Source organism: Trichosurus vulpecula, chromosome 8 (assembly GCF_011100635.1).
Source record: "Trichosurus vulpecula isolate mTriVul1 chromosome 8, mTriVul1.pri, whole genome shotgun sequence".
Lineage (NCBI taxonomy): Eukaryota > Metazoa > Chordata > Mammalia > Diprotodontia > Phalangeridae > Trichosurus > Trichosurus vulpecula.
Genome location: NC_050580.1, coordinates 255,678,899 through 255,749,731, shown reverse-complemented (window position 1 = coordinate 255,749,731; position 70,833 = coordinate 255,678,899). Strand labels below are relative to the sequence as shown.

The following is a 70,833-nucleotide window of genomic DNA, read 5'->3' as shown; positions in this document are numbered from 1 at the left end:
GTGAGAAGTGAATGAACTAAGATGGAGCATAGGGGCAGTGAGGTGGCACAGTGGATAACGCCCTGGGCCTGGAGTCAGGAAGACCTGAGTTCAAATGCAGCCTCAGACCGACCCTGGGCAAGTCACTCAACCAGCTTCTGATTTCCTCAGTTTCATCTTCTGCAAAATGGAGATCATGATAATACCCACCTTGCAGGGCTGTTGTAAAGATCCAATGAGACGACAGCGCCATGCTATGTAAATGTTAGCTATTCTTATTGTTACTAATTACCCAATTCAAGACCCATTGGAAAGGCAGAATCAAAGTGACTTCAGAACGGACTAGGTACAAGGAGTGAAAGAGAGGTGGAGGTTTTTAGCCTAGTTCTTTGGGAACAAATTTTGAATTTGGGCCTAAAGGTAGATAGAAAGGATCAGAACTAGCAGGAATGGGCGAAAAGGGCAGAGTGACCAAATTCAGCTCAACATAAAACAAATTTCCCAACAATTCAGGCTATCCCAAAGTGGAATAAGATGCCTTGAGAGATGGTAGTCTAGCACCACTGGGTGCTTTTAAGTAGGGGATTTCTGCTCAGGCTAATTATATTGGATAAGATGTCCTTCCATGTTCCGCAGTCCATAGCAGAGGGTTTCCCAAAAACAGAGGTGGCTCTGCTGTGGTGATTTGGTTTTGAGTTGCAGAAACATCCAGCGGGGATGGGAGGGTCCAGAATATCCTCTCCGGGCCCACCATCTTCTGAACAGTGGTACTCCAACTCTGATTCATGAAAAGTTCAGTGATTCTGATTTGTTCTCACATCCTTCAACTGCCAGCCTATGAAATCCCAAAGATCATGCTTCTCAGGCAAAGGGCATGGCCTCAGGCAGCATAGAAAGAAGCACGGTTCAAAGCTGAACCTGCAGTGCATCTCATTAATCAGCTCTCAGATGAGGAGAGCTAGATCTGGACGCTGGAACAGGATGCACGTGCTCAGTGTGTGTGCGCAGGCACACGTGTGCACATCCATACACGCAGAAGACACCAAGGAGCCCCAGCATAGCTTTCCTAATTCCTTCTTAGCTCCAAGGAACAAATAAATCTACTCTCAGTTTTACAACCTTTGACACATCTCAAATGATCCACCCAACTCTGAGGAGAACGCACCCTTTACTAAGGGGTGCAAATGCAGTCTGAATGAGACAGACCTTTTCCCTCGATTAGCCTTATGAGACACAGCACACAAGGCTTCACCAGGGATGTTAGTTAGCACCAGAGAACACCCAGCCGAGAACATCAGACCATGTGTTCTGCTGACATAACTCCCTGGATCCTTGCTGTAGTGATTCTGTCCGGCTTCTGGACAAAATGAGAGACCCTCTCCTCTTTCCTCCTGAGAGGTAACTAGGAATTCAACCTAAGCGCTCTCTGCACTCTCTGCATCCCTGATCAGATCGCAGAGCATAACATTTAGAAACAGACCTTCGAGGTCATCTAGTCTACCCCGCCCCCCCCCCCCACATACACATACATACATATACATATATAGATATGCCTATGTACCTTCATTTCACAACTGAAGAAACTGAGGCCCATCAAAAATCAAGCAAGCATTTATTTAGCACTTACTGTGTACCTGGCGCTGTGCTCGGGATTGTTGTTTGTGGTCGTTGAGTCGTTTTTCAGTTATGTCCAGCTCTCGGTGGACACGAAATCTCCCATTTGGAGCGTTCTTGCTAGAGATGCTGGGGTGATTTGCCATTTCCTTCTCCAGCTCATTTTACAGATGAGGAAACTGAGGCAAGCAGGGTGAAGTGACTTGCCCAGGGTCACACAGCTAGGAAGTGTCTGAGGCCGCATTTGAACTCAGGAAGAGCAGTCCCTGTGCCCCCTAGCTGTACCTCCAACTCCCTTCCCACCCCCAGGCTTCTCCATCTCTGTTCTTTTGGCTAACTTCTGCAGTTCTCCATCTTTCCAGCAGATGGTGCTCCTGGAGAGACCTTTCTGAAGTGTCTGGTTCTACCACAATTGTGTTTGCAACTTAAGACCAAACGTGCAGACCAGAGCACCTCCATTTTTTGAAACCTTCTGCAGTGCACCAAGGTCCCTCAGCCCCACCCTTTATGCAAAGAGCTCCTTCTCAGGCCACTCAACCAAGCTCTGTTTTCTACTCTCTGTCACCTTATTTATAGTCAATCAGTCCACCATGCCTCCAGGCTCCTACGCAGCCCCTCCTACTGAGTCTGTAGGCTCTAAGGAGCCCAGGTGCTCTCAATGTATTTGCTCCAACTGAAATTGTTCCAATCTCCCCTAAGAGAGCTGGGCTGTGTTATTCAAATAACCCTGGGGCTTCTTCAGAAAACATCTACAAAAGTAAGTTGAGAGCTGTGGATTTGGTCCACAGTGGGTTCTGATCTGATGAACAAGGTTTGTACCCCCGTTATGCTTATTATGAAGGGAAAAGGGAAGGGGGTAGAGAGGAGTAAGTACATATGGAGCACCTACTATGTGCCAGGCACTGTACTAAGCACTCTTAACAAATATTATCTCATTTGATTGTCACAACTACCCTAGGAGGGAGGGGGATTTAAGTATTATCCCCATTTCACAGTCTATGACACCGAGGCAACCAGAGGTTAAATGACTTGCCCAGGGATCACACAGTCAGTGCCTTAGTCTGAATTTGAATCCTGGTCTTCCTTGACTCCAGGCCTAGCATTCTATCAACTGCATAACCAGCTGTTTAATGATCACCAATCATTGTGTCATTATTTTCATTAACCGTTTATATGTAAATAGTGCTTTAAAAATTGTAAAGCACATTATTACTCATTTAATAAGACATTACGGCAAGGCAGAAGAACATTTGTGGGGAGACAGGAGATGGAGGTTATACGCAGGGTCTGTCATTAATGATACTGCATACTGATGTAGGACTTCCTAAAGGATTTTCAACAGCTTTTTTAGGTAGCTAGTTCAACTATCTGTATCCCCATTTTGTAAATAAATCAATTGAATCAAGCATGCATTAAGTGCTTACTGTGTACAAAGTGCTCCCAGGGATACAGATAGAAAAATAAGATATCCTACTCTAAGGGAGCTCACATCCCCTGAGTGTCTCTTGGAGCAAACAACAAAATTGGAGGATCTCAGCAGCAAGCCATATGGAACAGTCCTGTGGTCTTCCGGGTGCAACGCAGATGGCAATCCTCTTCCTTAATAACATTTCCATTGATAAAATCATATCCGTTTCAGATGTTGAATCATTTGGTGGTGTCAATGGTTTTGGTGACAAGAATTTTCTTTTCTGGGGCTTCAGCAGCTGTAGCTACAGCACCTGCAGGAGCCGTGGCCAGGCTGCATCCCCTCAAGTGGTTGTTTCCTGGCTATGAGGGTCGGGTTAGAAGCAAGACTGGTGGTCTGGCAATGCTGCCACTCCTGGGCCATCTGTGCATGAAGGAAGGGGAAGCGAGGCCCAGAAATGGGAAGTAATTTGCCCAGGATCCCACACCTAGTAATTAGCAGAGTAGCAGGGGCAGCTGGGTGTCAGTGGATAGAGAGCAGGGCCTGGAGTCAGGAAGACTCACCTTCTTGAGTTCTTGAGTCTTGGGTTCTTGGCCTCAGACACTTATTTAGTTGTAGCAAGTCACTTAACCCTGTTTGCCTCAGTTTCCTCATCTGCAAAGAAGAAAATGACAAACCACTCCAGTATCTTTGCCAAGAAAACTTCAAATAGGGCCACAGAGAGTCGGACGTGACTGAACAACAGAGATATGATTAGAACCTAGTTCTCTTGACTAATTCTAGTGCTCTCTCTATTATATGAAATTGCCTAAGTCTCTCCCTCTATACCTCAGAGGTGTTCTAAGGTGTTTTCTAGCTCACAATATTCTTTTTTTTAATTATAAGTTTATTTTTTATTTTTAGTTTACAACACTCAGTTCCACAATTTTAGGGGTTCCAAATTTTCTCTCCCTCCCTCTCTTCCCCCCTTCCCCCCCAAGATGGCATGTAATCCAACATAGGTTCTACATATACCTTCACATTGAACTTAATTACATAGTAGTCCAGTTGTAAAGAAGAATTGTAACCAATGGAATGAATCATGAGAATGGAGAAACAACCAAAAAAGAAGGAAAAAAAGAGAACAAATAGTTTGCCTCAGTTTGCATTCAGACTCAATAATTCTTTCTCTGGATGTGCATAGCTTTTTCCATCATGAGTCTTTTGGAGCTGTCTTTGAACCTTGCATTGATGAGAGGAGCCAAGTCTATCAAAGTTAATCCTTACAGATACCATGTGTCTGTAATCGTGTGTAATGATCTCCTGGTTCTGCTCCCCTCACTCAGCATCAGTTCATATAAGTCCAGGTTTTTCTGAAATCTGTCTGTTCATCATTTCCTGTTGCACAATAGTATTCCATTACATCCATATACCACAATTTGTTTAGCCATTCCCCAATCGATGGGCATCCCCTTGATTTCCAATTCTTTGCCACTACAAAGAGAGCTGCTATAAATATTTTTGTACATACTGGTCCATTTCCCACTTGTGTGATCTCCTTGGGATACAGCTCTAGAAGTGGTATTGCTGGGCCAAAGGGTATGCACATTTTTATAGTCCTTTGGGCATAGTTCCAAATTGCTCTCCAGAATGACTGGATCACTTCACAATAGTTCATGATATTCTAAGGTCCTACAGATTCCATAATAGGGAATCCTCTTTGCTGGATTCCCAGCGTGTGTGTACCAAGTGATTCATGGTTGTAGATAATTTATACTGTCATACAAGCATCATTTTCAGGGAAAAGATCTCAATAACAAGGAAGTTCCCTAAATAAAAATTAGAATCCTAATTACCAGTAGCCTTTGGGTATTGATTTAGTATTTTTTTCCCCCTTTCACAACTATCATGGTATTTGCTTGAAAATATCATTGAACCTTAACATGGGCCCATTTCAGGCACCTCTCAAGGATTCATCATATCTCAAGGTTACCGATGTGTTTTGACACTGTGGCTAGAAATGCAACTTTTAAAAAATCTTGTCTTATTTTTACATTTGTTTCCAAGTATATCCCTCCTCCACTAGCCATGGAGTGATCTCCTATAATAAAGGTGTAAGAAAAAAAATTAAGCAAACAGGAAAAACTAACCAATACATTGACAACTTCTGACAGCATAAATGGCATTCCACATTCATAGTCTATATCCCTCATGAAGGCAGAAAAATGCATGCTCTCAAATCTTCTGAGGATCAATCTTGGTCATTATAATTACACAGCATTAAATTTCATTTTTGTTCTTTCTGTTTATATTATCAGAGGCATTGTAAGTCTTCATATTTAGAGCTTCTTATAGTAGAGCAATATTCCATTATATTCCTGTACCATAATGTGTTTCAACATTCCCTAATTGGTGGACACCTACTTTATCTCCTCTTCTTTGCTACCGCAAAAGAAAAAAAAAGTGCTGTTATGAATATTTTATTTAGATCTGTTTTTCTATCTTTGACCTCCTTGGCATATATGCCAAACAGTGGAATTTATGGATCAAAGATTATGAACACTTTAATCACTTTTTTTGGAGCGTAACAACAAATTGCTTTCCAGAATGATTACATCAATTTGCAGTACTACCAACAGAGTATTAGTATGCCTGTCTGAAAATGCAATTTCAAATCCATTCCACTTCCATACAGAAAACATACTCAGTGGGAACAGAGAAGAGGCTGAACTAGAAGTCTGAAGATCGATGGATGAATGAATCAACATTTATTAAGCCCTTACTATGCACCAGGCACTGCACTAAGTGCTGGAGACACAAAAAGAGACAAAAGATAGTCCCTGCTCTTAAGAAGCTTACAATCTAATGGGAGAAACAACACACAAACAAATATATACAAAGCAAGCTATATTCAGGATAAGTAGGAAATAATTAACAGAGGGAAGGCACTAGTCTCATCCTGCATACTAATTTGCTTTGTGACCATAGGCAACTCACCTCTCCATGAGCTGTAGTTTCCTCATCTGTAAAATGGAGACAATCATACATGCATCATCCTAGAAGATTTCTATTGGAAACAGATACTTTGAAAAATATGCAAATGACTTCTGGCTAAGAGAAATGCCTGAAAGGGATAGCTCCTAACATATGAACTTAAGCAAACCTAAAATTCACACCTGACCAAATAATGATTAAAAAATCCAGTGGAAAACCACAGTGACATCTTCCACTCCAGAACCTCACGGAAGTCCATTGGCTACCAGAACAGTGGCTATTAACAAAGCCACAGCCAGAGTAGGCAATTCATCAGGGTTCGGCATCCAGGGGCAGCATGAGAAAGACCCAGGGAAGCAGTGACCAGTGTGCCATGGCAGTGCTCAGACCAGTATAGCACATGAACAAGGGCTCTGGGGTCTCTAGCACTTCATTCTGAGATGCCATGAAGAGCCCCAAAGATCCAGCAATTTGAACGTGAGAGATCCAGGATTATCTAACCCCAGGAGTTATAAGTCAGCACAAAGAGGTAGGAGACCCAGGGAAGCCAAGCGGAGCCAAAAGCAAAGTAGAATGTGGTTCCTGGCCTTGGCACAAAGCCCCAAGTTAAGAACTAAAGCTAGAGAAACAAATAAGCCGAAGAAAATTCCGATGAATGTAAAAAATTATTGTAGCTCTAGAGATACCCCAAAAGACCAAAAGGATTACTCTATAACTGCAAGCAAATGGGGGAAAAATTAGATTTTTTCAAGGACTATATGAATACCCAAAAGACATGAAGAGATAAAAAAAAATTAAGTTAAAACTTTGTAGGAAAAAATTGAAAGGAGGAAAAAATACTTTAGAAGAGAAAGTGGTAAACCTTATCCAAGTAGCATACTCACTAAAATCTAAAATAAATCAAACCGAAATCAATGACTTCATGAATCAGTAAGCAATACTAGAACTAAATCAAAAGAATGACAAAAAAAGAAGAAAAAGGAAGATTTATGATACCGAAACAACTGATCTATAAAGTAGATCAAGAAGAGATACTTAAAGAATCAATGGAGTCCTGAAAACCATTATTTTTTTTAAGGCCTAGACATTGTATTTCAAGAAATCATAAATGAAAACTGCTCAGATCTATTACAACCAAAGAGAAATAAGATATAAATAATCCACTGATTGCCTCCTGAAAGGATCCATGAAAGGAAAAACCCCATGAATTTCATAGCTAAAATCCAGAGTTCCCAAATCAAAGAAAACATAGTGCAGGAATCCAGAAAGAAGTAGTTCAGGTAAAAAGAACCACAGTCAGGATAATACGTGACCTGTCCACTTCTACCATAAATGAGAGATCTTAGAATATAATGTTCTCAGAGTCAAAAGAGATAGGCTTATAACCAAGAATAAATTACCTGCAAGGGGAAAACCATGGATCATTAATGGAATAGAGGACTTTCAAGCATTCCTGATGGAAAAGACCACAGCTGAGTAAGAACTCTGAAATGTAAACATAAAAGTCCAGAGAAACCTAAGGAGATAAATTTATTTGGTCAATTAGAAGGAGCTGTGTGATGATGTAGTGCTAATAGTCTAATAGGGAGACAAGAAACAACTGTTGCTTCAGAACTTTAATGTCTGCCAAAGGGCATTGAGGGAGTTAAATAAGAAAAACAGATGTCCTGGGAGTGCATTGGTTCTGTTCTGAGGGTTTAAAGTGGGGAAAGAGAAATGAGGGTAAAAGGAAGATATTAATATAGAAAGGAGGAAGAAAGGGGCAGAACTTCCTATTTCTCACAATTAAGGTTTCTGAGAAAAACAGTATACACGCAGGGTGTGGGGAGGGGGCATCATGTGACCTCACTCTTATCTGAGATGGACAAAAGAGGGTTGAACACAAACAGTTTAGTGCAGAAATACATCAAAAATCAACAGGAAAACAATCAGTAATGGGTGGGAGAGAAGCAGGGTAAAAGGATGATACTGGGGAAGGAACAGCTGGAACCTTCCCATCCTGAAGGAGTTAAAGGGGAGGGAACAACAATCTAGCAACTAAAAGAGTTGTCTTAAATTGACTTCTTATACAATTGAAGAATGGCTAAAGAAATCGTGGTATATGAACGTAATGGAATATTATTACTCTGTCAGAGATAATGAAAGAGATGATCTTAGAGAATCCTGTGCAGTGTGAACTGGTGATGCAGAGTGAATGAAGTGAGCAGAACCAGGAGAACAACTTATAGAAGAACAGTGACATCATAAAAAAACCAACAGAATTTTGAAAGATGTAAGAACTCTGATCAATGCCGTTACCACGTCTCCAGAGGACATGTGACGAAGCATGTTACCTACCTCCAAACAGAAACATAATAGGAACACAGTTTACACACACACACACACACACACACACACACACACACACACACACACACAAATGCATGTAGAAATGTGCATTTTTGAACATGGCTACCGTGTAGACTCTTTTTTGCTTAGATTTGCTTATCTATTATAAGGGTTATTGTTTTTTTTCCTTCTCTTTTTCTTACTCATTGATTGAGGAGGGGAATGTAAAAAGGTAGTTAGAAATAATAATGCCCCCCCCCCAAAGAAGGCCATTATATATTTTTTAAATGCACAGAAAAGGAGAAAGTTTGAAGGGAAGCATAAATATTCAGAAGTTTTGAAAGTAACATGAAAAATTAATTATACATATTTTTGTTTAAAAAAAAGCAAGCAATATGAAATGGAAATTCACTATTTCTGTTCTGCTGCATGTGTGGAAATGTTATTTTTTTTAGCTGTTTATGTTCAGAATTTTTTTAATGTTAAAAATTGAATTTAAGAAAATTTAAAAAGTGTTTTAAATTTAAAAAATTTAAAGTAAAACTATGATATGGAAGAGGAATTGTTCTGTTTGGCCACAGAGAGCAGACCTAGAAAAAAATAGAAGCTCTGAAGAAGCAACTTTATGGGTGACATGAGGGAAAATGTCCTATTAGAGCTATCCAAGCCAGCTCAGTAGATTATGTGTTCCCTTTGAATGGAAGTCTTAAAGGAAACACTGAATGACCATTTGTCAGACATGGAATGATCAGATTGGTTGTGCCTTTTAAAAATTGATCCTAGTTACAGTTAATTGATTCTGTCCTGTTACTGCCTGAAACATTGTTCTTTGTCTCTGAATTTAGTTCAGAAATTCGGCTGGCCTATAATAAGTTAAACTTAGAAATTCAGTTCTCCTGCTAATTACTGTTGTATTCTTGCGTCAGGGAAATCTGTTATCCTTGAGGAATGTGGGTGGACACCAGGGAGTTGTCCAACATCCTTCAAGATCAAAGATGTCTGTTTGTTATCCAAAGAAGTCTGGTCCACTATCTCTAACCCTGCCAGTGGACTCAAACAATAAACATTTCTTAGTCACAAGAATGAAGGGATTGTTGTTAATACCTCATCCCCAATTTCCAACCAATCACATTGTGTCCCACACCTCAGCTCTATAATCAATCATATTGATTTCTCTATTCATGATGTCCAGCTCTTTTAACCAATAATAATTTGCTCCCCACCTACAAAATACCCCCCAAACTGTAAAAGAGTGCTGTCTCCCTCATTCAGGGTCTCTGCTTTGCTGAGGAAGCTGAGACCCTATTTAGTGGTAAATTCATGCTTTACTAATACATGGATCATGCTTGGAACTTTGTACCTCAATTTACCTTACTTTGACTACAACAGGTATGTTATGGTATATATGACTATAACATATATATATGTACATATATATGTGTATGTGTATATATATATATATATATATATATATAACATTCTTTTGCTATGGGTTGGAAGAGGTGGCCATTGAGGCCCCTTCCAATTCTGAAACTTTGATTCTGCAAGGAATCCTGGGTTCAAAATCTGACTCTTTCATTCACTGTGTACCCATGGATAAGTTATTTTTTGGTGTTTCAATTTCCTCATCTGTAAAATCAGACCTCTACCTACCTCATCTACCTCAGCTAGATGGCACAGTGGATGAAGTGTCAGGCCCGGAGTCAGAAAGACCTGAATTCAAATCTGACCTCAGACATTTGCTAGCTGTGTAACCCTGGGCAAGTCACTTAACCCTGTTTGCCTCAGATTCCTCATCTGTAAAATGAACTGGTGGTGTTGGTGGTTGTCCTTCATTCTCAAAGAAGACCAAAATGACATCACTGTGTTGGGGTCAAGGTGTAGTAGTTCCACCTGTGGCCGAGCAGACCAAAATGACCTCAGAAGGCTCTGCCACAGGTCAGGCACAATGAGTCCGTATGAACATTTGGAGTGGAGATGTCTGCAAACTCGCACATCTCACATTTCTGTTTCGGTTCCTGTGCAAGCACTCAGGCTAACAAGATATTGAATATAGCATGGGTTTTATTTAATTATTCAAAATTTTAAAAAACTGAGGACTTGCTGTCATATCCATAAACAATCCATAAGCAGTAAACTCTCCTTCCTTTTCTAGCTTGGGTGAATGAACTAGTCCTGACACATTCATAACTTGTCAAGGAGATATCCTCAGTTTTTAAACAAAGGACCACATAAATGGGGCCACAGAAACCAAGACAATATCCAACACCCTCTACATACAGAATTTTACAGCTTTAAAAAAACAAAATCAAAGATAAAAACCTCTCACCTCTATTTGAACCCAAAAGACTTGGCCTTGAATCTAGATGTAAGCCCTTAATAGCTTTGTGACCCTGGGAGAATTGATTCTTCTCTCAGTTTCTCCATACGCAAAAAGGGGAGTATCAAGTACATGGTGAATGAAAGATAAAGCATTTCTTAAATATTTTGTATGTTTTAGGTACTACGCTAAGAACAGGCTACCACCACTAATTGCCACCATTAACAACTCTCTATTGGGTGTGACCGTAAGGATGTAGGCAGTATCTCCAGAAAAGCCCTAATAAAATGTATATATTATCCAAGGGCAACAAGAGAGCTGTCAGGATCCTAACTCCTGTACTCTCACCCCTCCACCCACCCCCATTAACACATGGGTGCAAATAAGCTCACCAAAATGGCAGTGGGTTATATTGAAAAGCACAAAGAGTGAACAGAAAGAGGAATGAAGGCTCAGCTTGCCTTGGTCAGAAAGGGCAACCAAGACTCCATGGAGGGAGGGGGAATGGCACTCCCCATCTTACTTACAGTAATGATAATTCGTAATTCTGTCGATAATTAAAGTACACAAAGTTCCATCCTCACAATGACTCTATGACGTAAGTAAAATAAGTATGATAATCCCTATTTTTCAGAGCAGTACACAGAAGCCAGAGGTGAGGTGTCTTGTCCATAGCCAAGAATCAAACTCAAGTCTCACGACTCCAAGACTAATGCGTTTTCCTATACAGTATGCTATCTTTCATAATAAAGCACTTAATACATATTAAATAATTAATCTCCTCCAGGTAGCTCTGATAAGATGTGACTAAACTGAGATGAAGCTATATTGTATATTAGAGCAGAGGTCCTAAAACAAATTGGCTCGGACGTTTCAGTCCTTTCTGATGGCTTCTTCTCCCAAAATATAACTCATTCAGGAATTTCTGCTCAGCTGACCTCTAGACTGACTCATAGTCCTGAAACAGTCTCTGACAGCAAGAGAGACTCTTGTGAAACCGTCAACTCTGAGGTCACTCAGGGCAGCTGTCAAGTTGTGCAAAGGGCAGGTTTCTTGAGAAGTAAGTCAGCATTGTTCGTACTCCCTAGCTGTGCATGGGTGGGACGTGGTGTGAGAGGTTTAAGTTGGGGGTGAAAATTTCAGTGAGATTCTCAGCAGACTTGGATAGGTAGAAGGTAGCAGTGAGCACCCTCTCAGTTCACACTATCAGTGTCTCTCCACTAGTCAGGAGCACCTTGGGAATTACTAAAGGTTCTGCCCATGTTCCCAAATGCAACCCTATCCCACTCTTCTTCTGAGCTAAGAATTAAGGCCTACCACCTTTTTAGCTCCCACCACCCACTCCTACTACTCACTATCAGCTCCATGATGCCTTAGAATGCCCTTCAGAAGTAAGTCCAAACATTGGCCCCTCATCAGCCATAGGCCCTCATGACAAGCTATCTTCCAGGAGCTGGGAGAAGGCAGGGTGAGAGAATTTGGCTCAGCAGCTTGATGGGGAAATGGTGATCGTAGATCATAAGATGGTAGATTTAAAGCTAAAAGAACTTTAGAGCTCATCCTGTTTGATGCTGTCATTTTACGATGAATTAACTGAGATCAAAAAATGTTTTATAAATGGCCTGAAGTCACACAAATATCAGAAATTATTCCTTCCACTACAGCATATTGCTTCCTCCAAGTGATATCACTCACTTAATTTCCTCAGCGGTCTTATAGATAAGGCAGCACTATCTGAGATCACCCTCCATTTACACTGCATATATCTTGTGTGTAGATAGTTGTTTACAGGTTGTTCCCTGTTTTTGTTTTTCTTTGTATCCCTAGCACTTAGCACAGTGTCTTAGGCACTTTACAAATGCTTATGGAGGATGACGATGAGCATCTAGCTAAAAAGGAGAACTAGGGTGAGAGGAATAGTTGCTGTGCCCCTCAGCAGATTTACAGGCCACGCCCACCTATGTATGATACCAGAGGCCAACAGGTGATATGAGTAATGGAAAACAACCCACACATGAACACTGAATTCTGAGTCATAAGATCTAAGCATGAATCCTGGCTTTGCCTGGCTTGGGAAAGGCCTTTCCCGGACTAGATAACCTCCAGGGTAACTTCTGAATTTCTACAATTTGATGTCTTCAGAGAGGGATGTTACAAGAGTTCAGCTAAGTACAAGAGGAAAGCAGACAGAAGCAAGTGAGGCCCGAAGCAAAAAAGAACTGAAAAAGCACAGTTCATAGAGAACTGAAATTAGAACTGCAACATGACCTGCTGCCAGGGAGAACACTTTCCTCCCCAACTCCCACCCCAGTAGACTCAATCCTGTGGCCAGTAGACTCAATCCTGCTGTCCTACCTGGATTCATTCACTAACTTTATTCTAATCCTACCATGGGCAACCTCGATTTTTACAGCAAAAAGAGCACCAGATTTGGAATCAGAAAACTTTTATTCAAATTCTGTCTCTGTTATTTACTAGATGTATGACCTAGAAAAAGTAACAACCTCTCTGGGCTTCACTTTCCTCATTCATAAGAGAAAACTGATCTTATGATAGATCTATGATCTTATCCGTGATACATTTATTCATATAAAATTCATTATAAATCATCTACTACATGCAGAACATTGTAAGTACTGGAGAAGAGTTTTATTTATTACATCAGTATTGTGTAAATAATAAATTACTCTTTTATTACTAATTTATTATGTAATTAGTTTTATGAATATTATATCATACAAACTTACTAACTTATTTAAATAAGACTTAGTCCTTGCCATCATGCAGCTTATGATCTGAGTAAGACCCCCAGTAAATCAGATAACTAAAAAGCAAAATATTACATGATTAAGTGTATTAGAGGCCATGCAGCATGAAGGGGAAGGATGTTACCAACAGTAGATCAAGAAAGGCTTCCTGGATGAGGTGACATTTATGGAAGGAGGAATTTAATAGGCAGAGGAGGATGGAGGGCATTCCAGGCCTAGGGAACTTCTGAGAAAAGAAGTGATAGCGAAGGGCATTTTCAGGAGCCAGAGTTTGAACGGAAAGGAAATTGGTAAAGTGCTACAACATCAATTTGAATGTAGTTTCCCCTATTAGACTGTGGACTCTTTGACAGCAGGGACTATTTTTAAATTGCTTTTTTTGTATTTCCAGTCACTTAGGTCAGGGCCAGGCACATAGAAGGTGCTAATTGACTGGCTTACTGACAATTTCATAAAGGATCTTGAATGACAAAAAAGGAAACCACCTCCTTTGGGAGACAAAAGGAATCTCCTTAAGATTTTGGAGTAGAAAAGTGCCTTGACCAGATTTTTGCATAAGAAAAGTTGGTTTGTTTGTTTTTTTTTTTTTCTGGGAGTAGTAGTAAAGATGGATTGGAGAGCAAAGCTGGGAGGAGCTCTTAGGAGGCTTTTGCAATAGTCCTGTCTATGCAGCTTTTGTTGACAGCCTTTTGTAAGGAAGACCTATACCCACACAGCCAAATAACCAAAATCCAGCTCTAATCAACAGTGCCAGCCTCCACAGATGCACCAGGACCCATATCCCCCACACAAGCCAAGGACAACCCAAGGCCAATCACATAAATGGCCCTGCTTCAAGAGGGAATCGGCGTTCAACCTTTGCATGATAAAGACTGTTTTATATGGAGAGAGCAGCGGACCTCTAGGTAACAACAGATGGACGAATTCAGAATGACCACATAAAAGTCATTATTTCCGGATGGAGTTTATGCAATGACTAAGATTCGAAGGTAGGTCCTTTATATACTAGGATGTATTAGAGTTGTTGGCAGTAAAATTAGAAACCCTTTATCTACACCCAGTTTCAGTCCAAAACATGTTGATAAACACTTCACAGTCGAGTCACTCAGATTTATTTATGGATACGTTGGAGTTATGAAGGCAACTCAGGACTGGGTCACTACCCCTGGAAATTACAGAAGGGTAATCTTGAAAAGCCCGGGTTGGTAATCCACATAGTTTATGAAGCAAACGGCAGAAGGCGTCCAAAACTCAGCACCCAAATACCTAGAATAGGTGACCTTGTTGCTGGAATTTTCATCACTGTCCCAAGTGCTTTACAAATATTATCTCATTTAATTCTCACAACAACCCTAGGAGGTAGGGACTATTATTATCCCCATAATACAGTTGAGGAACCTCAGGAAGAGGTTAAATGACTTGGCCAAGGTCACATTGCTGTTAAGTGTCTGAGGCAGATTTAAACTCACATCTTCGGGACTTCCGCTTTCCCTTGGTAAACGTGGCGCTGGCCAGTGTGTTGGAGAGCCCGCTGCCTGCGAACGGGGTCAGGTTTTTTGGGCTCGGGGGTCGCTCGGACCTGCTGGACCTGGGTCCGGGAAGGCCCGGAGATGAGCTGTGCCTGGTGGCTCCCGGCTGGGGTGCCCCAGACGAGCCGGGGATCGAGCTTCTTCATGGAACCACCACTCCGGCCTTCGAGTTTTGGCATGGTATCATTGTTGCTGTGGACTCCTGGGCCACAGCCGGTTCGTACATCGCCTCCCAGACAGTGAAGAAGGCCTGTACTACGTGGACAGTGAGGGAAGCCGTGTCTCTGGAGTCACCTTTTCTGTGGGTTCCGGTTCAGTCTATGCTTATAGCATTATGGACCAGGGCTACCCATTTGATCTTTCTGTGGAAGAGGCCTATGCCCTGGCCTGGAGAGCCACATATCGGGATGCCAACTCCGGAGGTGTGGTCAACCTCTACCACGTCCGAGAAGATGGCTGGATCTGTGTCTCCAGTGACAACGTAGCTGAGCTGAATGACCAGTATCAGGGAGCCGCCCTCTGAAGGAGGTTGGGGGTGTTGCTTTCTGGGTTTTTGGGGTGACTGATATTTGGTATCAGGGAGACAGTTCACCATCCAGAACTGGAAAGGGACCTGGCTCTTTTTCCTGTCTAGGACTTGACTATTTTTTAAAGCAACTCTTCATCGACCTCTGTATGTTACTGACTTGTTAATAAGCTGCTACAGAAGCAAATGTTCATTTTACTTTTATGTTAACATGATACAACTCAACCCCCCCCACCCCCCAAAAATAAACTCACATCTTCTTGATTCCAGACCCAATGCTCTATCCACCATGGCAGTCACTGCCCTCCTCCCCAAACCCCCATTCAAACATTCGCCAAGTCCTATCTTTTCTACCCTTATAACATCTGCCTCTTACACTGCTACGGATGCAGTTGGGGGGGAAGAGGGGGAAGGGAAGATTCCTGGACCCCTTGAGGACAGTAGGGGATAGGCTCATCTGGAATGAATTCACGGACTCAAGCATTCTTTAAGTCAAAGTGGCAATGTCTACTGGTACACTTTTCAGCAGGCCGGAGTTCTTAAGGAACCCGAAACTTCACAAGAAACGTTGCTAAAGCTTATATAGGAAAAGTAGTGGGTGATCTAATTAGGTGATAACTTACAACCTTGGGCACAGGTGTCATTCCCTACTGGAGACCAGGGGAAGGGGTTTCTCAGGGGTGTATTTTTGGTCTATTATGTCCACACCAAGATAGCTCTGAGAGTTGATGACTGTAGCTTGACCTCTGGATTGAATGAGATAACTTTGGCAATCAGTACATGATCATTCTGTGGTTACAAGATAGTCCTGCTGTTGCAAGAGAATTTCTTCAGAGGTCAGCTTGTTTTTGTGTTGGGGGAAGATTGTTTTGACTGGGGCCCACTCATGAGTAATTGTGGGGAAAGGTAGTTTGTCTTACTGGGGCCCACTCGTGTCCTTGGGCTGGGGAGAAAACTGTTGGGGATAGTGTTTTTGAAGCTAGGGAGAAATGTGATTTTGTAATTGAGGTCCCAGCACAAGCATCCAAGCACCCCATCGCTACCATCCTGCTATATAAGCCCTCAACAGCTCATGAATAGACTATCGCAATAGCCTGATAGCTAGTCTCCCTGCCCCAAGCCCCTCCCCACTCCAGTCCATTCTCTATTCAGACTCATCTTCCTGAAGAACAAGTCTATGTCACTCCCTCCCCGCCTACACAATCAACTACAGCAGTTCCCTATTACCCCCAAGATCAAATATAAGAATCTCTATTTGGCATTTAAAGCTTTTAATAAATTGGCCCCTTCCTATCTTTCCAGTCTTATATCGAGATCCTGTGATACTGACTCAAACAAGGTATCTCTATCTCCCAAGTGTTCTCACTGACTGTCCCCTATGCCTGGAACCTCTATCTCCTGGCTTTCCTAGCTCCCTTCACGTCTCAGTTCCGTCTTTTCAAAAAGAGTCCCCTTTAATCTCCATGCTTTGCTTTCAGATTATCTCCAATTTATCCTGTATATATCTTATTTGTACACAGTTGTTTATCGCACTAGCCCGCTGGTTGGTCTCCCTTCCTCAGACCTCCCACAACAATCTATCATCCACTAAACTGCCCGAGTGATTAAAAAAATCATTTTATGATTTAATTTATATTTTTCAGGTCACCACCCCTCACCCCCAGGCTCAATATCTTTGTTAAAGTTGCCAAAGTGATTTCAAGTGTAGGTCTAAATATGGTCTCTCTGTTCAATTAATTTCAGTGGTTAAGACCCTGACCACATCATAAACCCCAGGGGTTCCCTATCACCTCAAAGATCAACATAAAATGCTTTTGATACTTAGAGAGCCCTTTACAAACGTGTTACCTTTCCAGTCTTTTTACTTATTCAACCCCTACGTACACTGAAATCAAACTATACTGGTCCACTTGTTGGTCCTCCCAAATGATACCCCATCCTCCTGCTCCACGGCTCTGCACCTACTGACTTCCGGAAATAGCTCAAATTCCTCCTTCTGCAGACCTTTTCCGGTCCATCCCACTGCTCGTGCCTTACTGGAGATGACTTTCCAGTCTCACAGCATCTATCTTGTACATGCGTCACTTGTACGCTGTCTCCTATTCCTCTTAAGAAAGGGATATTGTTTTTCCCTTTCTTTGTATTCTTTGTACTTAGCAGTGCTTGGCACACGGTAATTCATTCAATAAATGTTTGTTTACTGACTGAGGTGCACAACTTTAAGGCTCTTCTTTATACTCATGAAACTGCAAAGGGGACAATAGCAGGAGATAATAGTGTAACTTGGAGAGACGGGTACACGTGTAAAGTGGTCCATTCTGGAAAGCAATTTGAAATTGTAGCCCAGAAGTCATTTAACTGGGCATATAACTTTGATCCAGAAACACCGCTACCAGGCTTATATCTCCATTGAGGGGAAACCCACTTTCTCCTAAACCAACCCACTTCACTTTGACATAGCTCTAAAACTAGGAACAAATTTTGTGGCAAACAAAGAAATGAAAAGAACCCATATATACAAAAATACTTATAGCATTTTTCTGCTGTAGCAAATAACTGGGAGTCACCATCAGTTGAACAAATTATGGTCTATTGATGTCATGGAATATTACTGTGCTTTAATTAATTATAAAAGGGATGACTTCAGAAAAAGCTGAGAATTTCAGAGGTGCTGAATGAAACACTTTCAGAGAGCATGTGTGGATTTGAGACTACATTTCTTACAAGGGAGGGCTTTTAGTCTTTTGGTGGTGGGAAGAAGTGGAAAAGAGAAGTAGTAATATTAATACTAAAAAAAGTACCAATTGATCATTTTAAAAAATGCAGAACAGAGTAGTTTTATAGAAGGGGACACAAAACAAGGCAGCGATGGAACCACCAAGTTTGAAATACCAAAAACAAAAAATGTTTGATGTTGGTGTCTGTCTAGTTCATAATTTAAAAAGATTTAGAGTTGCCTAGAGGCAAAGGATCACACAGGCAGTTATCAGAGTAGGAAGCCACTATGACACACGTAAGGGCTGAGGCTGGCGCCCTTAACTAGGGCAGTGGATGATAGCAAAAAGAACAATGAACCGTATTCAATAACTAACCTGGGTTTGTTTTAGCCAAATATGTCAGACATGTTTTACTATCAGTTTAAACATTCTGTTTAAGAGTCTTTAAAGACCCTTTTCCCAGTTTCCCGTTACATCAATTCTCTGACCTGAGCAATCTCCAAGTCACACTGCCTGGGCACATAGTAAGCACTTAATAATTTTTTTAAAAATTCATTTGTTTTCAGTTAAGAGCAGGGATTGTTTCATTTTCTGGTGGGCTTTTTTTGGGGTCTCACTGCCTAGCAAATGCACAGCAAGCACTTCCTTAATTCTCAATTGATTTGTGCCAGACTTAATGCCTGTTTTTTCAACTCCTAAGTCAACTTGAAATCATCTTCCTGGAACACTATGGATTTTCCCCACCCTGACACCACGCAACGTAGAGCTGGTGTTGTCATTCATAGGATCCCAAGCTTTAGAGCTGAGAAGCAGAGCCGTCTTGTTTGTAGAGCAAACATTTGTCTATCCTTTTTTGAGGTGACACTACACTGGGGGGCCTTCAAGACAGTCATTTCGGACCAAGGACAGCACTGGACAGGCTCAGGTAGTCCAGAGCAACGAATACAGTTGCTGTTCAGTTGTGTTCAACTCTGTGACCCCTTTTTGAAATTTTCCTGGCAAAGACAGAGGAGTGGTTTGCCATGTCCTTCTCCAGCTCATTCTACAGATGAGGAAACTGAGGCAAACAGGGTGAAGAGATTTGCCCAGGGTCACAGAGCTACTAAGTATCTAAGGCCAGATCTGAATGCAGGAAGATGAGCCTTCCTGATTCCAAGCCTGGCACTCTAGCTGCCTTACTAAACTAAAACAGTAAGCATAGTCAAAAATCCAAATGGGTAAATATATTAAATGTATCTACTCTATACAAAGTCCTGGGTTAGGCACTGAGAGAACAAAAGCATCCAAAAATCCCTGAACTCAAGAAGCTTCACACCTCCCAGAGACCAAGACAAAGTGCTAAAGCCTCCTGGGAAGGAAAAATCCCTGCCAGGCAAGGGAGGACCCCTCTCGAACTACTTGGAGCTAGAAGAAAGGGACTTCAGCACCTAAAGGAAGAGATCTATGTAAGTCCAGGGCAAAGATAAGCAAACAGGCTCCTACTCTAGCTTGACTAGAATGCAGAGTACGTGGAAAGCAATGGTAGGGAGAGATGGAAAGCAGAGTTGGAGGATTAAGGAGTGCTTGGTCACAATGGAAGGACGGTTCCAAAGGAGAAAGTATAAAAAAAAGAGGTAACAAATTGAAAATCTTTATTTTTAGGCACTGAACTCATCATATACTCTATGCATATACACATTAATTTTGGAGAAACATGATCATAACATAAATTTTCTGAAAAATAACTTTCCTGTCCATGTTTGTAATTTCCTTAAGTACCTGTCATCTTCTTACTTGCTGAACTTCAGCAATAAAGTGTCACCACAGGTCAGCATGCTGAGGTTACTAGAAAGGAACCAAGTGAACTTCTCTCTTTGTTAAACTACTAATTTCAAAACTGGAAAATTTTACATGTAAAGATCAGAAATATTTCAACCAATGCAAATGCTTTGGCCATCCCCATAGACACCATTTTCAGCAATAACTCATATATCTGAAAGAGTGAGGGAAGAGGGAGAAGGTGAGCAACAGAAGCTTTGGGAAGCTTCCTGGAGAAATGCCCCACGTGCAAACCTTCTGAATGGTTTAGCAGCATTCACGAGAGGACAAACATGTCAGCCTCTTTCCTGCTACAAAGCTGTAGCCACAGTCTTCCATCAGTATAAATTTCACATTTGTTCTTGGAAATAACTGGGAAGGTGGACTTAGTAGTAGCCCAAGCACACTTTGTCCATGGCCAGCTTTATTCTGCAAGAGACAAGAATATAAATTACATATACCACATCAACTTTCTTACTCCTCACATCTCACTCTAAGTTGAAATGGAAATGAAATATGGCAACACAGAATGGCCTTTACAGAATATAAACTTAAGTAACCTACAGCAAAGAACTGCTGACCAAGAGACCCAAGTCCTAAATTTGTCTATGTCACTGACTTGCTATGTGCCCAAATGAATCATTCAAACCCCTCTGCATTTCAGTCCTCTCAGCTACAAAAAAACAAAACCGTTTTGCTAAGGTGTTTTACCCACTAACATCTATGGTCACCTCTCCACCACTTAGCAGATATCTTCAAGAGTTGCTGTGGCACTGCTGATGGAGTTGTGAACTGACCCAACCATTCTGGAGAGCAATATGAACTATGCCCAAAGGACTGTAAAATTACGCATGCCTCACCCAGCAATTATCACTACTAGGTCCAAATTGAAAAGGAAAAGGGCCTACATGTACAAAAATATTTATAGCAGCCTTTTGTGGTGGCAAAGAAATGGAAACCAAAGGCATGCTCATTAGAGAATGGCTAAAAAAGTTGTGGCGTATGACTGTAATGGAATACTATTACGCTAAGAAATGACAAGCAGGATGCTTTCAGAAAAACCTGGACTTAAGTAAACTGATGCAAAGTGAAATGAACAAAACCAGGAGAACATTGTAACAGTAACAGTAATACGGAAAGATGAATGATGAATTGGGAATAACTTAGCTGACAGCAACACAGTGATCCAAGACAATTCTGAAGGCCTTAGGGTGACAAATGTTATCACCTCCAGAGAGAGAACTGATGATGTCTGAATGCAGATTGAAGCATCCTTTTGTATTACTTTATTAATTTTTTTTTTTGGGGGGGGGGGGGTGATCTGTTTTCTTTTGCAACATGGCTAACATAGAAATGCTTTACATGACTGCACATGTATAATCTATATAAAATTGCTTGCTTCTCAATGACAGAGGAGGTAAGGAGAGAATATGGAACTCAAAATTTTAAAAAGGAATGCCAGAAAGTTTTTGTTTATATGTAATTGAGAAAAAAGTTGCTGTTCTGATAAGGAACCTCTCAACTAGGCTGATTCTTAGAGAACAGAGGTGAGCGTAGTTAGTCCATCACAAGGCTGGTAATTAAAGCCTTGAAGTACACACAGTAGAAGCTGCCAAAGCTTAAGCTCTGCTGGCATGACGTTCATGAACTCAGGATCACTTCCATGCTACAAAGCAGCATCAGCACTGGGCTATAGTAGATGATGCAAATATACGGTATTTTTAAAAGAAAATCCTGTAAACTCTTATTAGCTAACTTTAAGAAGCAAAGACTTCTCTCTAGTAAGTAAACCATTGACCGCTATCCCCTCTTTTGCTTTTAAATGATTATTAATTCTCCAAATGCTGTGTACTTACCTGTCAAGTGGGTAAGCTTCTTCACAAAGACTGACGAACACATGTAACTGTCGGAGAGCATATTCATACTGGAATAAAACAGATTTTTTTCTTTTTAAAAGCAAGATTCAGAATTATTTTAAATCCAGAATATTTCTTAATTTTATTATGAATCAATCATTGCACTATATAGCCACTTTATCTAAAGTGCTATCATAGACAGCAGCCTGCTACATCTCCCCCTTTCTACTGCAAATGACTATCAGGCAAAAATACAAGACTGAATGACAGTAGGGGTCAGAAAACAGTGTAACTATCCCATAATACACAGACAGTATAGAAAAATAGCATCTTGGCAGCTACGAATTCAATTCCCATGTTCTCTACAAAGCTCTTTTCCTCTCCAATATGCTTTTTGCCTCAAGTTAAAAAAACCAAAACAAAAAGCCCTTTAGCAAAACATTCCATATTTTCAATAGGATGAATCTTCCACAATGGCACTCAATGAACTGACGTGATTTGAACTTAACAACATGATTCTAATTAGCTTTTGGGACTGATTTCTATCATAAATGTGACTTACCATGGGTGAGTGCCAGTTAAAACAGCGGGTCCTGAAATAAATCACTGCCTCCTCAAAGCAACCATAGGCTGTGAGTGTCCGTCTCTCAGAGAGCATTTTCTCAGTCTGAACACTGGATGCAGTCACTACAGTTACAATTTGCTGCACAACCTTCTCAATGAGGGTTCTAGCCTGTGAAGAAATTAATTGTTGTTTGTAGGATGTAGCCTCACTAAGGGACCTTTAGGGCAGATAGTTTGTCATTTATTTCCTACAGTGGCTAGTGTACATGTCAGTGGAAACAGGGATTAAACAAATGCTTTCCGAACAGGATTAGAGAAATTTTCTGAAGGTTTCTGACATGTATTTATAGAAACTTGTTAAAAATGGGCTTTGTCTGTCAGCATATTAAAAACATACAAATCCTAAATAACCTAAGTACAAACAGATCTTGCCTTAAGACTTCAAGAATTCCTGGCATGTCATAAAGCAATTGGCTCCAAGATGATGCGCTAACAGTATATCTAGTACAACTCCCTCTCTTTGGACACGGACAGAAACTATCAAATGAAGTTGCTCAACAAGAGAGATGTCTAAGACTTGGACAGTGTCTGAGCAGGAAACAGACTATCTAGCCCAACAACTTATTTTAGCAAGTGAAACTAAAGCATAGAGAAGAAAAAGACTTGTCCAAAGCCATACAGCAAGCAAGTACTAAATTAGGACCTAAACTCAGGTCCCTTAATTCTCCTCTGATAATCTTTTCCCTGTGCTGTATTAAATAACTTGTCTGGAACTTCCTTTGTATAAAGTAAGGTCTTAGTTATCCAATATAACAGCAAGATGACGTTTCTATAGTGGCCAGTGTGCCTATAAAAACTGAGGATGAGAAGTTATTCTCACTTTTAAACAGGTAAGTCAGGTCACTTCATTCCAAAAATACCTTCAAACATGCTTATGTGGTAAAACCACACAAAAAACTCACAATTAAAAAAAAAATAATCAGGAAGGCCTTTCAAGCTCTTTGCCATTCATATGCATTATTTATCATGAGGATTCTGGTGTATGTGGGTTAGTAAAATAGGTTGGCTAAAAGCACAGCGAAGACCACCATCCAACAAGTCTCTTTCTTGATCTGTTAATCCCAGTTGGTATTGGTAGGCTAGTGAAAGCTAGCCTAGTGCTCCTAAGTAACTACTTATTTTTAGTTTTTTTGAAGGGGGAGAACTTGGGGTACTGCTGCCAGTTTGTGAAAAAATCAGATTTCTTCCAAATGAATTTAAGTATAATTGGTTAAAGACTCATCCAGCCACAGATGATAGTGAGAGAAGCAAAGCAATGTCTTCTATGCAAACTGAGCGAGAATCATCATTAAAGATAATCATACTAACGTGCCCCTGCCACCTGGCCATACATACCAGCCACACTGACGGACTGCAGGGAAGCTTCCTGATTCTTTACTGTACCTCTACCCACTCCTACCCCGTGTTTAAGCTCAATCTACTTGCTAAAATTGAAGTCAACTACTTCTTCTCATTAACAATTTTGATAAAAAGTACCAATACTTTGTTTCAACACACATGACTCTTTTCATGATGAGACTGAAAGATGTTGTTTGGAGTTCCTAACACAATGACCTAAGTTCAGAGGTATGTTTGCATGCATTTACATTATGTTCTGCCCAGAGACATCTTAGAAAAGGTACCTGAAAATGATCATGTACTTACCTGTAGATGTGCCTGCAACTTATCAACAATTTTCTTAGATTCATTTGCATCATTAGTGGCCATTAGTTTCCTTTTCAGAATTTCAATGGGGACATCAGGGCTTGGAGTGAGGTCGTAGCGTTTCACAGGTGGCAGAGAGATGGGAGAACTGGCTTGGTGTTTCATTCCCTGAAACTGCATCACCTTCATGTGGGAGATTGTCTGCACAACAAGAAAAAGAATCACTTTTCCTTGAAATAACAGCTATGTCCCACCTCTGGCCTGAACCCAGCTTTCCAATTCACCCCACATACACCCTACATTTGGGAAACCAAGGTTACAGTCCTCAGAATGAGCAGCCATCCTTCCAATGCAGCTAGGCACAAATACCAACTTACTGTCTAAAATGTGTCAGTAATTTTAAGCTCTAAAAGTGGCAAACCACGGAGGTTTCCCCCTGCCCAACATAGTTTGTTTCAGACAATTAAAAAATAAAAAAGGAAGGGAGGGAAGCAGTTGCTTCCATGAAAACATGAAATTCTTTTCAAGAAATGGACCTGCTCATCTAGCCACACTTACTATGCAGTCCTCAATGAACAATGATGGGGGTCTGTGAGCAAAACAGCTGCCTGGTTTGTATCCAAGGTTAGAGCAAAGCTTGCTGGTCCAACTAATGATCTTAACATCAAAACCCGGCCCACCAGTCAGATCCAAATAGCTACGGTGATTACTGAATTACATAGTTTGTAATAGGCTGCATCCCAACAGAAGGGGATGTATGCTATCCATATGCTATCATGTATGGGCTATATTCCAGGAAAGTAAGCTAACTTTTACAAGGGAACTAGAACCTAATGAAATAAACCCAAAAGTTTACATCAAGTAAGCAATACTGAAAGGAAAAGACAAAGTACTGGATCCCGCAAAGTTTGCCCTGGAGGCCATTCTTATGACTGCCTTTCTTTTGGTACTCATGCCCTTATGTTGAGCTCTGCCTGACCAAGCCTTCCTCCCACCCCCCTCATAATACCTTTCACTCTGTCCCTTAAAACTTGTCTTTTGTCTCATTCCCTTAAGGCCATGCTGGGTCTCTGATAATTTTCATTAAACTTTTCATGGTAAACACAAAGGTAAAATAATGAATGTGTTACGTATGGGTGTATATGTATTTATTGCACTTTACTTTTAACAAACTGCTTTCCATGTAACAACCTCAGGCAGTTGGTAGTAGAAGCAGAGATAACTCTACTTTAGAGAAGAACTGAGCCTCAAAGAGGTGAAAGAGCTCACTGAGACACGCAACATTCAAAAGGACCAAATCTCTACCAAAGTAAGAGTCTGGGGGCTGGGATTATATTCCTGGCCACTAGAACACTGTGGTTTAGACATGTGCCACTTGAGTCAGGCTCTCCAGGTGACTCATGGGGGTACAGTGGGTAAAGGGACTATATTTACCACTTTACATATTTCTAGAGCTTATAGTCTGGTTGGGAGCTATGACACAGACAGATAACCGTAATTCAAAATTATACATAAGTACCTAAATGAAAAGAAAGCAAAATGTGATGAGTGTGTATAGGGATGGGCAAAGTGATTTCTGGAACCACTCTGCTATCAGGAAGGCCCCAGAAGGATAAGAGACTTTTTAAAAGCACCCAGGTGAGCCCAAATTTTTGAAGAGCTGCCATATTTGTTATAATAAAGAACTGGAAACTATGGTAAGAAACCATCAACTAAGGACAGGATAAACAAATCATGGTTATGTGACTGTAACTGGCCCCATTAAAAATGGTAAGACAGTTTCAGAGACAACTGAGAAGACCTGTACCAACTGACGCCAAAAAAAGTTAGCAGAGTCAGGAAGAACAATTTATAAAACAATGAAAAGAAAGCCTAAAGAATTCTAATACAAAGACCAATCACGAGACGAGAGTTGATATTAATTCTCAAACATGAGAAGGCTTTGCTTTTCTTTCTCTTCTTGCTCCTTACCTCCAATTTTTTTGGAGGGTGAGACAGAAGGGAAAGGGACTCTAGAAAATTGAATGATGCCAGCATTACCTTGTTTCCATACTGCATGACATGACTGGTATTGGTATGCTTTTTCACTAACTGAAACTGCTTATGCAGAGTCTCTTTCGTCAGATCTTCCTACAAGACAAAGACACAGACACAATTACATTTCTTAGCATCTAAACCTAATTACAAATATTTGGATGAACCACTTGCCTCAGGTAAAGAACCCACCACATCTGAGTCTTCCATCCAGTTGACGCTATACCAGTCTCCCAGGAAAGTACCTCTCTCTTCATCATAGTAACAGGCATAGGAAGACTCAGCAGGATTGGCAGCAGTAGTTGCATAAACTATAAAAAAAATTAAACTTTATGCATGGTTCATCCTTTGCCATTGGAAACACTTGGAACTTAAACTCTCCTTTCAACCCCAGTCAGAACAAAATATTCAAATTACAACTTAGAGGTTTCTAGAATCTAATTTTAACTACTATGTATTCAGTAGCATACTTTTTGATAGTCATCAAACAAGTCTATCTTAAAATATGGAACAAATAAGCTATCAGAAGAGAATACTCTTACATGAAATGATATTTTTCAGAAGCATGGAAGACATAAAAAGGTCAAGCCAGTGTTAAAGAAAGCCCTGTACTGCATTTTAAAGAGTGATTTCCTAAATTTAAATACAGAAATAAAATTGTGAATTTTCAAAACGATGCTAAAATCCATAAAAGGAAAAACCACTCCATGGTACACGTCGACATAATTCACTTCAGTAAGAGTCAACGAATCAAGAGCCTAGAAGCGAATGGAATTTCCATGTCTCCATTTCCTCACCTAGAAGCTAGGAAAAAGTTTATCTCGAAGAGCTTGTGTGAAGAGTGACAATGAATTTTTTCAAATTAAATTAATTTTTAATTAATAAAAACCTATTTTATCCCCCTTCCATCCCGTTTGAAAAGAAAAAGAAAAACTGAAATGACTATATATAAAGAACACTATGAGGGCTAATTAAACATCAAGTTTTTATAATAATTACCATTGATATCATCAGGCAGGTGGTTCATCATTGAGCCAGATTCACATGCTTCAATATAGAACACCATCTGCAAAACAAACAATTCTTCTTACCCAGAGGGAAATCTCAAATGCTAACTAGTGCCCTTCTTAGGTTGCTAAGGATATATGTGTGTGTCTCCATTAAAAGGGAAATTGGTAAAAGTGCTCATTTAAAGTGAATCCTATTTAAAACAGGACCACTACTTCACAGTAAATAGTTGGGGGTAGGGACAGAAAAGAGAAGATTTGAGGGTTCATTTTGAAAAATTAAATTGTATTAGTAGAAATAATTACAGCTATGCATTAATTCTCAAAATGAACAAGGAATGAAATCAAGTGTTGATTTTTCACAGCACAAACATTTAAAAACATGGTCACTTTGGAAATTCCTGAAAATAATTGTAAATTATTCCAAGGTTACCAAAAGGTCTCTCTTAATAATTTGATATTCAAACAAGTCTCTTTTAAAATTACTAAGGCAACCCATGTAACTGCAAGAGCTAGGATAATGAATATTAAGAGGACTCCTTTACTTAAAAAAAAATGTGGGGGGAAGGGTGAGATTTGGAGTCAAGTACTTCTTAGTTTTGAAAATATAAGCATTACTTTCAACAGGTTGGATATGGATGTATAGTCCAAACAAGAAATGCTCTAATTAAAATAACCTTGCGTAAATCAACTGTAGTAAAGAAAACAAGGTTTACTTAGCCAAGATGCATTCACCAATAAGATCCATTAGTAAGCTAGATCAGTGGAACAGAGTAGACATGTAATACACAGTAGTAAATGGTTACGGTAACCTTGTGTTTAACAAATGTAAAGATTTAAGCTTTTGGGATAAGAATTCATTATCTGGTAAAAATGGAAAACTGGATAGCAGTCTGACAGAAATTGGGTATAGACCATTATCTTACACTATTTATCAAGATAAGCTCAAAATGGATACATGACATGATATAAAGTGAGACATTAAAGCTATATAATAGTCATATTTAAAAAAGCTCTAAATCATTATTGATGAGAAATGCAAATTAAAACAACTCTGAGGACACTAATACATTGTTGGTGGAACTGTGAACGGTCTACTGTCTCAACCATTGGAAAGCAATCTGGAATGAATTATCCCACCAAAGAGGTATAAAACTGTATATACCCTTTAACCCCACAATACCACTATTAGGTCTGCTTCCCAAGGTAATCAGGGAAAAAGGAAAAGAATCTGGACTTTCTAAAATATTTCTAACAGCTGTCTTTGTGGTGGCAAGAACTAGAAAATGAGGGGATGGCTTAAAACAAGATGTAGTGATTGTGACGGATTACTACTGTGCATTAAGATATGATAATCTGGCTAATCTGAGAAAAACAGGGAAAGATTTGTATGAACAGATGCAAAGTGAAATGAGCGGAACACTGTATATAGCGGCAGCAACACTGTTCAAACAGCAACTGTGAAAGACTAAGTTATTCCAAGTATTATAAATACTCAAATCAACTACAAAGGACCTATGAAAGAAGATGCTATCCACTTCCAAAAAGAGAACTGAGAAAGAGTAAGCATAGTATGGTTTTACGAGAGGGAGAGGGAGAGCAAGAGTGAGTGTGTGTGTTTTATCTGTGTTAAATGGTGGCTCTCTCTAGTATGGGGTGGAGAGGGATGGAGAAGACATTTTCAAACTTAACATAGAACAAAAAAATAAATAAAATTTTAAAAGAGAATCTCTAATGGATCTATTAGTAGCTTCCAGATCAAACTAGCTTAGTGTAACTTTCCAAAAAAATTACTGTTGTTATCTTGTCTTTAGAACACCTTCATTTTGTATCTTTGCCAATCACTACCTTGCTCATACCAGAGACAATGTCTTGGAAAACTTTTATCCTGGGAGGCCCCATTCTCCAAGAGGGTTCTTTCTTTCTTTTCTGACCCATCTCTAGTCCTGGAACCACAAACTGTGAACAACTTGGTCACTGTATCTAGATGGGGTGTGCCAACATACTCCTTATGGCCCCAGGTTACTTTAAGACCAAACTGCCCCTTCCTACCACCCCTATTCCCTAGTCTTGTTCCTCAACCCTTAGAATGTTGAGCTTCTTGATCAAGGGTGAGGGTTTTATTTGCCTATGTATTCGCACCCCCAGATTTATCACAGTGTTTGGTATATAGTAAAAGTGCTTATTTAATGTTTTTTCATTCATCCATTCCAATTCCTTATCTACCCAGGAGACTGGGGGTGGGAGTGGGGAGTATTTTCAGCAAAATCAACCAATACCCAAGAGATTCAACTTTACAATGCAGTTTTAATCACGGCACACTACTGCTCAAAAACCTTCCTTAGAGGCCCATTTCCTAGGCTGGCATTACACACGAGTCCCAAACTAGGTACTCCTACTACTTCCCTATTCTCCTAAACTTACTCTCTTCCTTTTATGCTTTCTTGTCTCTTGGTTTTTGCTGCCTAAGTTTGGCATATCTACTCCCACCCATCTTTACATGATGAAGTTCTAAGCATCCTTCACAACCCAGCTCCAATATCTCTAATCTCTTCCAGGAAGCCTTCCTCAAATCTCTACCTGGAAACCACTAAACCCATGCCTCTGAACTCTCATAATTCCTCTCTTAACATTCTATTTTACAACAATAGTTATATGTATATGTGTATACTAGATTATAAAGCTCCTAGGAGACGGGAATTTTGTTATATTTATTTTTATGTCTTACACAACAGCGGTACCTTAACACATACTAGGAGTTTAATTAGGCATGGTGTTCAATAGGATGCAAAGATCCTAGCTATATATTCATTTTCCTAGACCCTTCTACCACTCCCAGCACTCCTACACCGCCCCCCCAACTATTTTACCAACATTGAGCTTACCTTTTTGTATTTTTTATGCTGGTGCATATAATGGATAGTCTTATTCAAATCCTTTACATGAAGCTGAAAGGCAAATATTACATCATTCAAATCAATAGGTCAGAATGGCATAAACTACTGTTCACGTCACAGCAATGCAACACAATTTGCCGGTGGCAAGTCTCTAAATCTCAGTGAACAAATATTTTTAAATATCACAGAACCACAGAAGAGTAACACTGATGCCTTCATGTTAAAGATGGGGCGGCGGGTGACGTCACCTGTTCAAGTTCAAGGTAACGTAGCTAGCTTGTAAGTCATCTAAGTGTTTTATTTCAACAGTTAAGAGGAGAGAGGAAAGGCAGCAAGGCGCTGTTTGCAGAAAGGCCATGTTGCCTCTCCCCAGGAGACCTAGGTCTGCCACCGTCTCCTTCCTGGCACACGCTGGCTGTGGGTTCCTCATTAAGTCCCTTCCTCTTTGAGTGTTCCAGGCAACTCTGCAGACGACTTTGAGTTAGCAGATTTTCACTGGTCGAGGGGAATTTCCTCATTAGTAGTTTCTTAGATCAATAAATCGCAGTCCCTCCTGCACTCCTCACCAGCCCCGCCCCCCCCCCCAAACGAAGAACTTTATAAATAAGGTACTTCATTCTGTCCTTCCTTCTACCAGAAGATGTTCCATAAGATAAATGAGGAAAGAAAGGAATTCTACGGAAAAGCAGTTCTTAGACTGTTTTGCAGCTTAGATCCTGTCCTTCTTAACTTGTATGAGTTCACTTGATACCTTGTTATTCTAACTATAAAGATTACTCTCTTAATCTAAATGCCAGCCTGATTTTGTCTTTTTTAACATAACTTTAAGAGGTTCTGAAAAACTCACATCATCATTAGGGAAAGCCAAGAGTCCAGGAGCTCCATGATCAGTGAAGTAAACAAACACATGATCCTGGGGACCACTGCCAAAAGAAATCACCCCTCATTAGGCTGGCTAACGCAATAAATTATGACATCCTAAAATATCTGCCACTTCCATTTTTAAGATAACTTAACAAAGAAAACAGTTTAAAATCGTAGAGCCAGTCAAACAGTCTAGGGCCAAAAGCAACAACAGAGCCACACCCAGCTCAGTTTCTTCTGTCACACAGATACTATTCTGAATGATAGGGTGGAGAGGGAAGAGGAGGAGACGATAAAGTACTGCATATGTTCACTTTATTAGTAAAGAGAAGAAAGGGGTCAATGGCTCATCAGTAGTTAGGGAAGACAAGATCTTTTATAATGATTAACAAGATTACAGGGCAGGGGGTAAAGTTACAAGGGTTGAGGCACAAGTCACAAGAATAGAATCCTGACCCAAGTGACCTGAATACAGTACACGTGTGGGGCTAAGAGATTTAAGGCTCACACAGGGAAGGAGAATACTCAATCGATACTGGCTCGATTAAGTCTTAACTAATGGCACCATCAAAATCATGGCACCAGGGGCTTGTTCTGTCATCACCAGATGATTCAACAAGGAGAAAGTTTTAAACTGCACCAAGTGAACCCCTTCTAGGGGAAGATAAGAACAAAAGATGAACAGGATGAGAAGGCATGTCTGGGTTGCAATCTGTACATCTGAAGGAAATATTCACATGATGAGATAAACTGACAATATATTTATTGAGAGAGACTACATATTTATAATCTCTATCTATATATATGAATATGCATCTATTTTGTTGTTGTTTGGTTGTGTCCAACTCTACGTGACCCCATGTGTCCGTGGAGTTTTCTTGTTAAAGATACTGGAGTAGTTTGCCATTTGCTTCTCCAGCATGTCCTCATCTTACAGATGAGGAACTGAGGCAAATGTGGGTTAAGTGACTTCTCCAGGGTCACACAACTCAGATTTTCCTGGATCCAAGCCCAATGGCTATATCCACCTCACCACCTAGCCACCCCTATATATAACAGCTTACAAAGAGAGGGTGTTACAGAATTTTCAGTTCTGTGCAGTATTGAAGAAAAACAGAAAGGTAAATCAAACCAGGTGACCAAGAAACTTTTCCGGCTCTAATGCCTATAAACTTTTTGTACCTGTAAACTATTTAAGAATAAACAATGGTAGCAGGCGACATGTACAAAGTGCTCAAAATATTCCATCTACTCTCCACAAGTGTGGAGCAGGCAACGTAAGTAGTGCACCCCCACTGTGCAGATAAGAAGGTTAAGGCTCAGTGGTTGAGTAACTTAGCCAAGATTATAGCTCTGAAGTACAAGAGTTTGGCCTTGAAGCAGCTCTCCTAGGCAGGAACTTAATTGTTAATAAATGCTTGCTGATTTCCATAAAACGATCATTACCTATTCAAAACTTTCCCTGATCCTTTATTCTTCACAGCTTCAGCGTCTCCTCTTAATACAGCAAGGAAGTTTTCTGGGGTGACATCCTGGGTAAAAAGAAAGATGCAAACATCATTCTGCGTCAAAGGCAAACGTTCTCACTCCTGTGGCAGTACACCACAAGAGGGTCCGTGCCATGGAGTGACCCCCAAGGGCGAGGTCACATCTGATCTTCCCTGAAATTGTGGGGCCACATTCTCCCCTCCACCCTTCTTCCTCATCCTTGTGAGCCAGGCAGCACTTGCTCTCTTCTCCCTTCCTTCTATGCCTTCTCACTGGATGGCTTCATCAGCTTCCACAGGTTCAGTCATCTCCAGGCAGATTATTCCCACAGCTATAGCATCCTCTTCTCTCCAGCGCACCATTATGCATCACCAATGCCCTATTAGACACCTTGACCTTGACTTCCCCAAAGCATCTCAAACTACATCCAAAAGAGACCTCATTCTCTCTCCTTCCAAACCTGACCCTCCTGTGAATTTCCCTACTGCTGCTGAGGGTACCACCCTCCTCAAGTTACTCAAACTCAAAAGCTTGGTGGCATCCTCAATGTTTCTCTCTCACTCCACATTTTCAAAGAACTGTTGTAGAGGCAAATGTTTCTGCCTCCACAAACCTCAATACATCTGTCTGTTTCTTTCTGCTCAAACTTTCTCTAACATTAGGGAAACGTTAGCTCCCAAGGTCTGTACTATTAATACAAATCCCTATAAGACATTAAATACTGACAAGAAGTTAGTTTGGTGTTTTGATAAACATGAAAAAAGAAAAATAATTAACGCAGATGAGAAATAAGACATTTAGGAGGAACCAGTCTTTGAAGCATAAACTTACCTCTTGTACATAGTCTTTTAGGACCCCTTTATAAACATCAGTGCCATTGGGTCTATTGATGATAACACCTTTTGTAGGATTTCTGGAAAAAAAAAAAGTTAAGTGAGAGAACAGCTATTTAGAAGAGTTGAACCCTATAATGTAAACAAAACTTAATGCACAGATACCCCAAACATGACAAATCCATTTAAAAGAAATGCATTAGTACCTCACTATGACACAATCCAAGGGGATCTACATTTTGGGTAAGACAATCTTAAAACAAAAGCCCTAATTTTGTCAAGTAGGATACAATACAGCACCATGACATACTAAATAGGGCTACAGCAAATAGTATTGTCGTAAGGTATGGTCAGAGATATATTTAACATCATTCCCAGGCATGTGGACTAGGCTAGTTTTTTCATTAAAGTTACTGAAACTAACCATGAAACTTGATGGGTTCATGGAACTGAGACTACTGACCTGGCTTTTTGGACACCTGAATACAAAAAACTTCAAATTCTACTATATTTAAACTTTGAAAATTGTTGTGCCCCGAATTCATTATACCAGTAGCCAATAAGAGATGCCCACTGGTAAGTCTAAACCAAAAATACAGATTTTACTCAGATATGTTCTTTTTATTTATCATCCAAGCTAGAAGACTTTAGAGGTCATCTAGTCCAACACTAATTTTTCAGAAGAGAAAACTGAAACTGAAATGACTTGCCCATCGTGTGGCCCTCTAGATCCTCAAGTGCAGCCCTCTGACTGAATCTAAACTTCAAAGAACAAATGCCCTTAATAAAAGTATTTGTTCTGTAAAACTTGGACTCAGTCAAAAGGGCTGCACCCAAGGTCCTGGAAGGCCTGGAGGCCGCAGGCTCCCCATCCCTCATCTAGTCTATTTTTTTGGTCATCATTGCCACATAAAATTGAGATATAGTCCTATTCCCTCTTCACGTTTACTTGCCCCTCTACTGTTTCTCTTGGGCCCTTTGTTATTAAAAAATGAAGTTTTCTCATTTTGCTTAGCTTTATTATAAAGTACATGGTAGTTTGATAAAGCACTAAAATATGAAAAATTAGCTAACAGCCTCATTTGAGGGCACAGACTAATCATTAGCAATGACACTCAGACATTTTACATGCTTCTCTTTTCTACACAACTAGCCTACCTCCTTTTCCTATTATACATCCATGCCATGTTTTTATGCATAGATAGAAACACACCTACTGTCTACAGCAGCCTAGTCTCCACTCATCTGAAATTTTGATTCTTGTATTGTTTTCACTTCCTCTTTGCATGGAGGTAACACTGGGTTTCCCCAAAGTCTCTACTAATGAAAGCTCTGACAGGCTCTACCATTCTGGAAAGGCTACACCAATAGGGTAAGTCTGTTCTCCAAAGACCAATCCAAGTACGTACAGAGAAGCATATCATGAATAGATTGAATAAATGATGAATTACTTTGGCCATGACTACAGTAACGTATTTACAAATCTGAAGACACGAAGCTTTGTTTTTGCTATTTACACCTATCCCAGAAAAGCTACAAAAAGATTTAAACATATACCCAAGGTAGTCAAGTCTAAGTAAAATAACTTTACAGGCGCAGCATGGTGTACAGTAGTTCCCCATTTGTCATCGGGAACAGTACATTCCATGAGTAAATTTCCCACAATACTGAAACTATCCATAAGCACCTAAACATCTTAAAATATTTTTGGTTTAAAAAAAACCCTTCTGTTTTAGACTATCTTTTGTCTAAGGCTTGGAGTCATTAGGAACATCAGTGACGACAGCAGGTTCAAGGTTGTCTGACTTCATGCACTGAACGGTCCTAGCCTGCTGTGAACTGAACACTAATGCTGTTTACAGATGCTTCGTAGGTGTTTTTTTCTGTGTCTTTCCTTAACTTCAGGGCTACCAGCTGTCATTTTTTACTACGGTGTCTGAATCTCATCAGCTACCCCTCCTCTCCTCTCCTCCCATTTACTGTTTCTAATTTGCTCTGAGAAAATAGACTCTAGAATAAAAACCCAACCGTGCATTTCCTCCGACACTCGTTTTGGGAGCTCAGGATCCGCTGTTACGATGTCCCCAAACTTAAGGCTAACTAACCTCCGAATGAACCACAAATGATCTTATGCGCCATCTACACTCGCTGGCGTAACAGCTCTTCCATCTGTTTTTCTACCGAGTTCTGCGAAGCTCCTACTCACTCTTGAGCGCCTGCGATGTCATCGTACATCATGACAACTATCTGCTCATCGGGAACCCCATTTCGGTGAACGATCTGGTACGCGTGGCAGGCGTCAGCCTAGAAAAGAACAGGGCGTCAGGTCTCCCAGGCTTCCTGGAGCGCGGTCTGTCAGAACATTCTGCCTCAGCCAAGGTCACAGTATAATAACATTAAGCATTCTTGACAATCCAATAAGCATTTATGAGGTAGCTGTTGGTGCCGGGGGAAGAGGCATGGAGGCAGGGCAGAAAGTAGGAGGTCATGCGTAGTTGGAACGCAGCACATGCGGGAGTGTCATAGGAAATCAGTCTAGAAAGGCGGGCCAAAATGAGACTGTCTAGGACTTCAAATGCCAAACAGCAGAATGTATTTTATCCTAGAGAAGAGGGGATAGGGAACAAAAGCGAGGGGAAGGGAAGACCTGTGCTTGTAAATCATTTTGGAAGCTACTGAGGAATACAGGAGATGTGAAAGGTTTCTAAGTTGTTTTACAAATGATGTTCAAACCAGCCCGAAATTATGACCAAGAGAACCAAAGAAAAACTAGAATAAGTGACTTCTTCCACCTCAAACATGCAAAAAAGCAGCCAGAAACCTATAGCCAATAGAGAAGGGAATTTCCCCTGAGAAGCTAGCACCGACACACGGGAGCACCCCAACTCAACCAAAGATGGGAGATGCCGCCTCCAAGGCTGTGTGCAAAGGCTGCTAAGCTAGAGAGAAGGGATCCTCCGAGAACTCTAACAGCCTGTCTTGACAAGAGTTCTGAAAATGCAGCGCTCTGAATCCAGGGTGAGATCATAACACCCAGAAGCAAAGCAGGGAACAAAGCCTAGCCCGGGTACTCCAGCTAAAGTTGGAGAGATGAATAAATAAGGAAAACAGCAACTAATTATCACAAATCTAAAGATCTCCCTAAAAGAAAGAAAAATTCTAATAACTATAAGCAGAGACTCAAAAGGGGAAAAAACGAGATTCTCCACAAGGATGACATGACCACCTAAAAGAAATTAAGCAAAAGATGCATAACAAATAATAGTTCTGGAGGAAAGGACTGAAAGGAAAAGAAATAGCTTAGAAAATGGTAAACACCCCAAGAAAAGAAACCTCTGAAAATCAGACTAGATCAGGGCTGTCCAACCTTAGGTTTTTATTGAAACAATAGACAATATATTTTGATTTGCCATTTTAGTGAGAGCTCTGCGTGTTTATTAAAGCATTTCTGTAAATTTCTATGCTTGTAGGCAGGCCGCATTTTGGACAGCCCTGGACTAGATCAAACAAATTGAATGACTCTCAGAGACAGCAAGAAATATCAGGACAAAATCCAAAGATGAAAAAACAATTAAGAAAATATAAGACATCGGAAATCCCAAAGAAGCAATCAGCAAAACATGTCAAGGAACAATCATTTAAGAATCATCGGATTCCCCCCCAAAAAACTGGACACCACATTTCAAGAAATCTAAATGAAAACTACCAAATTCTATCAGAACAAGAAGACAAAATAAAAGTAAAAAGGAAGTTCCAGGGATATCAGAGCCAAAAAATACTAGAGGCATCTAGAAAGCAGCAACTCAAGTACCAAGGGACCAAAGGATCACAAAAGACCTGGCAACTTCAACTATACACAAGAAAAGATCTTGGAGCACAATATTAGGAAAGGCAAAGAAGTATGCTTACAACCAAGAATAACATATCCTAGAAAGCTAATTAAAGGGGGAAAAAGAATTAATTTTTGAAGAAAAAAAGATTTCTCATGAAAAGACCAGAGTGGAATGGGAACTAAAATACAAACCAAGAGTCTAGAAATTGGCAATAGGTACATTAAGGCACAGTGGATATACTGTTCACATGCTAAGAGGGAGAAAAGCCATGTCTCTTCAGAACCTTAATGTTTCCAAAGGGAATTGAAGGAATTAAATAAGAAAAAGAGATCTTGGGGGTAGACTGGCTCTGTTCTAAGGGTTTAAAGACAGGGGGAAAGAGAGAATAAAGGAAATTCATCAGCGTAGAAAGGAGGAAGAGAGGGGATGTGCTATAGTTGAGACTATACAAAGGAAGAGGAAGAGATGGAGGAGTGGGTATCAGATGAGCCTCACTGTTACCTGAAATAGACACAGGAGGTTGTGGTGTAGAAACACATCAGACTCAACAGGGAAGCAAATGGGGATGGGAAGAGGGAAGATACCACTGGGGGATAACTACTGGACACAAGGTACAAAGCCTTGTATTTTTGAACATGGCTATTTGTGGATTCATTTTGATTGCCTATGCTTATTTTACAAGAGCTTTTTTCCTCTGTCTTAATGGGGAAGCTGGGGGAGTAAGCAACAGTAATACCAGAAAAGAACAGACGAAAGCAAAAACAAGGAGGGCAGTTTTGAAAATCTGTATTTTTTTAAAGCAAGAGAAATTAAAAATGGAGATTCGGTTTCATATAGAATCCTTTTGTGTTTTGCTGGGTGTATGGAAATGCTTTTTGGTGTTCACAATAAAAAAACTGTTTCAGTAAACAGCATACTTCTGATTCAGGAACTAAATATGTAATGTCACCAAATTAAAAAAAGTTGACAGAATGGGAACAAGAAAAAAAATTTACTCTAAGACAGTTTGAAATTCATTATCTCCTTTGAGAGGATGTATATGGTAAAGGACTCAGTATAGCAACCACCTGAGAAAAATTTTCCTACTTTAGATTTCAGAATTATACTTTATTTTAAAAAAATCCAATGCTGAGAACTATCATTAGGCAATCAACAACAGGTCGTAAGTATAAGGAACACTGGATTTTGTTCATGAATCATAGTGAGTTCCAGCTCTGCCACTTGTCCCCAGACCTGCCCTAATTAAGCCTCTTTCCTCATGTGTAAAATAGAGACAGTCTCTCAGGTACTGTGATAATGTGCATAAAAAACTCCCTGGTTTATTTTGTTAGGACAAAAGATGCTCATTAGGTGGAATCCTTATTTTTTCACATTTACACAGGCACAATACCTAACATCGAATGGGGTGATAGTTACGACGAGGGCACTTGTTAGTCACACAAATATGTCGAATCTGACTAGTAAATCTCTTCTTGGCCCCTGAAGATACAAAGGTCTTCCTGCTACTCCCCAGTCACTGACTCCAGCAAACATTCTCTGTTCCCTGTGCATTAGGGTGAAAAACTTATTCAGAACTCGTAGAAAAGGTGGCTCTACAGCAGATTTGCAAGCTGTCTAGAGTTCAAAAAGTGACTAAAAGGTGATATTAAAGTCAACTCAAAAAACTTGGATTAATATTTCCCTAGTGTAAATGTACTCTTGTGTGTACTTTCCCCTTCCAAATGGAAACCTCCAGAAATGTGGTGGTTGTGTAAGAAAAAGCTGAGGAAAAGCAAAGAACACACAGCAACAGCTCTTTAAATAACACATGCTAGGGTCTGACACAGCAATGTTGAGGTTTAGGGGTGCCTGGGACCCAATGTAGCAACACGCCGGGTCCTGCCCAAATGAATTCGACCTGAGCCTTCTTTCAGCCAAAGTAAAACCAAGTTTATTGAAGATCAGCCAAGTGGGGTAGATGCTAAAGGAATCTGAGCATTTGTAATGCTAACGAAAGCAGGTTAGATGGAATCTGAGCACTTTCAAGGAGGCAAGATGGACCTTATATGCAGAAAGACAGTGGGAGGGATCTCGGGGTGGCCAAGTGGTCTGGGGTGATGAGACGATGGGATCCAGGGAGGCTCTGGATGGGAGTGGCCAGTGGGGGTACAGGGCGCCCACCAGGAACCCAGAGAATGGGATTTGGGTGGGATTTGGGCAAGGGATAATGAAAGGCTTATGGCCTCAAGTGAAGGCCAGATCAAGTGAGAAGATTCAAGGAGAGTTCAAGGCGGTTCCCAGAACCTATACCCCATCAGCAGTATGACCTCCCATAGCAAGGCAACATGTCCACTTACTCCCCTTATATGATCTGTTTGGGAAGAGATTCACACTTAGATTGTCCATGTGCACGCGTGCGCACACATACACACACACATACAACTATATTGTCAAACAGTTTAAGTAGTTGCCAAACTGCTTTCTTCCACTCTTTTCTTCATTATAAGGGATACCTCACTGGATTTGGGAAGAGAAGAGTGGTATATCTGGAAATACAGATAAAGACAAAAGATATCAATAAAAATAATTCAAAAAAAAAAAAAAAGAAATTCCATGTTCCATGTTCTTGTTATCCATGGGTCATTTCTGACAAATTTCCTGGAAACAGGAAGAATTCTTTGTTGTTGTTTTGGGGGAAGGGGGGGTACGTGTTCTCATCTATAAAATGAGGGATTTGGACTGCATGTGTTTAAAGGTTCCTTCCAGTTCCAGAACTAAGATCCCCTAAGGAAATAACATTATTTCCTATACTTGTTCAAGTGACAGTTTTATTCAAGTACCACCAGACAACAAACGAATACCAATAATCCTTTCACACTCGAGTGGGTGAAAGGCACCACCTTATTGCTCATATTACACACTCATCAGAACAGTGACAAAGGTCTAGTGTATGCTTTGGGGGATTAGCATGTTGCTGAGCAAGTATAAGCTAATTACCCAGGCACACAAGTTTAGAAGCTAAAAAACATTCCGATCCAACCTCGGGATTTTTTCACATCAAGAAACCAAATGCTCAGTTCTGAGAAGATGGGACTTTGCCTAAGGCCTCCAAGGTCTTGTAAAAAGTGAGTAACAAAGCCTCAATCTGATGACCTTTCAGGACAGATCCAGCACTGAATCTGTTGTTAAATCACAGGTCTAGTACAAATCTTAGATAAAAAGCCCAGTTTGAATGATTACAGCATAATAACAGCTAACACTTATATGGTACTTTAAGATCAGCAAAGTGGTTTACAAATTTCTCCCTTTTACCCTCAAGAAACCTTGGGAGGTAGGTTTTACTATCCCCATTTTACAGATGAGGGAACAAACATAAACTTGCTAAATGATTTGTACGGGGTCACAAAAAGAGTAAGTGTTTGGAACCAGAAATGAATTCAGTTCTTCCTAAATAGGCTCTTACACCAGCTGACCAACAGACTAGTTTTGCCAGATTTTGTTTTCCTCTCTTCTGTCCTTGAGAAAAAGGGAGAAGAGGAATATGGGGAAAAATTTAGGGGAAGTAAAAATGAAAATTTTGAATAAAAACAAAAAACAGCTTAACAACACGTGAGGAAGTGAAATAAAATTAGTACAGATAACCCTAATTTTTATAAAATCCTTTGCTTTGGGGGTAGTCAAGTAAACTCAGGTTTGGTTATAAAAAATCCAGAGCATCTGAATCAGTACATCACCTCTCAGTAACTCGTGGTTTGTGGGACGGGAAAGTTCACAACGAACTACTGTGGCCAATGACTCAAAATAAATCAGTTCTTGGGGGAAAACCTTTCTGGCAAATACTTGCTAAAAGTCTGATAGCCTTGGTCTTAGGATCGTAGATGTGGAAGAGCTCTCTGAGACCATCTTGTCCATCTCTTCATTTTATTCATGAGGTACCTGAGGGTCCAGGATGTTTAAGTGACTTGTTGGAGGTCACGTGGGTGGTAACTGTCAGAGGAAGATGTCACTCCTTGATAAGTGAGTAGAAGATGAATAGTTTTCAAAAAAGACAAATTAACAACCACATGAAAGAAGCAGCAAATCACTAAAAATAAATAAAAATTAAAGGACGGCAACTGCACTTCATACACCTCCATACTGGCATAAAATGTCAAAAGATTAAAAAAGTGGTCTGTGGGAACAGGCACAATAATATACTGTCGAATGTGTTAATCATTAAAATGTATCACCCTCTTTGACCCACCAACCCTTGACCAAGGAGGTCAAATGGAGTAAGTGAAACCCCCTTGCATATAATGCATGTATTACAGTACTTTTTGTGAGGACAAAGATTTGGAAAAAAAGGGGAGGCCCACCAAGTGGGAATCCATAAAGAAACTGATATGTTCGTAATGAAAGATTACACCGTAAGAAACTGACATGAAACAGGAAAAAATCGGGAAGACACTTGTATGGGCTGAGAGAGAAGCAAGCAGAACCAAGAGAACAACGTACACAAGGACCAAGTTAAGGTAAAGGCAAAAATTATTAAAGGACATCAGAACTCACCCTCCAGCCCCATGGGAAAAAGGTGGACTTCTAGGTCTGGAATAAGGCACACACACCAGTGTATTGATTTACTGATTTCTTTTGCTTAAGTGTACTTTGTCAGGAAGGGGGGAAGTACAGCAGTTTTGTTTTTTAAAGAGCCGTAATAAAACATATTAAATGTTAAACAGGAGTTATGCAAAATAAGCAAATATGAATTCTGGAGGCGAGTATTTAAAAAACCAATCATTAAATAATTTAACGAAGTCTAACATTTAACTAAGATGCTGGCTGCTCTTCGTTTTTGGAATGAAGTATGTCGAGTGTATGTCGAGTATGTCGAGTATGTCAAGTATGTCGAGTATGTATGTGAGTCTAAAGTCTAGTTTCCTTAACTGTACTTTTATTACAAGGGCAGGTGGGGAGGGAAGAGCTACTGGGAAGGAGATAATAAAAACTGATCTGGGAATCATGCTGGCTTGTCCACTTTGCGAGGGTTGGGAGGTTGGGCAAGAGGACAGTTTGTCTAACCAATGTTTCATTCCTGAGAAAAATCTAATTCAACAGCTTCCATGGCTTCTTACATATTTCAAATACAGTAATCAATAAGATGAGTCCTTTCTTACCTGATGTCTGTAGTTATCCCACCCAGATGAGCCTGCCACAATGACAATCCAGTGCTTGCCTCCATCCTCAGCATCCTCCAGGGGGAAAGTGTTAACTCCTAAGAGTGCGGCCAACAGTACAATTGTCTTCAAAATCATTGTTCTTTGAGCTCAGACTGCAGAGATATAGAGAAAATAAAAAGGTTAAAGCTAAAAGGCAGCAACACATTTTTTTCAGCTTCAAAAAACTAAAACAAACCAACACAGTGATGAATGTCAAAAATAAGCCTATATATACAATGCAGAATGGACAGAATACTCACTGGAACAGAAATATCTGAAACTGTACTAAGCATGCAGCTACCCACTTTGCCCAATCTTTACCAAATTAAACCAAAAAAAATTTTTCATTTCTTGATACATAACTTTCAGTGGCACTTCTGGAATAATGTCCATTTACAATTTGTTAATACAATTGCCTACAAAATTCAATCTGAAGGAAACATTGAAAACGTTGGTTAATTTATGAGACTTAAGAAAATATCCATGTATGCTAATATGAATGCAAAGCTGACAGAACCTAAATTAAAACATTTGAATCATACCTTTCAGTCAGGACCTACAACTACAATGACAAAAGGCAGAGGTATCAAACTCAGGCCTAGGGGGATGACCTGAACTAGATTAAAATGTAATTAGAGCCCTTTCCCACCCCTACCCCCCCACCCCACCTCTTCCTCTTCTTTCCCATCCCATCCCTCCCCTCTATCATTTGTCCTTCTTCCTTCCCTGGCCTAGACAATGCAGTGGTGGAGACACCAAGGCAGACATCACAGGGCTATGCCAGGAAGATTATAAACTTTTGGATATTATGAACTGACTAGTTTGAAGTATCTAGAAATGAATGACATTGCAGTAAACATAAGTGGAAATCCAAAGGACTTAAAGCGGAAATATGCAGCCCTCCGGCCTTATCTGGATCTGATCACTTTAACTGAGGAGCAAGCAGCAGCTCTCAAGCACGCAGCTCACAAGTGGGATACATATTCAAAGAAACTAGAAGTAAAGTTAGAGAGGCAGAGAAAGATCTCTTCAAGATTTTAACTACAAAAGAATGTTTCAAAAGAGCAGAAGTGTGTGGGATTGAACTGATCAAACATCTAAGCTTCAGTTCCATAAAAGGGGTGCTACAGATCCAAGCAGAACTCCAGCCTCCACCTTTGGTTGGCCACTCTTTGAGGTTTTCCTAAAACTGTACCCCCTGGAACTTCATCCTGTTGTGTGCCCTGGACCAAGGTTCAGACATCAGGATCAAGCCTGTCTAGAGCAGACACAGACGAGAGGCTCAGGTCTCCTGGTCTCCAGGTCTCCTCTCTCTTGCCCCTTCCCTAGGGATCCATCTGTGACTCTCTGTTCTGAATGTGCTCCCCACCCCCTACATAACCTGTTCTTCAATTTAAAATAATAAATGCCAGTTTATGACCCTCAAAAATGTAACTGGAAAATGTTTAACAAAATAAAATATAACATAGATAATGTTAATTTGTGGTTCCCTAAATCTATATGCTACCCACAGGGAAGAGGTTATTACCCACAAATTCATCATCATCTGGAGATTACTTCTGTTTTCGCAGAACCATCCTGCGTAGCCTCTCCTTTGCATGGCTGGAGGACAGAGCAAAAGACTCCTCCCAAAGCCTCCCTTTAAGATAATACTCTGGAAAGCAGAAGGGGATGGGGGAAGGTGCCTGGCCGGAGGGCACAAATATAGTGGAATGTCAACTAGCCAGTACTTCCAACAGGGAAATGAAGGCCAAGGGAGCCTTTGGGGAAGAGTAAGCAATCATTTACTCCAGACTGAACTACAAGTTACCTATGTTTTAATTGACTTTTTTTTAATCCCAAAATTTAATTCAACCAGAAACAGCTACCAAAACCCAATTTTTGGGATAACCGTGATTGTCAGTGACAAACCGCTTGTTTTCATTCTAGCTTTCGCATAACTTGATATCCCTACCAGATCGACCCTCTTGGTACCAGCTTCTTCAAAAACAGTTTTAAATCTACTTCTAAAATAATAAATTCACCCAAGTTAGGAGCAAATGTCATATAAACTAGCAAAATAAAACAAGTCCCTAGCTTTGTTTAGGGTAAGAGATGATAATCTTGATTTCTGGTGAAAGATACCCTCCCGAACTCCTGTACTGTCATTATAACAAGCTAGTAAATCTTGTCATCTCTGCTTCCACAACGTCCCCAGCATCTGCCCCCTTCTCCCTACTCGAGTCACCACTCCCGAAAATAGTGCTTTTCACACTACACTACAGACACCCGATGCACAGCTATTTCAGTACTCCAAAGGAAGGCCAGGCCTGATGGAAGACCTCAGGCCTTTGTGAACTCAGTGGTGGCAGAAGAGTGTCGAGGTTAGTGACAGCTACAGTGCCAAGAAGAAAAGGAGCCCAGGAAGAGAGTCATCTGAGACCAGAGGGGCCCAGGCCTTGAACGTGAGCCTAAAGAACATGGAAGCAACACGAAGGAGGCACCTAAGGGTTTTTGAAAAGGGGAGGGCGGGTGATGGCGCGTGGGCAGCCGGGTGGCTCAGTGGATACGGTGCTGGGTCTGGAGTCGAGGGGCCCTGAGTTCAAAACTCCAGCCTCAGTCACTTACTAGCTGCGTGTCCCAAGTCACTTCACCTGTTTGCCTCGGTTTCCCCATCTGTAAGCAAGGGGTAGTAAAGGCACCTATTCCTCAGGCTGCTCCGAGGACCAGATGGGCACTACACAAACGTTGGCTGTGGTTGTTTAGACAGGTGTGCGTGCGGTGACCGCAGGAGGGCGGTGAGAAAGCCCCCGCACCACAACAGCCATCCTTACTACAGTAACGCGGCAAAACAGAGCTTTGAAAAGACTTGATCGTAACAACTGATCGGTGCCAGGACCGGGGAGGGGGCTCACGAACCACCTCCGGGTAGGGGACGGGCGTCCACATGTAGAACGAAGCACATTTTGTTTCTTTTAGGGGAGAATTGGTCTTGCTTGACTTTGTTTTGGTTATTTTTAGAGCGGGGGGAGGGGAGAAAATAAAATGCTTGTGTATTGGAGCGAAGCCTCTGGGGTCAAGAGGGCCCGCGTTCAAAGCCAAGCTCTTCCTCGCCGAGAGGCCCTCAGTTTCCTTATCTGTACAATGGGGACTTGGGCCCCAGAAGTCCCTCCCAAGCCCACGGCTAGGATTCTGCCGGCCGGGTCTCTCCAGAAGACGGAGAAGAAGTCCCTGAAAATCCCCGACTAAAACCAAGACGCTAAGAAGAGGCAAGAAAGAAAAACACAAAATCTCCGGGCTGCCCCGGGACAACCGCGGGGGGAGGGGCGGGAAGACCCGGACTAACCCCGTCCCCCGCAGCCCCGAGCGCGGCCAGGGGAGGTTACCTGCTCCCGGTGGAGGCGGAGGAGGCGTGGCGTCCGTCAGCGGCGGGAGGGACCCGACAGAAATCACGGCACGGGCGCGACGCGCGGCCGAGAGCTGTAGCCCCCACGCTGGCCCTGGCTCCTCTCCGGCGGGCTGCGGATTTCCCACCGCCTCGATTGAGCGCTCGCCGGGGTTGAGCCGGCGCCAGGGCACGGGACCTTAAGAAGACGCCAGACCTCACTCGCCCCCACGCCCACTCCCGGAGGTGATTGGCGGAGCCCCGGCGAGGGGGCGGGGTCCAGGAGGGCCAATGGGAGGAAGGCGTGTGGGAGTCGCTAGGCCGCGAGACTACAAGTCCCGGGGTGCAACGGGGTGTTTGGGGATTTCTGGGCGGGCCACGTGCTAGCCGGGTGACTCCGCAAAGAGGGTGGCGGGCGGTGTGGGAGAGTGGAATGAGGCCTCTGGGAGCGAACCGGCACAGTTCAAATCGCTGGACGCTGTTAGAGATCCTCATAACCACTCTCTTACGGAGATGGGAAAGAGAAAAACCCGGGGCTCCCGCGTCCCCATGATGATGATGACGACAGCTGACGTTTGTGTAGCGCCTCCTATGGGTCAGGCACCGTCAGGCACCGTGCTAAGCGCGCTACAATATTAGCCCATTTGATCCCACAACAACCCTGGGAGGGCGGTGTTACTGTTACCCCTACTTTGATACTGAATAGATTATATTCATTACTATTATGAAATGAAAGAAAGAGCCTGAGATAGCTGATTAACAATCGTGTTGTTTACAGCAAGCCAAGGCTCATTCCCTCCCTGGATGTGCTCTCAACCCACTCATGCCTTGCTCAACCCCAACGACTCTGTGCACTTCAATCAATTCTCTGGAGAGGACTGGGGTATAAGAGAGTCCAGCCACGTGCTCCCACCCAGCCTCACCTCTGTCCGACTTCCCTTCTCCTTTTCCTTTGCTGGATGACTGGCCCTCTCTCCATTCCTAACCATGGTGTACCCCAATTCTCTATCCTGGGCACTCTTCTTTTTCTCAGCCCTTTCTCTTGGTGATCTCTGATTTGACATACTCCCAATCCATCCGAAGCCTTGCACCCTCTATTTGGACTGTCCTCTCTTCTTCCTCACCAATGAACTGACTCACTCCCTGGGTCCTTTAGCTCTGACAGGTCTTTTGCCTTGTCTTGGGGCAAGGAAGTACTTGCTTCCATGTTTCTGGCCTACTAAATACCATGACTCAGCTCAAGTACCCCACCCTACCTCCCCCATCTTGTCCCATTAGAAAGTGGGGGATGGTTTCAGAAAAGCCTAGGAAGACTAATATGAACTGATAGAAAGTGAAGTGAGCAGAACCGGGAGACCACTTGTGTTGGTAATCAAAATGGGCTCCTTAGCACTTAGTTCAACAAGTGCCCTTGAATAGTTTGGCTTTTATTCCCTTTGAGTAATTCATTGAGCCTTACTAGGTGCTAAGCCCCAGGCCCAAACCCCTATTAGGTGTAAAACCTTAGTGGGTGTGCATTGGCAACTCAGGTGGGGCCCAAGGTGGGGCTAACTCCAGGGAGGGCCTAGTTTACATGTCTGGGACAGCAGAGGCTCTTAGACCACGTGGGTGTAAGTCCCCTCTTTGTGACGATTCTAGGTCACGTGGGTGAGCTGCATGTGTGACTCACCCCTGACGCTGAAAAAGATATAAAAACCAGGGTTCCTTGGAGCTCTTTGCCGAAGCAGCGGTGGCGCGAGTGACTCTGGGCCAGCCCTTGTTCTGAGCTCCCGGGCTGAAGCTAGATGTTGGTAACTATGAATTGTATTGGGTCTGTCTGTTGATATTTGTAATTTGTTTGTATTTTATTCTGACGTTCAGGATGCTGGCTTTTCCCCCTGAACTAAGTGAATGCTGTCTGTATGCTGGATTAAAGTAAACTTGTCAACCCCTTCACCTTGCTTTCCTTACTAAAGCAGATCAAAAGAACCTGTGCTTTCCCAGCGTGCCGGCGGCTTTCTGGGTGCTGGCTGCGGGTGGATCTTACACCCCCATAGAAACTGCTAGCCGGATTGCTGAAACACCACTGTACACAGTAAGAGCAATATTGTAAGGATGATCAACTGTGAAAGACTTAGTTACACTCTGACGAAGACAGTGAGCCTAGACGATTCCAAAGAACTCAAGATGAAAAACGCTGCCCCCTCCAGAGAGAGAGCTAAAGAACTCTGAGTGAGGACTGAAGCGTACATTTTTTAAACTTACTTTCTCTCCCTTGTTGTGTGTGTTTTATTTGGCAACTTGGATAATATGGAATTATGTTTTTCATGACTTCACATGCATAATTGATATTATGTTGCTTGCTGTTTAAGGGGCAGGTTAGAAGCAGGAGGGAAGGAGACAATTTGGATATCAAAATTTTAAAGAAATTAATGTTAAAAAATTTTATATATAATTGGGAAATATTTAATGAAATATGTATATATATATATGCAAAATTTAAAAGAAATTAATGTTAAATTTTAAATGTAATTGAGAAATATTTAATGAAATATATGTATATATATGCATATACACACACATATATATGTGTGCATGTACGTATGAATATATTGGAACATAAACCATGGAGTTTATTGCAATGGAAGGATACTAATGCTATTAAATTGTGTGAGAAATGCAGTTTTGGGGATCACTGGACTTCCCCAAATTGTGAGAAACACAGTTTTGGGGATCACTGGACTTTCTAGGCAGGGCCAAAGTCCTGAGGAAGAACCCTGTGATAATCCCTAAGGAAGGCTGTACAGACCACAGGACTCCCAGAGGAAGGCCAAGTGGTAGCCCCCTTACTCTGTGGGGATCACAGGACTCCTAGGGGTCAGACCCTAAAGAGGACCCAAGAGATAGCCCCTTAAGAAGGCTGTGCAGACCACAGGGTTTCCCAGGGAAATCCCAAGTAGTCACCCTCTTAACACCACAGCAGGGATCACAGGACTCCCCAAGGCAGGATTAGGAAGTATTGCTTTGTTCAACCTTAGGAAGATCCACATGACTTGCCCGTTCTCACCTAAAGAACTCAGCACTACAGTGCGCAGAGAAAAGTATTTTACCACACTCCTCAAGAAAGTGGGTATAGTGCTCACTGAAACACTCACCCTGAAGAGGGTGCAGGAGCAGGGGTAACCATTCCCTCCACTCCTGCTAGAGTTACGGTTAGTTTACAATCTTTATTTTTTACATAGTTTTCCTAGCTTATACAGTTTATATAGGTAGGATAATAAGGATACAGAAGCAAAAGTGAAGTTAATTAGATTTTCCTTGTCTTAGTTTAGGATTAATCTACATTCTTTTACTTCCCCTACCTTCCCTCTTTAACATATGCAAATTATGCAAATCAGTAGGCCTGGACTTTTGACCAAGACCAGATCCTTGATAAGCTTGAACTGGTTCAACCGGTTTGGCCTTTCTAATTCCCCTGACTGCCTTCTCAAAAAGCATACATACAGGCCTCTGACCTCTCACCTGATCGACCTTGAGGCCTGGTTTCTGCTAAAGCTGGGGTGGGGGAGGGAGGGAAGTACACCTTTAGTTCTGTGGAAACAAAACTCCTCCTCCCATTTCTTACAAATCGAATAAAAAAATTTTTTGAGAACCTAAATTTAAAAAAAAAAAGTAAGGTTTTTGAGGACAGGGACTGTGTGCTTTGCTTGCTTTTATTTGTATCCCTATCACTTGGCACTCTGCCTGGTAGTCAAGATGGCAAAGCGAATGTCATCATTTTAAATTTTTATTTATTTCTTTTTAGTTTTCAACATTCACTTTTATAAGATCTTGAGTTTCAAATTTCACGCTCCCTTTCCTTCCCTCTCCCCAAGACAGCATGTAATCTGATATAGGCTATACATGTGCAATTACATCAAACACATCTCCACACTAGCCATGGTTACCCAGCTTACCTAACACACAACCTACAAATGTGCCAGACCAAATTCTGATCAGGAAGGCCAAGAAAATGTCACAGCAAGTCATTTGTCCAGCCCAGGACAGCTTAGGAAGACAGAAAGGAGATCTGGAAACACTGGTGTTAGGGCTGGCCAGGAACACAGAGGCGGGGATCATTGTAGTTACAAGGGACAATAAGTGGGCTGCGACTAATCACCAGAATAGAAGCACCAGGGCAGAAAGAGATTCTAGGGACTTCTGAATCAGCTCTTGTGCGGGGTACAAGACCCTTACCCATATAAGATTGAATAAAAAAATTAAAGAGGCCTCTCAAGGTAAGAACAGAAAGTATTTTATTCAATTTTTGTGAGAAAGGGGCATCACCTCCACTAGGAGGGACTAGTGGAAGAAGGTGAATTCCAAGAGGCAAGACACCAATATATCCTAATGCAAAAATGTTCTCCGCCACCATCATCCCTGCTCTCCATTGGCTGGGAGGCAGGCTTACAATCTAGGCGCAAAAAGCTAGACAAAGGAAATCGAGCACAGCCAATCCAGACATATCTCCTTATTTAGCAACTAGCTGCTGATGTGGCAATAATATGGCTAAGGTAAAGAGGAGGAATGAGGAAGAGAACGGGGTCTTCCTGGAGCAGGAAACAAACAGCCCATATACAGTCCATTATATCCTTATTTGGTAAAGAAATCTGTACTAGCATTGAGAGAGAGAGAGGGGGAAGGTGGAGGGGGGGGGCGGTTTGAGAGAGAGAGAGAGAGAGAAGGCACTTATTGCCCCAATTCCTAGGAGTTAGGGAGTTAGGTAACTGGATCTTTACGAGGTTAACCAGGTTAAACCCTGGGTATTTTATCGCCCTTCCCTTCTCCCAACTTTACTTATCCCAAGAATAAAAGAAGAGAATAATTCCTATATTCTCCCTCTGTGAAATCTTCATGAGAATCATTTCCCATTCACTCTGAAAATAGAAATTGTGGCCAGCTGACAGTTCTGTCGCCCACTACTCAGTTCTGGGTTACAGTTTCAGGGTAGAGAGAAGTGGTAGGTAGCAAGAGAGAAAGGTCCTAGATGTACATGCAGTGAAGAAGTTTCCAAAAACCTAGCCGTATGGCCCTGAGCCAAAGAGGGGGAAAAGACTCAGTTCCAACCTTCAGTTCTGCACATAAACCTAAAGTTAAATAACCACAGAAGGAAACCAAGACTAGAGAGGAATGAAGCATTTCAGTTGCTCTGAACTTGAAGAACTGCCCAGGAATCTAACAGTAACTGAGTCCAGCAATAGTCTTGAAACAGAACTTGAAACACAACTACGTACAATCCAACAAATCCAAACCTCATTCAGGAACTTGCAGAGCTCATACCAGGAGGCCAGAGAACAAATATCTCCCAGAGGACACTACCTTGGAAACACTGAAAAGTTACAGGCTCCCAGACTGAGCTGTGAAAACAGAAGACAGAAATTTAAAAAAATAGAAGCCCAGACATCCCTCCCTCAACTCCTCCCCACATCCACCAGAAGTAAACAGAGCCCAATACTAACATAAAATCCAAAGTCAAGAATTAGAATAAAAGAATGAACAAAAAAAAAAAAGAACCTGACCATAAAGAGCTTGCTATGGTGACAGTGAATTTCAAGACACAAACACAGAAAATGACAATGACTTGAAAACATTGATAAACAAAACCTCAAAGAAAAATGCAGATTGGACACAAGCCCAATGAGAATTTCTAGAAGAGTTTAAAAAAGAGATTTTTAAAAAGAACCAAAAATATGATTTTAAAAGCCAAATAAGAGCAGTAGAGGGGGAAAATGGAGGAAAAATAAGAGCTATGCAAGAAAGCAATGCAAAGAGAATGACTGGCTTTGTAAAAGAGGTTACAAAACCTTACTAAAGAAAATACCTCCTTAAAATTAGAATCGGCCAAATTGAAGCTAATAACTCCACAAGACATCAAAAAACAGTAAAAACAAAGTAAAAAGACTGGGAAAAATTAAAAAAAATTAAACTGTAAAAAAAATAAAAGAAAAAAATTATGAAATATAGGAAGAGCAACTGACCTTGAAAATCAATAGATTGAGGAGAGATAATTTAAGAATCACTGAATTGTCTAAAAAGCCATGAACCAAAAAAGAGCCAAGACATTTTACTTAAAATTTTTAAAAAGAAAACTGACCAGATATCTTAGAACTAGAGAGGAAAATAGAAGTTGAAAGAATCCAATGGTCATCTGAAAGAAACCCTAAAATTAAAACTCCCAGGAATATTATAATCAAAATCCAGGACTCTCAGGTAAAGGAAACAGCCACAAAGAAAGAACTCAAGTACCACGGACCACAGTCAGAATTACACAAGATTTAGTAGCATAATGGAATAGAACACTTGGAATATGATATTTAGGAAGGCAAAGGATTTAAATTTATAACCAAGAATAAACTATCCAGCAAAACTGAGTATAATCCTATAGGGAAAAAATGGAAAAGGCATGGAGTTGGGGAGATAAAGTGTCCACATCCAATGTTTCCAGGCCTATCGATTTCACTTTTGTAACATCTCTCATACACCCCCTTCTCATTTCTGGTACTGCCATCACCCTGGTGTAGGCCCTCATATCTTCATGTCTGGACTACTGCAATAGCCTACTGATTAATCTGTCTACCACAAGCCTCTCCCCACTCCAGTCCAACCTCCATTCATCTGCCAAAGTGATTTTTCTAAAGCACAGGTCCAACCATGTCACCCCCCTACTCAAAAAATTCCAATCTCTCTATAATTGCCAGGATCAAATATAAAATCTGTTTGGCATTCAAAGCTCTTCAGAATCTAGCCATCTCACCACCGCCTTTTTAGTTTTCTTATACCTGACCAAAAACCCTACCCCCCACCTCTTGCAACATACCCTTCTATCCAGTGACATGGGTCAAACAAGACACTCCATCCATTGTCTCTTGACTTTGGACAATTTCACTGCCTGTCTCTCATGCCTGGAAGGCTTGTACTCCTCATCTGTACCTCTTGGCTTCCCAGGGCTCCTTTCAAGTCCCACCTTCTACAGAAAGGCTTTCCTAGTCTCTGAATTCTATTGCCTTCCCTCTGTTGATTATTTTCAACATATCATGGAAACTTATAGGAGATCACCCTTTGTCAGTTGAATAAACAAACTTGCAGCGGGAGATCTTGGTCCCATAAATAGTAACTGTATCTTTTGGCCAGCAATCCTGAGGGTCTTTCCCTCCCAGTTTGATTTTTTTTTTTTTATTAAAGGGGCCATCCCTTGATTCATGTCTTAAAGAGGCCTATTCACTGAACGGATGTTGCCTCATTCTAAGTGAGAACTTGAAACAACTTTAGCTTAAAAGGGCTAAGGTCTCCTACTGCATGCATCCCGAGCCATCTCCACTTGTCCTGATGAATATCTGGCCACTAGATCCAGATGGCTCTGCAGGACAAAGTGAGGCTGGTGACCTTGCACAGCCCTCCCTCACTCAAATCAAAGTCAACTGCAAGTCATGACATCATCTCCCTGATGTTATGGTACTCTTCGAGAATGAAGGACAAATCACAAACCACCACAATGAACTATAAGTTGTATAGAAGGCGTTGACCTGAATTTGTAGCAAGAGTTTCTTCATCTGGGAGTTTCTTTTACCAATGAAACCACAGGCCCGGTCCCTTTCCCAGTCCCTAGTTATTTGTCGATAGTAAGCACCATGAGAAGGAAAGCCTGCAGTTTATTTAAAGTTTTCATCTCTTCCAGCACCTGTTTCTGCATACACAGTAGGTGATTAATCCAGGTTTACTGAACGTATTGAGGCATCATGGTTTAACAGAAAGAGCACTGGCCTGGGATTCAGCAGGCCAAGGCACTGGTCCTAGGTCTGCCATTGACAAACCCAGCCTGAGTAAATCACTTTCAGTTACCCTCTCTGGGCTTTAGCATCCTCATCTGTCAAATGAGTTGGTTGGTCTATGTGATGGCTCAGAGCAGATATAGTTCTAACAGCCTGTGTTTAGTTGAATTGTCACTATATTATATTTATGGTTTAACATGGTTGACTCTGATGCCACTCTCTCAGGGCCATCCCTGTCATATCTCCTCCTCAGGGATCTCAAGCACAGTGAGGGTGTTGAGTGGGTCTCTGTTCTCTGCTGCTGGCTGAGCTCCCACTGGCTACCTTTCTTTTATTTGTTTGGGACTGGTCAACATATACATATATACATACATATGTATACTTTTTCTATCTTGGAAGTCATCTCTTAGCATCCTCTATATGGAGAAACACCTTCTGAGGTGGCCTGGGTATGTGCCATATCCCCTAATGTAGAAAAGAGCAAGGCTTTGAGTCAAAAGAACCAGGTTTGGATCCCAGACCTAATATTAGCGCGTGACCTTGGGTCATTCATTTAAACTCTTGGACACTCAGTCTCCTCAGTTATAAAAAGGGACAATAATACCTAGAATCATCTGTTTAGAGATGGAAGGGACCTTTGAGGTCATCTAATCCACGGGTGTCAAATTAGGGAACCAGAATAAAATGTAACTGGGAAATGTTTGACAAAATAATAAAACAGATAATGCAATTTGTGGCTTTCTAAATCAACATGCAGCCTACAGGGGTCCAGTTCCATTTGAGTTGGATACCAGTGGGCTAATCCAACTTCTTTGATTTGCAGCTGAGGAATCTGAGACCCAGAGAAGTTATTTGTCCAAGGTCACATAGGTAATAAGCAGATGAACCAGGATTTGAACCAGGTCTTCCCTGGGTTACTGTGAGAAAAGGACTTAGTTAATCTGAAAGTGCTATATAAATATGAGTTGCGATGATAATTGACTCTACACTCAATGCTTTGTGTATGTTATTAAGATTCCTCACAGGATCAAAAAAGCAGGGTCAGACCACAGGTACCATGACCATTGACTAAAAACAGAGAGAAGAGGAGTAGGTAAAGACAGCAGTGACACAAGGCGTTCTTTAAAGCACAATTAACCAACATGTTGTCACCCCCAACAGTATATGCACTATTCCACATTCATAGTTCCTTGTGTCTTTAATACTGGGAGGGAAATACATTTCCTCAACTCTTCCCCAGGACCAAAGTTGATCATTATAAATATATGGCATTCAGTTTTGTTGACATTTTATAGTCATTACATATATCATGCTCTTGGTGCTGCTTCCTTCACTCTGCATCAGTTCATAAAAGTCTTCCCAAGAGAAGTTAGGATTCTAGGTAGCTAAGAGAGAGCACATTTGAGACATGGTACATGGTCTGTAGGAAGGTATGGAGACTGGAGATAAAGTGTTGCATACATGGAAAAGCAAATAGGCCAATTTGGCTGGACCTTGGAGTGCATCTTGGGGAGCAATGTATAATGATCCTGGAAAGATAGGCTGTAGCCAGATTGGAAGGGGCTCAAATACCAAAAAGGGGAATTTTTGTTTGATTCTAGAAGCAGTAAGGAGTCACTGGAGTTTTCTGAGTCGAGGAATGGCATAGTCTGACATGCTTTAGAAATATCAGTTTGGCACTGTGTAGAAGACAGACTGGGGAGTGGGGAAAGGTTTGAGGTAAGGGTGTTATTTTAGTAGTTCAAATGTGAAAATGCAGAGGTACAGTATTCTAAAGGTAATAAGGACCAGGCATAAAAGATGATGAGTGCCTTGTAGGAATAGATAGGAGAGTTGCAGAGCTCAGAGGGACAAAACAGAATTTAATTGGACAATCAAAGGTTCACTAAAGAAGCCTTGTTAACATTGACCAGACTCTTGGTCACCCCTCTATAAGTTATTTTTGTATGTACCACTATTGAATTATGAGCTCCTTTGTCTCCCCGGAGCCCACAGTGCCTTCTACACTTATTTTTTTTTGACAGGGAGTAGGGCATTTGTGATTTCATCAGTATAAGATTTTGCTTTTGAGAAAACTCCCTTTATCAATGCAGGCGTTCTTAAACTTTTTTGTGTCATCTTTCCCTTCGACAGTCTGATAAAGCCTATGCACTCCTTCTCAGGATAATGTTTTTAAATTCATAAAACAAAATGTAATGGGATTTGGGTGCATGAGCAGACCTCATCAACTTGCTTGGCTAATGCAGACTTTCCACATGGAGGACTGTAAGGAGGTGGATTTTGTTATTGTTTTTTAGATAATAACTCCCATAATAACTCCTAGGATCCTAGATAATAATTCCTAGAGTCATAGTAAAAAACAGTCCAACTGCAACTGTGCAGTGAGATATGGGATGATATAACAGGATATTTACTATGCTTGTGCTATATGACGATATTGCTAAAATTAACCTGTGAGCTTAATGTTGGCAGAATGCCTTCTTTGTCTGTTGCCCTATAAATTGAGTGGGCACTGGTCAATAAGCGGGGATTTGGGTAATGCGTAGAGGAATGAATGTACCTGCCTCAACTGGCCCCCATCAAGACTTAGGGGACCTGTAGGAGTTGTAGTTCCTACTATATTCTCACCCATCTCTGAGAAAAGAGTTATAGGGAAGCTGTAGGAGTTGGTGCTCCCGTTATCAGCAATGCCTTGTGAGAAGACTAGACTAGAACAAAGTAAGCTTATTTAACCCCTTATTATGACTCCATTCTTGTCTTCCTGTTTACCTGTGAACCTGTGCTAGAATACCTGGTGGAGCTGGTGTTACCTGTGTGTTTACCAGTGAAACAAGGATGATAAGGTGCTTACTTCTGGGAGATTTGTGATGATGTCATTGGAGAAACTGTGGAACATGTGTAGACTTTCTGTAACTGGTTTCTGTTGACTGACCACATAGTTTGGAGGAGGCTTTTTCTATTGGTTCTGTACCCAAGACTGAGTCAGCTTCAGCTACCTCTCTAAGGGAAAATGTCTCAGGTCCTTCTGCCTCTCATAGGCAATATTTTCCCCAAGAAGTGAACCTTAAGTCCTAGGACTTTTCATTCATTCTTTTCCATTCTAGGTGAAAGGAGTGAAGTCTCTGACCTTGGGAGTTTCAAAGGTCAGGAAATATAACCACAGGAATCCAGGAATTGGAATCAAAGTCACATTTTGCATTAGGGCATTGAGGCAAGGATTGTTCTTCAGGAGCCACCATGCTGCATTTGGACATAATCTTGGCAGAACCAATGCTATGTAGGAATTGTTCTAAGTTTGAGCCTTGTCTCTCAGAGACCCAAGTGGCACAGGGAAGGTGTGCTCCAGAGATATTAGGAAGAAATGCTTGTAATTTTATTTGTGCTATATCTTTGAAGTAAATATCCCTGTGTAAAATCTAACTGAAGCTAAGCAGTACAGTGAAACTGAAATGCTAATTATAATTCCCTAAAAATGGAGGAAATACAGCTTGTGTTAGCTCAAACTGATGGCACTTGAGAAAAGACACTCCAACTTCCCAGGATACAATAGAATCCTATGGGAAAGTGCAGGAGCCTAGTACTGGTAAGCTTAGAGAGAGAGGGCCAGAGCAAACAAGTTACAAAATTATATAGGATTACAAAGGACCAATTATATAAAAGTGTAGTTATTTTAAAAAAATTAAATTCACAGTCCCCAGGTTAAGAACCCCTGATTAAAGTCTTAGAGAGTAGTTATCTGGGGCCCTGGGTAAGTGATCTGAGGTTTCCTAATTTGAGAACTATCTGTGAAGGAAACACCTTCTACAAATACAGATCTTCACCTCCTAGTCTTAAAGTTGCCTGTGTTACTGGAAGAAGTGGTTTGCTTGTCTAAGGTCATAGAGTCAATAGGCATTAAAGAAGGAACTTGAATTTGCATCTTCATGAGAAGCCAGCTCTTTATTTGCCTGGCACATAACAGGCAATTAATAATGTTTGCTGATTTAATTTTTTATTTCTTTTAGAAACATGTTAAAATCTTTTTGCTCATTTAACATTGATGATTTTAATTCCATCTGTACATGAGGCCTGATGGAAGAGGTGGTATAATGGAGGGGGTGGTGGTATGGGGGGTAGTGGTGCAGAGAGAATGCACTAGGGAGTGGGATATTGAAAGGAACATTCAGTTTTAGCCTAAAGGATCCTAGGTTCTAGTTGGAGTTCTACCAGCTAGATGGTGATAGTGAGCTGGGGGAAGTCACTGCTTTTCTTTGGTCCTCAGTTTCTCCATCTCTTCTAACAAAAATCTTGAGTAGAGAAGCTTCCTCTTCAAAAAACTCGGGTCTAATTAGGGCCCAATGACCAAAGATCCAAGAGTTGCTATTTGTGTCTGTGACATTCCTTCGTTTCTCCATTATTGTCTATGATGTCTACATGCAAACAGGAAAATATTTCACTGTCTCTGACCTATGCCTATCAAAAAGAGAAGGCTAGAAGGGAAAGAACATTCAGAAAGCAGGAAAATGAGGAAGAGACATAATAGCTATTCCACCCCCAAGAATGAAAGAGCAACAGGGAGTGATGAAATGGCATTAACCATGCCTTCCTATAAGGAATAAATGTTAGGGACAAAATTCTCATAAAGAATAACACACTATGAGACTGGGCTGGAATGGTACACCACAAATCTTTTGTGGAATTCATATCAGGGATGAATATAATAATATAGTAGATAGAGATGGCCTTTTTTTCTAAGCCACTAGGGACGAAAACGGGCTAACCATTTTTTTTCTTAAGAACATAGAATTTTAAAATTGGAAAGAACCTTGGAGATCACCCAGTCTAAGACCGTTATTATATAAATGAGAAAACTGAAGCCCAGAGAAAGGAAGTGACTGGCCTGTGATCACACAGCTTGTTAGTGCCTGCCTTAAAACAACAACCCAAAAACTACAATTAAAAGGGGATGAGGAAAAAGGGGAGTAATTAAATAAGCTTGGTGAGGTCAAGGGGACCTCAAAACAATGGATATTTCTTAGTTTGTTTCAAAAGCTCTTCCATCATTCAACGCACATCCAGTAAGTGCCTCTGTGTAAAGCACTGTGCCAAGATTTTCTTCTAAGGCTAGGTCATGTCACCTCTAAGTGCATTTTGTTCCCTACCATCTTGTTCAGGATAAAAAGGTTGCTATTTATCATTAGCAAAGGGTTGGCTTATCAAAGCCATCACTGGAAGTATTCAAGCAGAAACTAAATAAACCCATTTAGGAATGTTGCAAAGGTAATTCTTGCACTGGGTAGTAGGTTGGGTTTTTTTTGTTTGGTTGGTTGGTTAGCTGGTTTTTGACTAGGCAAAAGAGGCCATTCACTGCCTGTTTTCTTACCTAGCCTTAATCACTGAATGAGCATTGCCTTAGTCAAATTTCGACTTGTTAAAGACATGAGCTTAGAAAGGCCAAGGTCTCCCCACCTCCCCCCCCACACCCCGCATCCAGGGCCATCTCCAGTTATCCTAATCTGTATCTTGTCACTGGACCCAGAAGGCTCCAAAAGAGAAAGTGAGGCTAGTGACTTTGCATAGACCGGCCTGACTTAAACCCAGTTCACTTGGGTGTCATGGCATCACCTCCCTGATGTCATGGTCCTCTTCAACAATGAAGGATAACAACAAGAAATGTAAGTGCCTACTGTGTGCCTAGAACTATGTAAGGCATTTGGGGGAATGTAAAAGGAAAAAGAGATCACTGTGTTCAAGTTCCTTATAGATGAGTTCAGGGTTCTTAACTTTGGGTTCATGAACTTTTAAAAAAAAATCTATATTTTTTAACTATATTTTAATGTAATTGACTTCTATCGTAATCCAGTGTTTGATTTTATGCATTAAAAAACAGTCTGAGGAGTTCATAAGCTTCGCCAGACTGCCAAAGGGGCCTATGACACATCTGAAGTTAAGAATCCCTGTTCTAGAGAGGAAAATGAATACAAGAGATTTGACTTCAGCTGTGATCTGCCATTTTTTGGCACATGAAAGAGTGAATAAGCCTACAGTTGTACAGGCACAGCTGAGAATTAAAAGGACATGACCAGCTGGCTAACAATGGAATATATAGCCACAGGTAAATTATAATGCTCAACATGAAACAATAAATGTACTTCTCTAGTACAAAACAAAATACTACATGAGGTTTTACGTGAGGGAAGGTTGCCACTGATGAGCAATCAAGGAGACCCTCATAGAGAAAACAGCATTTGAGTTGGGCTTTAAGTTTGGGTAGGAATTCAGCAGGTAAAGAAGGGGAGAAAGGACAGTAGTATACTACAAGCACAGGAAATAGCATTAGCGAAGATAAGGCAAGGAAGTGTAGAGAATATTTGGAGGCACAAAGAGTAGGGTATAGAAAAGAGTAACTAGAGATAAGAGTGGAATGATAGAGTGGTGACAGATTGTAGAGAACCTCAAATGCCAGGCAGAGGAATGGGAATTTCACTCATTAGGCAATAGGGAGCCATTTGATAATTTGAGGAGAAAAGGTGACATGAGCAGATTTATATTGTAATAAGTGGCACAGTGGATAGAGTGCCAGGCCTCAAGTCAGGAAGACTCATCTACCTGAGTTCAAATCTGGCCTCAGATCCTAGCGGTGTGACTCTGGGTAAGTCACTTAATCCTTTTTGCCTCAGTTTCCTCATCTGTAAAATGAGCTGGAGAAGAAAATGGCAAACCCCTCCAGTATCTTTGCCAAGAAAACCCCAGACAGGGTTCCAAAGAGTTGGACACAACTGAAACAACTCAACAACAAGAAAAAGCCAACCTTTCTGGGGAACTACTTCCCTTCCAGGGCTACACATGCTCTGAGACCCTTTGAATGACATGTACCCTGCCCTTTCCAGTGGGCCCTTTGATAAAAGACATGCAAAAACAGAGATTTCTCATGGTCCCCGTGTGCTCCCTTCCCCTACACACATGATGGGATAAAGGGACTATATTAAAAATAATTGGCAACTAAGCAGGAAGAACCACATCCCCTCAGCAGACTTAAAAAGGAGGGCCAACTTCTGGCATCACTCTCTTCCCATACGTTAGGAGTGTTGGCATTCTCTGAGTCTTTCCCTCAGACTTCAAGCAAGAGGACAGAGATCTCCTGCCTCTCTCCACCCCTCTGGCAGTTATGATGACTCCCTGTACATGGCAATGAGCACGTGTGTTAGGCCTAGACAAAGCTGAGACTGGACATCAAGTCTCTGGAGGCCTCGGGCTTTGTGTGTCTCTTCCTGATCACAAGTGACAGAAGAAAAATTTAGAGATGAGCCTTTGAGAAAACCTTGGGAGTGTGAGGGGGAGGTCTGATTAAGTATTGATTACCCAGCAAGAGGTTATCTCTGAAAGAACTTCTCAAAGAAGACCATGCCAGGAGGATGAGCCTAAACCATGCTCAGGCTTACTGGAATATACGGACCTTGAGTGAGTCATGTGCATGGTATAAAGACAAGATGAAGACGAAATCTCTGTTTAGCAGTTCAGCAGCAGAATTGTTTCATGTTTTAATATTTTAAAGATAAATTTTCCAGGAGAATATAATAGGTGTTACAGGTTATTGAGTTATGATTTAAGCATATATCAATGCATACTTAATGAAGTTTTTCTTATGTTTTAAGCATTTATTTTGTGGCGGAAGAAAATAATAACTGTCCTATAACTGATCTATTTCCTATGTTGAGTGCCTTTACTGCAAGGGAAGGAAAGAGAAGAAAAAGAAATAAGCACTTATTAAGCACCTATGGTATGCCAGCACTATATTTCCCCTTTTGAGGAAGACCCTGAGTATGAGCCAAGCTTAACCATTTTTTAAAAGATTGTTCCCAGAGGTCTACTGTAGGGTATAGGTGTAGTTAGCCAGAGACAACAACAACAAAAAAGCCTGGCAGCACTCTTTAGAGTCCAAGCCAGGAGGTCCATGTAAGCCCAGAACTGGGGTACTTTAAAAAAAGGGTACCCAGGCCTCTGGACACAGCAGATCTATTGCATATTCATAAAAAATATTACTCTGGCAACATGTGAAAGATGCAGTGGAGAAGGAAAAGAGTGGAGGTAGAAAGGCATATTAGATAATCTATCCAACAAAACTATGTGTAACCCCTCAGAGAAAATATATTTAATGGAATAGAAGATTTCTAAAGAAAAGGACAGAATTGAGTAGACACATTGAAATAGAAAAGCAGATGCCAAAAGACACAGAAAGCTACGCATATTTGTTTAGTTGGAAGGAAATATGGGGGGATGAATTGTTTACATGTTAATAAGGGGTTGAGTTACAAACATTTTCTCAGAACCCTAAAAGCTTCAAGGGTCACAGAGAAAACTAAAAATAATGGAAGGTTTTGAGGTGGTTTTGTTGTGTTTTGGTGATCTTAGGAGAAGATGGAAAATGGAGAGATGGAGGGCAATACTGGGGAAGAAAGGAGGAGACAAGGGAGAAAAATCATCATTATAAAACAGAGGTGCATAAGATGAACATTATGTAATCATGGAGGAAGGGATGGGGAACAGGCACCCCATGAACCTCACTTTCATCTGAATTTAGTAAAGGAAGATTGAGCACAATTAAACACACTCACATCCACATAGAGATATTTCAGTACAGAAATACATAGAAATATTAAACTCAAAAAGAAAATCGGAGGGAATAGAAACAAGGGTGGGAGAGAGAATTCTGAGAGAGAAGACAGATAGGTAAGGAAATAATGATTTAAAAAATTGAATGTATGGGAAAAGGGAATTAAAAGAAAAGGAAGAAAGAGTAAAAACCTGGGATTAGGAATGAGGCAAGAGGAAAAAAAGCTACATTTTCCCTCTCTTTTATCACCTTCTTTTAAATGTAAGAGTTGGGGGGACAGAAGCAAAGAGAGGAAAAAGTACAAAGGGCAGGATGAAAGGAAATACATATTCAATAATCAACTCTGAAAGCTGAACTTTCTGAAAGTTGAGGATGAACTCACCCATAAAATGGAAGAAGACAGTAGAATGGATTAGAAAACAGTTTGACAATATATTATTTATAACAAACACACTTGAAATGTGAAGATTCACATAGAATTAAAATAAGAGTTGGATAAAAATCCGTATGGGTCAGCTGGACTCACAAAAGCAGGGATAGTGTCAGTAAGGAGGATTTTGTTATCCTTTTAGAGGTCAGCTTCTCAGGATCCATGGCCATGGGAGTGTGTAATTTCCAGGTATTAGATAATAACTCCCAGAATAGTCTTAAGGATCCTAGAATCATAGTGACAGACAGTCCTACTGAGGCTGTGCTGTGAGATATAGGGGTGACATAATTGATATTTACTACGTTTGTACAGAATGACAATATTGCTAAAGTTAACTTGTGAGCTTAATGTTGGCAAGATGCCTTCTTTGTCTGGTGCCCTATAAAACAGATGGTCATTGGTTGATGAGTTGGAGAATCCACAGGGAACCCATGGGGGAAGCCATGGGTAATGCATAGAGGAATGCATGTACCTGCCTCAACCAGTCCCCACTGAGGCTTGAGGGGATTTAGGGGAGTGCATGAGCTGTGCTTGTCTGGATTGACCCCCTCAAGAAGTAGGGATAGTTGCCCCTCCCACCCCTTCTCACAGGCCCCTGTGAGAAGGGTGATTAGGGCATGCTGTAGGACTTGATTCTCAGCAACCTTCTGAGAAGACTAGACTAGAATAGAACTTATTATTAATCCCTCCAAAACTGTCTTCCTATCTGTCCAGATCAAGAGTTAACTTGTCAGAGGCTGGAGTCCAGAACCTCCAGTGCCTCTTGTGTGTTAGCTGTGAAACCGACAGCAATCATGATGTAGAGGAAAACATCCTTTGTACTAGAGAAATCCTTTGGCCACTGTCTGGGAGTGGGCTGTAAGCTGGCCCTGGGGCCACAGGCTGTGAAGGCCTAAAATACAGACATGATAAAAAGAGATAAGCAGGGGAATTACATTATGCTTAAAGGCACCATAGAGAATGGATCTGCATCACTATCACTACTTAATATGTATGCACCAAATAAAATAGCTCCTAAATACTTAAAAGTTATTGAATTGGAAGGAGAAATGGCTAGTAAAACTATAATAGTGGGAGACCTTAATTATACCCATTTCTGGCCTAGGGGAATCCAACTAAAAGATAAGAAAGAAGTTATGGATCTGAATACAACTTTAGCAAAATTAGAAATCCATGGTAATTATTGAATGGGAATAGAAAGGATTTTACACGCTTCTTTAGTTGGATGTGGCACCTTTACCATGTATTAGGACATAAAAGAGCTCTCTGAAAAAATGTACAAAATCAGAAATATTAAATACATGCAATAAAAATTATGTTCAAGCAAGATTGCAGCTAGAAAGCAGGGACTTGCGTGAGCTCCCACCCAGGTCCCTCCAAAAACCTATAAAAAAATGGCTCTAAACAAATTCTAGAACTGCAGAACCCACAAAATAGCAGAGGGAAGCAGGGATCCAGCCCAGGACAGCCTGGATGGTCACTGGATGAGGTCTATTATGCACAGAGTGGAGGGGAGCGGAGCCCAGCATGGGCGGTGGCAGGACCTGGAGCTGGGCAGTACAGGCCCTAGCTCCCTGAATCAGTGAGCTGTGGCAGTTACCAGACTTCTCAACCCACAAACACCAAAGACAACAGAGAAGGTTAGTGGGAAAAGCTGCAGGGACAGAGTGAAAAGAATTTGCAGTTTGGCCACCACCCCAGGGACAGTTGAGGTGGTGCAGCTACAGAACTACAGCTGCAGTTGCTTCCAGCCCCAGGCCCACCTGGTGGGAGGAATTAAGTGGGGGATCAGAGCTGGAATGCAGAGCCTGCTTAAGATCTCAGTCAGGTCTGGGCTGGCAGTTCTTGGGGAAGGAGGAGTGCTGGTGTGGCTGAGCTGGCTGTATAGAAATAGCTCTGAAATCAATGGTGCATTCCCTCAAGCTTGGAACAAACTACTCTTTACTCTACAAGCAGTCATACCCCGCTGAAAAACTCAAGGGTCAAGTAAATTGGCTGGGAACATGGCCAGGCAGCAAAAACAGACTCAGATTCAGTCTCAGACTTTAGAATCTTTCTTTGGTGACAAAGAAGACCAAAACATACAGCAAGAAGAAGTCAACAAAGTCAAAGAGCCTACATCAAAAGCCTCCAAGAAAAACATGAACTGGTCTCAGGCCCTGGAAGAGCTCAAAAAGGATTTGGAAAAGCAAATTAGAGAAGTAAAGGAAAAATTGGGAAGAGAAATGAGAGTGATATGAGAAAACCATGAAAAACAAGTCAATGACTGGCTAAAGGAGACCCAAAAAAATACTCAAGAAAATAACACCTTAAAAAATAGACTAACTCAAATGGCAAAAGAGCTCCAAAAAAGCAATGAGGAGAAGAATGCCTTGAAAGGCAGAATTAGCCAAATGGAAAAGGAGGTCCAAAAGACCACTGAAGAAAATACTACCTTAAAAATTAGATTGGAGTAAGTGGAAGCTAGTGACTTTATGAGAAATCAAGACATTATAAAACAGAACCAAAGGAATGAAAAAGTGGAAGACTATGTGAAATATCTCACTGGAAAAACCACTGACCTGGAAAATAGATCCAGGAGAGAGAATTTAAAAATTATTGGACTACCTGAAAGCCATGGTCAAAAAAAGAGCCTAGATATCATCTTTCAATAAATTATCAAGGAGAACTGCCCTGATATTCTAGAGCCAGAGGGTAAAATAGAAATTGAAAGAATCCACAGATCACCTCCTCAAAAAGATCCCAAAAAGAAAACTCCTAGGAATATTGTCACCAAATTCCAGAGCTCCCAGGTCGAGGAGAAAATACTGCAAGCAGTCAGAAAGAAACAATTTGAGTATTGTGGAAAAACAATCAGGATAACACAGGATCTAGCAGCTTCCACATTAAGGGATTGAAGGGCTTGGAATATGATATTCTGGAGGTCAAAGGAGCTAGGATTAAAACCAAGAATCACCTACCCAGCAAAACTGAGTATCATGCTCCAAGGCAAAATATAGACTTTCAATAAAATAGAGGACTTTTCAAGCATTCTTGATGAAAAGACCAGAGCTGAATAGAAAATCTGACTTTCAAACACAAGAATCAAGAGAAGCATGAAAAGGTAAACAAGAAAGAGAAATCATAAGGGACTTACTAAAGTTGAACTGTTTTGTTTACATTCCTACATGGAAAGATGATGTATATGATTCACGAGACCTCAGTATCATAGTAGCTGAAACGAATATGCATATATATGTGTGTATGTATATGTATACATATGTGTGTGTCTATGTATATATGTAGGTGTGTGTGTATATATATACACACACATAGACAGAGGGCACAGGGTGAGTTGAATATGAAGGGATGATATCTAAAAAAATAAAATCAAATTAAGGGATGAGGAATATATTGAGAGAGGGAGAAAGGGATAGATAGAATGGGGTAAATTATCTCACATAAAAGGGGCAAGAAAAAGCAGTTCTGTAGGATGGGAAGAGGGGGCAGGTAAGGAGGAATGAATAAATCTTGCTCTCATCGAATTTGACCTGAGGAGGGAATACCATACACACTCAATTGGGTATCTTACCCCACAGGAAAGAAGGAGGAAGAAGATAAAAAAGGGGGGATGATAGAAGGGAGGGCAGATGGGGGAGGAGGTAATCAAAAACAAACACTTTCGAAAAGGGACAGGGTCAAGGGAGAAAATTCAATAAAGGGGGATAGGTTAGGAAGGAGCAAAACATAGTTAATCTTTCACAACATGAGTATTGTGGAAGGGTTTTACATAATGATACATACGTGTCCTATGTTGAATTGCTTGCCTTCTTAGGGAGGGTGGGTGGGAAGGGAAGAGGGGAGAGAATTTAGAACTCAAAGTTTTAAAAACAGATGTTCAAAAACAAAAAAAAATGTTTTTGCATGCAACTAGGAAATAAGATACACAGGCAATGGGGCGTAGAAATTTATCTTGCCCTATAAGAGAAGAAGGGAAAAGGGGATGGGAGGGGAATTGGGTGACAGAAGAGAGGGATGACTGGGGAACGGGGCAACCAGAATATACGCCATCTTGGAGTGGGCGGGAGGGTAGAAATGGGGAGAAAATTCGTAATTCAAACTCTTGTGAAAATCAATGCTGAAAACTAAATATATTAAATAAATAAAATTTAAAAAAAATTATGTTCAATAAGGAGCCTTTAAAGAAGGAACAAAAAAGTAATTAGAAACTAAATAATAAAATTCTTAAAAACTGATGGGTCAAAGAACAAATTGTAGAAACAGACTATTTTATCAAAGAAAATGACAATAATGAGACAATATACAAAAACTTATGGGATGCAAGTAAAGTAGTTCTTAAGGGAAATTTTATACCTCTGAAGGCTCTCACCAAAAAAAAAAAAAGAATGAGAAAGGAAGAACAAATCAATGAATCAGGCATGCAACATAAAAAAATAGACAACAATAAATAAAAAATCCTGAAGGAACAAAGTAGAAATTTTGAAAACTAAAGAAGTGGTTGAAAAGTGATAAACGTCATGAATGCAGGGAAACATGGTATAAGGTACATGACCTAATGACAGTATAACCCTGAAAGTGAATAGGTACAAAGTGAAGAAAACAGAACCAGGAAATCAATATATACAATGACTACAACAAAACAATGACAAAATAATCATATAAACTTTGATGCAAAATGATAATGATCAAATTTGGCTTCTAAGAGAAAACAGAAGACACATTCCTCTGCTTCTTTGTAGAGGTGGGGAACCATGGACATAGAGAACACTATGAACACGATAGAACAAAATGTCAGAGTTTTTCCATATATATCACTAAGTTTTGCTACACTTTATCATAAAGGACCATTTGGGGAGGAAGAAGAAAGGAGGTAGGATATAGTGTGTAAAAACAAAGTGTAGCAATAAAAGTTTATTAAAATGAAAACAAGGGCCTAGATTATGATGACCAGGGAATAGACGTGAAAAATATCACAGAAGTAAATTAACACAGAAGTAAAATTAACAAGACTGCTAACTGATGGGATGTGTAAGGTAGAGGAGAGGGAAGGACAGGGGTGTTTTAGAGTTAGCTTGAACTGAGAACGAATTGTTAAATTTTCAGTGTAAGCATTTACACCTCAGAAATTTACAAACACTACAAATTACAATTTGGTTTTTTAAAATTGATCGTCTAGACTTAAGAAGACGATGGAGAAAATATTAACACTGCGGACTAAACTTGAATGCATTATGCACACATTTTTTTTTACCTTCTGGTGAATTGTATTTACCAGCATACAACAGAAAGGTCAAAATTGACTCCAAAAATTTAAACATAGGAGACTGGGTGAGAAAAAATAGTGAAGTCTGAAGGAGCCAATTTTGGCGGGGAAAGGTAACAAGTCCACTTCTGTGCATCTCGAGTTTGAAGAGGCACATCCAGGGGAAGGTGTTCTATAGACAGAGGTGGGTTTCTGAAAGTCAGAAGAGAGGCCCAGGCTGCCTTGACTCAAAATTATCTGTAGAGAGGTAGTAGTTGAATTTATGGGAGTGAATGAGATTGTTGAGAGAGAGGAGAAAATGTCTAAAGATAATGGAGGAGCCACAGTCAGTCAGCATTCAGAATTTATTCTTTAATGACCTAGCAAAAAGTTTGTCAGAATAGAAAACTAACCAGAGGAAAAACAATTACAGCCACATACTCTCTATCCTGCTTCTTGGCAGGACTAGACGTCTACCCTGAGGAGAAGGGACATCAGTTATTTTTTTGTTTACTATATTATTCTAGACAGGTGATAATGAGGACCTGAATTAGGATAAGCAGAACTACCTTTCTACAGAGCACCTGTATGATCAGTCAAAATACTATCTCACCTAATTCGAAAAGCATCCTGTGGGACATCAGTAAACGTTAACGGGAGTCAGAGAAAAGAGAAATGGTACAGCCATAGTACAGTTTAGGCTTAAACCTGATGGGACTTAGAGTCATAGTTAGCCTTCCTAAAAATAAAGGGTAAAAAAGGAGTCAGCTCTTTAGTTAACAAGGTCCAGGAAGATAAGTGCTCTTAAGCAAGACATGACATTCCAGACAAGTAAATGATTAATAGACTCTATATTACTTGTTTAAAAAAATCACCAGGAAAGAACTTGGCTCAGCAGGGTCAATACCAACAATGAAAGAGGAAAATGTAGCGAGTCATCTGACAGGGTGCGGTTCCCTCAGCAGGTCATGTGTTAGCTTAAAAAAAGAGAAAAGAAATTGTGCAAAATGACTTAAAAAGTGCTTACAGGTCTGAAATAGAATCTGCTGAATAAATACTCTGTAAAGGCTATGATGGTAAATGGCATTATCCTGGGACTCTATTCGGCAATTTGGTTTTTCTTTTAAGGTTGAAAGTATCCCCTGCTCCTTTAGAGTAGGAATGCCAGGGGCCCACAGGAATATTAACCTCTATTTAGATTGTTTAATGTAGATATTATAATAACAGCCCATGGTGGGGGTGGGGCGGAGAGAGATGATGGATAGAGAGCTGCTCTCTAAGTCAGGAAGGGAGTATGTGATAATAGACAGGGCACAGGGCTTAGAACCAGGAAGACCCAGGTTCAAATCTTCCTTCCAAAACTTACAGAGTGTGTGACCCTGAATAAATTATTTAAGTGTTCTGACCCTCAGTTTTCTCTTCTATCAAATGAGGGACTGGACTAGAGTAATTTTCAGGTCCCTTCCAGCTCTAAATCTATGATCCTATGATTTAGAACCTGAGTCCTGAGTCTTTCCTCTAATGCAAATAGACTGTGTGACCCTGGGCAAGTCTTGTGTTATATTTTTTTTGTATTTTTGTATCACTGCCTTACACATAACATACATTTTAATGTATATTTGTTGAATATGAATTATACTGAAGAAATTTAGATGAAAGGTGCTAGAACCTGAGGGGTAGCTGCTATCCACCAAGCCTGGGAGAGGGGCCCAGAATGTACCACATTCCACAAACATTTTTTAATCTGTGTAATGTGGTACATTCTGGGCCTCTGTCCCAGGCTTGGTGATATAGCAACTCTGCTATATCTACCCCTCAGGTTCTAGCGGTAGATTATTATCATTTATTGATATTGTTTGAATCTAGCTTTATGTGGCTAGAAAATTGTCTAACCTAAAAAGCTTACTGTAGAAGTCAGACTGACTTCAGAGCTCCTCCAACAATTAATCCCCTTGACTTAATCACTCAAGGGTTTGGTAAGCAGCTGCTAGAAAAAATCTGGTTAAAATTAGGCTGGTTTGGTCCTTTGGTAGGTAATAAGCAGAACTGAGGGCAACTAGGTGGTACAGTAGATAGAGCACCACACCTGGAATTGGGAAGACCTTAGTTCAAAGTTGGCCTCAGACACTTACTAGCTGTGAGACCCTGGATAAGTAATTTAACCCTGTTTGCCTCAGTTTCCTCATCTGGAAAATGAGCTGGAGAAGGAAATGGCAAACCACTCTAGCACCTTTGTCAAGATAACACCCAAAGGGGTCACATAGAGTCAGAAATGAAAAAGCAGAACTGAAGCTAGTTTGAAATGATTCAACAGAATTGAGAGGTAAGCTAGTGGCAAAGTCACCTAAATTGAAATAGACTATGGAACTCCAGAAGTAAAGGTTTAGTAATTAATTGGTATTGTATAAGAGGAAAAACTGCAAGACAGAAGATTTAAGAAAGTAGAGATTAGAGAAGGGGTAGAACTTGAATGAAAGATGGAGTCCCTTTGTGCTGAATGGAGGGTTATGTGAAGTACCTGGGGAGCTTGGGAAAGAGGATTGAGAAGGCTTTTGATCACATTGACCTGATCACATTGAGATAAGAAAGATATCAGAAACTTTTTTTGGAGAAATTCCTGTTAGCAATTTCAGACAGACAATATTCTATCAAGTTATAAAACGTACTAAATAGAAACTATAGAAATAAATTTGTAGCATGGAAGGAATTATTTCAGGTTAGCATATTAAAATTCTATCTTTGAAGGATCATTAGAACCATGAAGTGTGTGTTCCAATCCTTAGATTGGACTCATGGGCTCCAAAAAGACGGGGATGGGAAGATGAAATTGCCACCATAAATCTTTGAAAGCAAGCCAACTGAAAGCAGTATGTTCTCTAATTTGAGGTGCTGGCAGCTAATGTCCCTAGGGAGAATTGAGATTTTCAATGTTAATCATTTGTAATTGTAAATCCAGATTTGATTTGGTTGAGGGTTATCCTGAAACTAAATTTTAATGGGATCTCTTTTAAAGCAGGGTGGTAATTGTGGTCAATTAGAACCTAATGCAAAATACACTTGATACTTGGCAATAAAGTGATATATTTGGAAATTGCATGGATCAGGTAAATCTGAGTTCAACCATGGTGTTGGATGCTTGCTAGTTGTGTGACCCTTAGCAAGTCACTTCACCTCTGTTTGCCTCATTTTCTTCATCGTAAAATG

The 70,833-nt window shown here is 40.8% G+C and overlaps 2 protein-coding genes across 2 annotated transcripts; one reads left to right on the top strand and one right to left on the bottom strand.

The window, feature by feature from the left end:
* The first annotated feature begins 14,362 nt into the window (after positions 1-14,362).
* Positions 14,363-15,442, top strand: LOC118829914 (proteasome subunit beta type-5-like). Its single transcript, XM_036736735.1, has 3 exons — positions 14,363-14,379; positions 14,906-15,099; positions 15,156-15,442. Exons 1-3 carry the CDS (start codon positions 14,363-14,365, stop codon positions 15,440-15,442), a joined length of 498 nt encoding a protein of 165 aa, XP_036592630.1.
* Positions 15,443-19,772: 4,330 nt separating this feature from the next.
* Positions 19,773-45,769, bottom strand: LGMN (legumain). Its single transcript, XM_036735909.1, has 14 exons — positions 45,579-45,769; positions 42,172-42,326; positions 35,413-35,510; positions 33,205-33,286; positions 32,332-32,417; positions 30,869-30,944; positions 30,010-30,072; positions 27,117-27,183; positions 26,310-26,428; positions 26,124-26,213; positions 24,084-24,284; positions 22,378-22,548; positions 21,816-21,883; positions 19,773-20,388 (listed from the first exon to the last, which is right to left on the bottom strand). The coding sequence occupies exons 2-14, from the start codon at positions 42,307-42,309 to the stop codon at positions 20,346-20,348; spliced, it is 1,302 nt and encodes a 433-aa protein (XP_036591804.1). The 5' UTR covers positions 42,310-42,326; positions 45,579-45,769; the 3' UTR covers positions 19,773-20,345.
* Between the last annotated feature and the right edge of the window lie 25,064 nt (positions 45,770-70,833).

Coding starts and splice junctions, on each gene's coding strand:
- LGMN (XM_036735909.1), bottom strand. CDS start 42,309: ATGATTTTGAAGACAATTGTACTGTTGGCCGCACTCTTAGGAGTTAAC. Junction 26,429..27,116: donor CCTGCCTGATGATATCAATG/GTAATTATTATA, acceptor TTTTTTTTATAG/TTTATGCAACTACTGCTGCC. Junction 21,884..22,377: donor TTAACTGGCACTCACCCATG/GTAAGTCACATT, acceptor GTTTTATTCCAG/TATGAATATGCTCTCCGACA.
- LOC118829914 (XM_036736735.1), top strand. Junction 15,100..15,155: donor GGCCTTCGAGTTTTGGCATG/GTATCATTGTTG, acceptor ATCGCCTCCCAG/ACAGTGAAGAAGGCCTGTAC.